Source organism: Heterodontus francisci, chromosome 7 (assembly GCF_036365525.1).
Source record: "Heterodontus francisci isolate sHetFra1 chromosome 7, sHetFra1.hap1, whole genome shotgun sequence".
Taxonomy (NCBI): domain Eukaryota; kingdom Metazoa; phylum Chordata; class Chondrichthyes; order Heterodontiformes; family Heterodontidae; genus Heterodontus; species Heterodontus francisci.
In genome coordinates, this window is record NC_090377.1 from 32,837,830 (window position 1) to 32,909,918 (window position 72,089).

Here is a 72,089-nt window from a genome sequence, read left to right on the forward strand (position 1 = left end):
TTTAATACTGGGATAAAGAGTAGAGTATATGATTGACTGAATTGGTAACTGGGTAAACATTTTTAAAATATATGTTGTGAGCTGCAGAGAAGTGGGACTAGAAAAGACAGTGCACTCCTCCCACCTCGGTCGTAACAATGTGCATTTTAAAGTCAGACAATGACTGTGTATTGCTAACAATAAATGTAACCAATCTTTATAAACCAAATTTCAGAGCCCCCCTCTACCCAGGCAAAATGCCAAAAGGGAGTGGGCAGCATAACTGAAGTCTATGATTCTGCTTCGAACTCTACAGTTACTGTACAGGCCCCTCACTGATCTGTTAATGTCAATCTCTTAGGAGACAAATTCAAGGATAAGCAGTGAGGGATTTGTGTCAAGCATAACCTTCGAGTGACCTGAGCTGCAAACCTCTGAGTGATAAAGATAGAAATGGCTTATCACATTGCGGTACAAATGAGATAAATGTCATATCTCACAATTTACACGTTTATTATTTGTTTATATCACATGTGACATTGGAACAGCACCAGCAAATTAAAAAATGATACTTGTTCAGCCACTTGGTGCAAGATTTTTTATTCACTTGGATGGTCAAAAGTTATAACAATTCCCAGGTAACACAATTTAACTTAGTGTTTAAATGGTTTTAAAAAGTGTAATCCAGCTGGAATTGTGTATGTGATGCTCACTTCAAAACAGAAGTCAGGATCACTCAATTAATACAACAGAGTTTATTTAATACTACAAAATGCATTGTAATACAGCAACGCAGGATGTAAGTTTAGGCCATCCGTAAACTCGCATACATAGTGCACTTTACTCTTTAAATCAAATTTAAGTTTCACATCATGAAATATCAAAGAATATGAAAGTGGAAGTGATAAAGAGTTATAATAATTGACTGAGGTTTTTATTTTATTCCTACCTGGTTTCCTTATTAAGCTAATCTACTTAAAAATGCAGGCTAAGCAGAAAGTTTAGTTAAATTATAGGCCAACGGTCCACAACTTAGTCTGGTGTTTATCCTACTCTTGACCTAGGGTGAATAAAAGTTCATGTAATTTTGCAAATTTAACACTGCTCCTGGTGACTCCTGCATCATTGTCATAGTCACAGGCTCGTAAATCGACCAATTTATTAGCACAATAGAGAACTCATTGGGTCCAATGTCTGAATCAAACTATTGTGAAAATGCAAATAACTATTAAATACAGTTGGATCAATCCACAAAGTCTTGGTAGCAATTCTGTGGAAGTTCTATGAACACTTCAGTGATTCATTATTCCTATTGCACCATATTATGGAATATTATATCAGACACTTAAAAAATGACCTGAGTTTCATCTGAATGCCTGCATGATGTCTAATGAAAACCTTTAACTCCCTTCAGTTTGAAAGCTTTTTTTTTCTCAGCTACACCTTCAGGCAATTCCAGTTTGAAAAATATTTTAAAACATAATATTTTTGCACACTTGCAGGAATTTTTAATATAAATTGAACACATTAAAAATTAATTTTGCATGACCATTTTGCATCGCTGTGCCAAGGCCCTGTTTAAGATAAGGCCAAGCCTTGATGTTGAGCAACTGAAAGCTCATTTCTGTTATCTGCGCATAATTACTTTGGCTTTTTAATCAAAAATTTGCTATGCCACCCCTCTCCTTGCAGCCCCAGTCGTGAATGACTGAAGCCCCACTTAAGTCCCCGAGGAAAAGAAAGATGTATAAACTTTGGAGAAGCTCATTAAATGAAGGTGTGATCTGAGTGTCGGCTTAGGTGATGCCAGAGGCTTCAGCAGCTTGCAAGCTATTCACAGCAAATTTCATTCATTGTTAAAAAAAGGATCGAATACACTCTGAATTCATCAGAGCCTGCTATCAGTCTCATTTCTTTCCCCTACAGATTCTTCCACCAATTTGATTTGTCAGGTCTGCACAATTCTGTTTCTTGAGGTCAGCCATCCTGCACGTTCTTGGATACACAATGTGTATTAGAATTTTTCTTTTGGTAAGAGCTCAGTGAGATTTGTGCACCCTGCCACCCACCCCTTGCTTTTGTCAATTTTTTTTTTGATTAGACTTGTTGGCCAGAATTTTACGCTGAGGAATTCCCAGGGCAGGCATTGCACAGCAATGAGACATTGACAAATGTCTTGTACACCAGAGAGCTAGTCTTGTACAATCTGACATGCTGTAGTTCTGTAGAGCTGACACGAGCAGCCTGCTGGCAGTCTGGTGTGCCAGTTGGGAGCTCCCTGCGATTCACTGCGGTGATCTGCCTGTTACACCTCTTGTGTTCTTTTGTGGGGGAGGGTGAGAGTGAGATCAAAAGCTAGAGCAACAGACGTGTGCACCTGGTAAGGTAGCGAATTAATGAAGAGTTATCATTTTAAAGTAAGCCAACTTAGCTAACATTTTTATGTGTTAACAACAGGGTTGTAGCCCTGGATAACTGTAACAAGGATAGATGTCTCCCAAGTTTGATGACACTGGTTGCTGGGAACGCACAAAGACTTGGGAGACAATGCACTGGGGATCAGTGTTGCTATGACGTGATATAATCACTCAGAACTAGATCTTGAACTTGAATATAGTCTGTGTCCCACTTCTGAAGATTCTGCTTGTTGCTGATCTGATTCACTATCATAAAGTTTAAACTCTATTTAAAGGAAAAGACATTTTAGTTCTGTAGTTTTTGTTTGCAAAAAGTGGTTATAATAATTTACTACCACATCAGTGAATGGATTTAGGGTTCCAATAGTAGTAATAAAGCAGGACACATGGTGTGTGTTTTAGCACTGAGTTTCACCTTGTGGGTAGGTATTTTCCTTAAAGGTGCGGAGCTCCGTGGACTCGGCCTCATTTCCCGGCGGAGCAGCAGGAGAAGGTAGCGACTCTTCGGTGGGGAGTGAAGGCATCAGGAGCTGTGTTTTAAAAGTAAGTACTTACTGTTTTACTTACTGTTTTCCTTGTCTTTGAGTTTCTTTTGGCGCCGGAGGAACCGGAAGCTGGTCGGCAGCGAGGACTCCTGGGTAGGTATTTTCCTTAAAGGTGCGGAGCTGAGTAAACCCGAGCCACTACACATGTAGTGTCTCCCACCCATCCTCCTCCTCTAACCTAATAATAAGACCCTTTTTACCCTCCTCCTCTAACCAAAAAGGACTGAGCAGGTAAGCTATTTACTGTTTTTGTTAATATCTATAGTTGTACTTAACTAAGGGGTAATTGAATAAAAGAAATGGCAGCCAGTGTAGTGTATTGCTCCTCCTGCAGAATGTTCGAGGTGAGGGAAACCTCCGGTGACCCTGCCGACTTCACCTGCTGGAAGTGCATCCGTCTCCAGCTCCTATCAGACCGTGTTAGGGAATTGGAGCTGGAGCTGGATGAACTGAGGATCATTCGGGAAGCTGAGGGGTTGATAGATAGAAGCTACACGGAGGTCGTTACTCCACAAATCAAAGGCAGCTGGGTAACAGTTAGAGGTGGGAAGAGGTCAGTGCAGGGATCTCCTGTGGTCGTTCCCCTCAACAACAAGTATACAGTTTTAGATACTGTTGGGGGGGACGGCCTATCGGGGGCAGGCTGCAGTGACCGGGCCTCTGGCACGGGGTCCTGCACTGTGGCTCAGAAGGGAAGGAGGGAGAATGGGAGAGCACTAGTCATCGGGGACTCGATGGTGAGGAGTACGGACAGGCGGTTCTGTGGGCGCAGGCGAGACGCACGGATGGTTTGTTGCCTCCCTGGTGCCAGGGTCCGTGATGTTTGTGATCGCGTCTTCAGGATCCTTAAAGGGGAGGGGGAGCAGCCAGAGGTCGTGGTGCACATTGGCACCAACGACGTAGGAAGGAAGGGTGGCACAGATGTTAGAAGTGAGTTTAGGGAGTTAGGCTGGAAGCTGAAAGCTCGGACGGACAGAGTTGTTATCTCTGGTTTGTTGCCGGCGCCACGTGATAGTGAGGCTAGGAATAGGGAGAGAGCACAGCTGAACACGTGGCTGCAGGAATGGTGTAGGAGGGAGGGCTTCCAGTTCTTGGATAATTGGACTGCATTCTGGGGAAGATGGGACCTGTTCAAACAGGACGGGCTGCATCTGAACCAGAGGGGCACCAATATCCTGGGAGGGAGGTTTGCTAGTACTGTTCGGGAGGGTTTAAACTAGTTTGGGAGGGGGATGGGAACCGGACTTGTAATCCAGGGACCAGTGGGTCCACTCAGAAAGACAAAGAGTGTAGTGAGGTATTGGGGAAGGTAGCACTGTCACAGAGGACAGATGGGCACGGAGAAGGGTTAAAGTGCGTATACTTCAACGCAAGAAGCATCAGGAATAAGGTGAGTGAATTGAAGGCGTGGATGGGCACTTGGGACTACGATGTTGTGGCCATCACTGAAACGTGGATAGGTGAGGGGGAGGAATGGTTTTTGGAGGTACCTGGTTATAGATGTTTTCATAAGATTAGGAATGGTGGTAAAAGAGGTGGGGGGGTGGCATTGTTAGTTAGAAATAGTGTAACAACTGCTGAAAGAATTTTCGAGGAGGATCTGCCGACTGAGGCACTGTGGGTTGAGGTCAGGAACAGGAAAGGAGCAGTCACCTTGATGGGAGTTTTCTATAGGCCCCCCAATAGCAGCAGGGAGGTGGAAGAGCAGATTGGGAAACAGATTTTGGAAAGGAGCAGAAGTCACAGGGTAGTAATTATGGGGGATTTCAACTTCCCAAATATTGATTGGCAACTCTTTAGATCGAATAGTTTGGATGGGGTAGTGTTTGTGCAGTGTGTCCAGGAAGCTTTTCTGACTCAGTATGTAGACTGCCCGACCAGAGGGGAGGCAATATTGGATTTGGTACGAGGTAATGAACCAGGGCAAGTGATAGAGCTGTTGGTGGGCGAGCACTTTGGAGATAGTGATCACAATTCTGTAGCATTCACTGTGGTAATGGAGAGGGATAGGTATGTGCAACAGGGCAAGGTTTACAATTGGGGGAAGGGTAGATATGATGCTGTCAGGCAGGAACTGAGGAGCATAAGTTGGGAGCATATGCTGGCAGGGAAGGGCACGGTCGAAATGTGGAACTTTTTCAAGGAGCAGATAGTAGGGGCCATTGATAAGCATGTCCCTGTCAGACAGGGAAGGGATGGTCATGTGAGGGAACCGTGGTTGACAAGAGAGGTTGAGAGTCTTGTTAGGAAGAAGAAGGATGCGTATATAAAGTTGAGGAAAAAGGGCACAGGCATAGCTCTGGAGGGATACAAGATGGCCAGGAAGGATCTGAAGAAAGGGATTAGGAGAGCTAAGAGAGGGCATGAAAAATGCTTGGCGGGTAGGATAAAAGAAAACCCCAAGGCCTTTTACGCGTATGTCAGAAATATGAGGATGACTAGGGGGACCATAGGTCCGGTCAAGGACAATAGCGGGAGACTGTGTGTTGAGCCGGAAGAGATAAGTGAGGTTTTGAATGAGTACTTCTCTTCGGTATTTACGAATGAGAAGGGGTGTATTACTGAAGAGGACGGTGTGAAACAGACTGGTAAGCTCGAGGAAGTGCTCGTTAGGAGGGAAGATGTGTTGGGGTTTTTGAATAACTTGAAGATAGACAAGTCTCCCGGGCCTGACGGGGTATATCCAAGGATGTTATGGGAAGCAAGGGATGAAATTGCAGAGCCGCTGGCAATGATCTTTTCATCTTCTCTGCTGACGGGGGTGGTACCAGGTGATTGGAGGGTGGCAAATGTTGTGCCCCTGTTCAAGAAAGGGAATAGGAACAACCCTGGGAATTACAGGCCAGTTAGTCTTACTTCGGTGGTAGGCAAGTTGATGGAAAAGGTGCTGAGGGATAGGATTTCTGAGCATCTGGAAAGACACTGCTTGATTCGGGACAGTCAGCACGGTTTTGTGAGGGGCAGGTCTTGCCTCACAAGCCTGATTGAATTCTTTGAGCAGGTGACCAAGCAAGTGGATGAGGGTAAACCAGTGGATGTGGTGTACATGGATTTTAGTAAGGCATTTGATAAGGTCCCCCATGGTAGACTTATGGAGAAAGTCAGGAGGCATGGGATAGTGGGGAATGTGGCCAGTTGGATTAAGAATTGGCTAACTGATAGAAGGCAGAGAGTGGTCTTAGATGGTAAATACTCAGCCTGGAGCCCAGTTACCAGTGGCGTGCCGCAGGGATCAGTTCTGGGTCCTCTCCTGTTTGTGATTTTTATTAACGACTTGGATGAGGAAGTCGAAGGGTGGGTCAGTAAATTTGCAGATGATACAAAGGTTGGTGGAGTTGTGGATACCGAGGAGGGCTATTGTCGTCTGCAAAGGGACTTGGATAGGTTGCAGTGCTGGGCTGAAAAGTGGCAGATGGAGTTTAACCCTGAAAAGTGTGAGGTCGTCCATTTTGGAAGGACAAACATGAATGCAAAATACTGGGTTAACGGTAGGGTTCTTGGGTATGTGGAGGAGCAGAGAGACCTTGGGGTCTATGTGCATAGATCATTGAAAGTTGCAACTCAAGTGGATAGGGCTGTGAAGAAGGCATATGGGGTGTTAGCGTTCATTAGCAGAGGGATTGAATTTAAGAGCCGTGAGGTGATGATGCAGCTGTACAGGACCTTGGTAAGGCCTCATTTGGAGTACTGTGTGCAGTTCTGGTCGCCTCATTTTAGGAAGGATGTGGAAGCCTTGGAGAGGGTGCAGAGGAGATTTACCAGGATGTTGCCTGGAATGGAGAATAAGTCTTACGAGGAAAGGCTGAACATTCTAGGCCTCTTCTCATTAGAAAGGAGAAGGATGAGGGGTGACATGATAGAGGTTTATAAGATGATCAGGGGAATAGATAGGGTAGACAGTCAGAAACTTTTTCCCCGGGTGGAGCAAAGCGTTACAAGGGGTCATAAATTTAAGGTGAAGGGTGGGAGATATAAGGGGGATGTCAGGGGAAGGTTCTTTACCCAGAGAGTGGTCGAGGCATGGAATGCCTTGCCCGGGGAAGTTGTTGAGTCAGAAACTTTAGGGACTTTCAAAAGGCTTTTGGATAGGTATATGGATAAAGGAGAATGATGGGGTATAGATTAAATTGTCCTTGACAGAGGACAAAGGATCGGCACAACATTGTGGGCCGAAGGGCCTGTTCTGTGCTGTATGTTCTATGTTCTATGTTCTATGTTCTATAGCGGAGAGGATAAACCTCTGATGTAAGTAACTCTTCTCATCCAGTATCTTGCTTTCACCAGATAATGAAACCTATACGTTTGTGAATACTCTGATGAGTGTCATTCTAATAATGATATTTGAAGGCATTTAACCTGGTTCATTGTAGTCTAGATTTTAAAACATCTTAGAATATTCAACTTTTTTTTTAGTGGTATGAGCTATTTTCCTAAAGACTCCTAAGTAGCTCACTGGACTTCGCCTTTCTGATAATCATGCTGCAACAGACTAGCCATTGCATTATATAAGACTTCTAGTGCTGGCCTTTTAATTATTTTGTGCCTGGTTGACAGGGCTCTCAACCGTAACCATCCCATTACCCGAATTTCTGCTCTCACTCCTTCCTCTCCCTTCCAGACCATAATAGGATTCCCCTTGTGCTCACCTTCCATTCCACCAGCCTACGTATTCAACAGATCATCCTCCACCACTTCCTCCATCTCCAGTGTGATACTACTACCAAACACATCTTCCCTTCCCCCTTCAGCATTCCAAAGGGACCATTCCCTCCATGACACCCTGGCCACCCCTCAATCACCCCCAAAACTTCCTCCCCTACCCACGGCATCTTTCCATGCAAGTGCAGGAAATGTAACACCTGCCCTTTTACCTCTTCTCTCCTCACCATCCAAGATCCCAAATACTCCTTCCAGGTGAAACAGCGATTTATGTGTACTTCTTTCAACTTGATATACTGTACTTGCTGCTCACAATGCAGTCTCCTCTACATTGAGGAGACCAATTGCACATTGGGTGACCACTTTGTGGAACACCTCTATTCAGTCCGCAAGTGTGACTCCGAGCTTCCAGTCACCTATCATTTTATTTCTCCACCTTGCTCTCACGCTGACCTCTCTATCCTCATCCTCCTGCATCTAATGAAGCTCAATGTAAGCTTTTTCAATTAGGAATTTTACAACCTTCCGGACTCAAAACTGAGTTCAACAATTTCAGACCGTAACCTCTGCCCCCATTTTGTTTCCATTTTCTTTGCAGGTTTTGGTTTTATTTTCATTTTTCTCTTGTCTTTGCTTTTGGACAGCAGCTGTTCAACATTCTGCCATTCATACGTCCTCTAGACACATCCTTTGTTTCATTATTTGTCCCATTACCACTCCCTTTGGCCTTGCACCATGAACCTTTTTGTCATTTAATCTCTCCTGCCCTCCACCCCATCACAGACCTTCCCTTTTGTTCTTTTACACACCCCCTCCTTTCACTTACTTAAAACCTATTCCATCTCTAACTTTTCTCAGTTCTGATTAAAGGTCATTGACCTGAAATGTTAACTGTGCTTCTCCCTCCACTGATGCTGCCTAACCTGCTGAGGATTTCCAGCATTTTCAGATTTCATTATTATTAATTATTTTGCTAACTGGTTAATGAATGAGTAACATCAGCTTTCTGTTTGGATAGTTATGAGCTAATAAGCTAGGACTCTTCAGATTTGAAAAGTAATGTCTTAGAGAGGATCTTATGGAGGTGCATGAGGCATTTACAAGGAAAGAAAAATAATCTTTTAGATGCACTGAATAGCATGACTCTGGACCAGGGTTGTGCTGGTGAAGTTTAGGACAGACACAAGTATTTCTATATACAGAGAGTGATCATGGGCTAGAACATGTTATCAGGAATGGTGGTTGAGGCCAGGATATTTGACTCATTTAATAAAAAGAACGAGATTCTGTAATGAGAATATATTAAGGTTGATGTAAAGATCAAAGAGCCTTCTTCTTCTAAGCCTATCTTGTGAGGAGCTGAAAGTCTATAAAAGAATGAACTGATCATCAAGTGCTTTAATTGGATTGAGGTTGTGTTTCCAAATTAGGAGTCTTCAGATTTCTAAGCTCTGACCTCTGGCAGATAGTTGGATACATGGGACTAAAAGATGTTTAAAACCCATCCACCACACATCAGGTATCACACATACAAATTTCTTTGTCACACTTCTAAAACAAAAAAAGGGAAATCCAATCATTTCTAATGAATAGAGAAAAAATCACGAACAGAAAGTGCCTTCTAATTGACTTCAGGAGTCACAAGTTTTAAAAGAAAGTACATTAAAAGCAAAGCTCAGCTGACCTCTCATTGACCTGAGGATTGGCTGAGAGTAATCAGCTTCTAATTGACTCACAAAAGCATAAAAATTATACCTTGTTATGTTAAAGCAACTAAGTTCCACACAGCAGCAATATGGGATTAAAACTGGGCCTGGGTTGGAAATTGGCTGCCATGTTTGCCGACAAAATGGTAATGACTCCACATCAATAGTAACCTGTAGGTTGTAAAACATTTTGGGATGTCCCAGGGATGTGGACATAAATACAAATTATTGCCTTTTTTCTGGAGTTGGTTTTTAAAATCAGGAATTGTTACTTAGAAGAAGTCAGTGGGAGTAATTTTCAGTTTTCGTCGCTCATTAAATAAACAGGCCCATTCTCCTTTCTATTGACTCAGATGGAAAGAGAAATTGGGTGGAGTGTATAATCAATCCTCTCTCACCAACATAAAAACAACAACTTGTATTTATGTAGCAACTTTAACATAATAAAACATCCCAAGTTGCTTCACAAGAGCATTAAAAAGTAAAATTTGACACTGAGCCAGGCAACGACTATTGACTAGAAGCTAAACTGGAACAACCATATAAATACCATGGTTACAGGAGGAGGTGAGAGGCTAGGAATCCTGCTACGAGTAACTCACCTCCTGACTCGCTTAAACCTGTCCACTATCTACAAGGCACAAGTCAGGAGTGTGATTGAATACGCTCGACTTGCCTGGATGGGTGCAGCTGCAACAACACTCAAGAAGCTCAACAACATCCAGGACAAAGTAGCCCGCTTGATTGGCATCCCATCTACCACCTTAAACATTCACTTCCTCCACCACCAGCACACCAGGGCAGCAGTGTGTACCATCGACAAGATGCACTGTCACAACTCGCTAAGGATCCTTTGACAACACCATCCAAACCCACGACCAGTACCATCTAGAAAAACAATGGCAGCAAGCATATGGGAATACCTGCAAGTTCCCCTCCAAGCCACACACAATCCTGACTTGGAATTATATTGTCGCTCCTTCACTGTTGCTGTGTCAAAAATCTGGAATTTTCTCCCTAACAGCACTGTGGGTATACCTACACCACATGGACTGCAGCAGTTCAAGAAGGCAGTTCACCACCACCTTCTCAAGGGTAATTAGGGATGGGCAATAAATGCTGGCCTTGCCAGTGATGCCCACATCCCATGAACAAATTTTAAAAAAATAAGAAGTTATAAGCCAGATGACCAACAGGTCGATCAAAGAGGTAGGTTTTAAGGAGCAGCTTAAAGCAGCAAAGCGAGACTAAAAGCTAAGTCAAAGAGGTAATTTTAAGGAATGTCTTAAACAGCTTGCGTACACTATGGGATTGCAGGAACATACCGAAGGACTGGGACTAGCAAGGACAAATGGTGTGGGAAGCAACAACTAACTTAAAAATGGGTATAATGATTGTTTCAATTAACGTGCGTAGCATTAAATCCACTACGCAATGTGTTTCAACCTTGGACTACCTTGCCAAGGTCAAAGCTGGCCTACTGTTTCTGCAGGAGTGTGGAATACCACACCTCAGCACCTCCAGGCAATGGTTGCGATGGTGGTCATACGGGCCATCGATCTGGTCAGGGGGTAATGATTCCCGTTCCTCCGGCCTGGGTATTCTGCTGCGGGGAGGTAACTTCACCATCTCCGAAGTTAAGGAGGTGGTGGGTGGTCGCCTCCTTGTAGCAGATGTAATGTACAACAATGCTCCGCTCCGGCTGATCAACGAGTACGCCCCGGTTCAATGCAGTGAGCGGCTGACCGTATTCCAGCGGCTCCCACTGATGCTGGCGATGTCCAGGCCGGTCATTCTAGGTGGTGACTTCAACTGCATCATCGATGCAGCTGGACGATCCGACAGTGATGACAGCAAACTGGATGCTACGTCCAGATTCCTAATGGAACCAGTAAAAGATGCCAAGCTGCACGACGTCTTCAGCCCACGGACAGCACAGCTTCCCAGTCCTTGGTGTCATCTATCATGGCGGTCTTAGATGACAGCATGAGGGAGAGACTGGAAAAACTGATAACTCTGGATGAGCTGACAAACGCCGTCAGGTCCTTTGAGATGAGCAGAACTCCCGGAAGCGACGGCTTACCGGTTGAGTTATATTCAGCTCTGTGAGACTGGGTCAGCCCAGACCTGCAAGAAGTATCCATGAGGAAAGGCATCATTACCCTCATCTACAAGCGGAAGCAGGAGAGGGCGGAAACCAGAAATTGGCGGCCCATCTCACTGCTTAATGTTGACTACAAGATTCTGTCCAAAGTCATTGCCAGTTGTGTCAAGTCTACTCTGGAGTTGGTGATTCACCCTGACCAGATCTGCACTGTACCTGGCAGGAAGATCTCTGACAGTCTCGCGCTACTCAGGGATACGATCGGCTATGTACGGGACAGGAGGGTGGACACCTGCGCTGTGGTGGTCACCCGAGTCATTTTCCGCTTTATCTGGAGATCTAAAATGGACCAGGTGTGGAGGGACACGATGTTCAAACCTCTGGATAAGGGCGGGAAAAATGTACCCAATGTCGCCCTCATCCTGATGACCACTTTCGTGTGCGGCTGCATCAAGCTGTGCATAGAGCCCCAGTATGCAGACACCAAGTGTCACTACAGGTTGAGGTTTTATCTGTCCCCGGTGTTACGAAGGATAGGTCTGGTCACATTGCCGCGGAACGCTCCATCCAGTTGGACTGTGCTGTGCCACTAATCCTTCGTGGGAAAGGTTCTGTGGGAAAACACCTTTGACCACCAATCCAGCAGGCAGTGGTCTGCACGAAATGTCCTCAAGGCCCTACGGGAAAAGGAGAAGGTGGATCCGGTCGGATGGTTCCCGAGCAGACTGCAAAAGTCATTTGGAAGAATACCTCATCACCAGAACTTTCAAACAAGCACCAAGACGTAGCTTGGCTGGTTGTGAGAGGACCCTCCCTGTCAGATCCTTCCTGCATGCCCGGAGTCTCGCCCCCTCCACACGCTGCCCTCGAGGTGGCTGCGGTGGGGAAGAGACAGCTGCCCACCTCATTCTGGAATGTGTCTTTGCAAAGCAGGTGTGGAAAGAGATGCAGTGGTTTTGTCGAGGTTCATCCCAAGCAGCTGTGTAACACAGGACTAAAGGCTGTCCCAGGGATGCACACCGAGATAAACATCAACTGCTGCTGGAGGACCATAAATTCGGTGAAAGATGCTCTTTGGTCTGCCCGAAACTTGCTGGTCTTTCAGCAAAAAGAGTTGTCCACAACCGAGTGTTGCCAACTGGCACATTCCAAGGTGCAGGACTATGTGCTGAGGGATGCAGTAAAGCTTGGGCCAGCCACTGCAAAGGCTCAATGGGGAAAGACCACAGTGTAAGGTCCCCCCACCAAAGTGAACTGAGGGGCTGAACCCATGGAAAACCCCTCGGGCTGTACACACCAAATATGGGTTTGCTGTAAAATGGACATGGCAGGTAAAATGGAATGGAAAGATTGTGAGGCAACTCACTCCTGTATCAAAGAAAACTGATTTCCTTTGCACCTTTTGGAATGTCAAGTGGTGCTGTTTTGAACCATTTTGGAATGCATTTTTTACAGAATTTTATGAATAAAGCATATTTTTGGAAAAAAAAACTCTTAAAGGAGGAAAGAGAGGAAGAGAGGCAGAAAGGTTTATGGAGAGAATTCCATCTTAGGACCGAGGTAGCTGAAGGCACAATTGCCAATAGTGGAGAGATTAAATTTAGTTATGCTCAGGAAACCAGAATTAGATGAGTGCAGACATCTTGGAGGGTTCTGGGGCTGGAGGACATTACAGAGATAGGGAGGGATGAGGTCATGGAGGGATTTGATACACTCAAGAAGCTCAACCCCATCCAGGACAAAGCAGCCCACTTGATCGGCACCCCATCCACTGCTTAAATATTCACTCCCTCCACCACCGGCGCACAGTGGCAGCAGTGTGTACCATCTACAAGATGCACTGCAACAACTCACCAAGGCTCCTTCGACAGCAACGTCCAAACCTACGACCTCTACCACCTAGAAGGAAAAGGGCAGCAAATGCATGGAAGCACCATCACCTGCAAGTTCCCCTCCAAGTCACACACCATCCTCATTTGAAGCTATATTGCCATTCCTTCAGTCACTGGGTCAAAATCCTGGAACTCCCTCCCTAACAGCAGTGTGCGTGTACCGACACCCCATGGACTGGAGCAGTTTGAGAAGGCGGTTCACCACCACCTTCTGAAGGGCAATTAGGCATGGGTAATAAATGCTGATGCCCACATCTCAGAAACAAATTAAAAAAATTGAAATCGAGGATGCAAATTTTAAGCTCGAGGCATTGCTTACTTAGGAGCCAGTGTAGGCCAGCAAGCACAGCATAGATGGCTGAATGGGATTTGCTGCGAGCTAGGACATGGGCAGTAGAGTTTTGGATGACCTCAAGTCCACAGAGTGTAGAATGTAGGAGGCTGGCCATGAGTGCACCAGAATAGTCAAGCCTAGAGGTCACAAAAGCATGGATGACGGTCCCAGCCGTAGATGAGCTGAGGCAGGGGAAGGAACCAGGTGATGTTACTGAGTTGGAAATAGGTGGTCTTTGTGATGGTGAGGACATGTGGGCAGAAGCTCATCTCAAGGTCAAATATGACACCAAGGTTGCTAGCAGTCTGATTTAGCCGCAGACAGTTGCCAGAGAAGAGGATGGTGTTGGTGGCTAGGGAACGGAATTTGTAGCTGGGACCAAAGACACTGAAAACCACCAGTTTTCCATTAATACCAAAAATGAACATGATCCCAACTGTATCCAAGTCACTGTTGCTCCACTGTGTTGCTAATAGAATTTTATAATTTATTTTTTGAGGTCAGCAAGATACAAATTCCACAACTTATTTTCACTTGCTTTTGGATTTGTTGTTGGTGATGTATTCATTGTGCTCCCATGGCCTTCATGTTGTTAACAGTAATTGTATATTAGATCGCTATAGATCTGCTGTTGGTCAAAAGTCATTATGAAACTGTCGATAATAATAGATATGTGAAGAAGTCTAACTTTACAATGCAACCAAGGCAGATTTAACTTTCCGTGTTTTCAATTATTCCCTCTTCCTGGTTTCCTCATACAACACACAATATCCAGGTTGAGAAGGCAGTGCACATCACTTGTCTCCAGCTTGACAGCAGCATTCTAAGTGCTGCAAGGTAAGTGACATTCCACAGAGATGCCTTGTGATGATTTCTCCTCCTCTTCATTCTCACAGCCCTTCAGCTTCTCTCTGACTCAGATTGCAGAACTCAGCACCCAGCATGGACTAAACTGGATAGTTTTACTGAAAAAAAAATTAAAAGTGGTCCTTAAACAATGGGGCTCAGTCTATCATTTGATAAAAAGTGCCAGCAGCTTATGTGGGAGGAATTCATCCTCATTTATCTGCTTCTTACATGAAAAGGTAGGGTTGGAAGGATCGATTTTGGATTGCAATCTCTTGCGTATGAACTCCTCTGCAAGTATGCCAGCTGCCAAATCGGAAGCAAGCAACTTCTAAGTGTCCAAGAGGTTCACTTGGAACAGCTGTTACGCTACTTGAACATGCAAATGAGGATTCTAATATCGGTTTTAGGACCCTAACACAAAATTGGTGAGCAAATGGGCGGTGCGTTCTCCTGGCTTCAAAAAAAATGTGAGCTGCTGTTAGTACGGACTTGCCTCCCTCTGGTTTCCCTTCTCTCCTCACCCAGGACTAACCTGTGGTCTCGCTCAGCATTGAAGTTGGCCAAAATTCCTAAGTTCTTATGCTGTGAAATTCACTTCCAGCAACTATGTCAACATTCAAGATTAGATTGGACAGGTAGATGAAAGAAAAAGTGTTGAAAATATATGGGAACAGCATGGGTAATTCTGATTAGAATTATTTGCTTGCATGGAGAGTAACAGTAACATGGACTGATTGCACTGAAAAACTTGTTTCCATGTTATAACTTCTATATACGTTGATGCATTTCTAATCATCAACAACAATTTGCTTTTATATAGCACCTTTAATATAGTAAAATGTACCAAGATGCTTCACATGTCAGACAGAAGTTGACATTGAGCCAAAGAAGGAGACATGAGGACAGCTTACCAAAAGCTTGGTCAAAAAGGTAGGTTTTAAACAACTCCTTAAAGGAGGAAAGCGAGGTGGAGAGGCAGAGAGATGTAGGGAGGGTATTCCAGAACTTGGGGCCCAGGCAACTGAAGGCCCCAAGTTCTGGAATACCCAATGGTGGAGTGATTAAAATCAGGAATGCACAAGGAGTGCAGATATCTCGGAGGCTTGTGGGACTGGACGTGATTACAGAGATAGGGAGGGGCAAGGCAATGGAGGGGTTTGAAAACAAGGATGAGAATTTTAAAGTAAAGACTTTTCTTGACTGGGAGCCAATGTAGGTCAGTGGGCACAGGGTTGATAGGGGAATGGGACTTGGTGTAAATCAAGACACAGGCAGCAGAGTTTTGGATGACCTCAAGTTCATGGAGAGTAGAATGTGGGAAACCAGCCAGAAAAGCATTGGAATAGTCAAATCTAGAGGTAATGAAGGCATGAATGAGGGTTTCAACAACAGATGAGCTGAGATGGGGCAAAGTCAGCAATGTTACAAAAGTAGAAATAGACAGTGTTAGTGATGGTACGAATAGGAGGTTGGAAGCTCAGCTCGGGGTCAGATGTGACATCAAGGTTTTTTTTATTTGTTCGGGGAATGTGGGTGTCACTGGCTAGGCCAGCATTTATGTCCCATCCCTAATTGACCTTGAGAAGGTGGTGATAAGCTGCCTTCTTGAACCACTGCAGTCCTTGGGGTGTAGGTACACCAACAGTGCTGTTACGAAGGGACAGACTGGCTTAATCTCAGAATGTTGCCAGGAGGAAGAATGGAGTTGGTAGCTAGGGAACGGAATAAGATAAACATTCAGAGCAACAGCTATGATCACATTCATGCAGGTAAAAGTGTTAAACTAATCGTTGCATAATGATGTGAAAATAATAAGAATATTATACTATCTCACTTCAGTAGGCCATCTTATTTAATTTAAACAGAAGAGCTCCTCTGCATTTTGTTCTGCAGCCCAAAACAGAACCTCATTTCCTTTCAGACTATTGTCTTTTTATCCATCTCACAGTGCTTCGCTGACTAATTCTACATGTTTGTTTGTGCTTATCACTTTCCTGCCCCATAGGTAATTGAGGCTTGATTCCTAATCCTTCCATCTGGAAAGGAGTTAGCCAGTGGAGCAATTAATCAATCCTGCTACTGTGACCTCTCCAATTCAAACTAGCTTAATGGAAATTTCAATAGGAAGGGATATTCCATCCCTCATGGTGTAAATATTTGTTGGGAGTTCCTGGGATAGATAACACTGTCAATATCTGACTTTGATACATATTTGGAAACAACTGTGGCCTCCATTATTTAACTTGTGCAAATACACTTCACTTTCAAAAGCAAACATTTAGAAGTTTCATAAAATTTCTGTTGGAAAAATATTCAAAAGGAATCCTAAAATGTGACAATTCTATAGATGTCATTTGTTGAAGAGAAGAAAATAATGCTTATTGGCTCTGTTTAATATTAGGAGTCTTAAAGAGTCGAATATTGCATAATAGATAAATAATTTTAACTTTCTGATATGGAATGTATTGTCTATTTTATATTTTGAACACCAAGACAACAAAATACTGCATAAAAGTGGAGATCAGCAAACAGCTTGTAACGCGATGATACCAGAAACGATGGTAATGTTTTCCATGTGAGGATATGAGCTAACAAGTTTACAATGGGATCAGAAAGAGGCAGCTTTTCATCTCAACAACTTCAATTATTGGCAGAATACTGAACTATGACAATAGATTTTGCTCTGGAGCAACCAGGCTAGACTTTGGGTTTTGCTAGAATTTGTTCAAAATAATGCCAATAATTGCTCAACAGGATTCAACTATTTTTGGTACATTTTTGCGGAAAATATAATCTGCAAAATCACTGCTACACACTGATACTGATTGAAGCTGAACTTCTTTGGGATCACACCATAGAATTTGGAAACTTGATATGACATTACAGAAGCAGACAAATTGGCCCATCAACATTTCCACCACACAAGCTACCTAGTCTATCCTGCTCCTGCTCACACCATACTTTTTTAATCTACCTTCTTTTCAGCAACTATAGAATTCACTCTTAGAAAGGATATGATCTTGCCTTAATGTTGATACGTAGCAGAAAATTCCATATTTAACCATCCTGTGTGATAAGGGTATTTTATCTAACTTCCCCTTTAATTCTTTTCATGATTATTTTAAATTTGTTCCCTCTTGTTACTTTTTCACTAACCAGAGGAAACAATCCATCACTGTTTACCTTTTCATAACCCTTCATAATCGTAAAAATCTCTATCAGGTCTCTCCTTAGGCGTCTCAGCTCCAGTGAAAAAACATCTCATCCATAGTAACATTCTAGTGAATCTATAGTGTATCGTTCCATATTCTTCCAAAATAGGAATCCCTACATTACAATGTTATAATTCTATTACAATAATATAATCAATGTTACAGCTATGACCTAACAAAGGTCTTCTACAAGTTCAATACTATCTCTTGACTTTTATATTCTGTGCCTCTACAAACAAATCCAAGGGGCCAATTTTAACTCAGGGTGGGAATCAGATGTACCAGGATCAAAGCAAGCAGTGAACTGTCTGGATCCCCAGAGTTTGATGTCCAGATGATTATAATGCCTGGAACTCATTTCCATGGGTGGTCTCTGACTCCCACCTACAACTAGGGATAATGGTGTTACTGTCAGCAGCCACATTTGGTGGAGCATCAGGCCTCTGTTGGAATCCCAAGGAAATATTTCCAAGCTTGTTAAGTACAAATTGAAGCATGAGTTGGCAAGACTGCCATTGGCAGAGGGTGGTAGCCCAGGTTAGAGAAAGCTCAAGGAATCCTTGTGGAGCCAGGAGGAGCACTCTTGCTGCTCTTGACCCACAACAAATCTTTAAAAACTGTAAAAGAAAAGCTACCTGGGCCTGGATCCTTGCTGCCATCAACTTTTGCTGGCAGGCTGAAGACTGCAGGCTGTAGTCAAGTCCACGATTAAATGACATGTGCTGCCATTTAAATTAAATTAAATTAGGCCCCCACTTCTTAGTGACCTTAGCTTACATGAGTTCATACATGGTAAAAACGATGGGGCAGGAACAGGAAGATATCTTTCCTGTTATCTTGCCCATCTGCCTGCACTGCTCTTGCTGGGCAGGGAGAGATGGGGTGAGGTGAGAGGTTGAAAGTTGGCCCTCAAAGATTCCATCTGCCTTTTTTATGTGCTCACCTACTCGTGATGTCACTTTTCATTGCTACATATCAATGTCTTTCTGCTCCATTTAAAATGTTACTATTCAAGGTGTATAATATTTTAGACATTGAACTACATCAGCCACCTATCAGCCCATCCTCTTACCTATGTATATCCTCCTTCAGATTACTGAACATAATTTGCCATACCCCAAGTTTGGTATCATCAGTAAACTTTAGTATTAGATCCTTTCTTGCAAGGCCGAGATCACTAATAATAAGAGATCACGGGCTGATTTTTATGAGGCCTCCAGCATCGGGGGTCGTGGCAGGGGGGCCCAGAAAATTCTTCCGGGAGAAGCCTGCCATGACCCCCAACACCAAGAAGACCCTGTTGAATATTACCAGCGGTGGCGAAGCAGGTGAGGAAAGTTATAACCTGTGACATTTTTAATATTTGTCAGTTCCGAAGAAGGGTCATTGACCCGAAACGTTAACTCTGCTTCTTTTTCCACAGATGCTGCCAGACCTGCTGAGTGGTTCCAGCATTTCTTGTTTTTATTTCAGATTTCCAGCATCCGCAGTATTTTGCTTTTACTTGCTAAAATCCATGTGGACTATATCAAATGTGCTACTTTCATCGACCCTCCTTGGGCTGGATTTTGTTCCCAGCCCAATGTTAGGTTTCATAGTGGGGTGAGGGGCTGGAGAATTGGAGCAGCAGCGGCCCACCACAGAACTCAACGACTGGATTGCCGGGCCCATTCTGCCTGACGACGGGGAAGCTCTGTGACGGCCACTCCGCCGCTCTGCGACGGGACCATTGTTTAAATATTTAAATTACATGTTTGCATTAATTAGATCTAATCCACAGCGATCTTGCCTTCAGTTCCCTATTTTCAGCATGACATGCAGCGCTCGCACGCCTTCACTTCCCCATCGAGGGAAAGCTGGCGAGGTGGGGAAGGGGTGAACTCTGCAATTTGTGTACAGGGAATTGGGGGAAGGGGTCAACTCTGCACTTTGTGTATAGGGAAGTGGGGGAAGGGGTCAACTCTGCACTTGTGTACAGGGAAGGGGGTGAAGGGAGCAACTCTGCACTTTGTGTATAGGGAAGTGGGGGAAGGGGTCAACTCTGCACTTTGTATACAGGAAAGGGGGGAAGGGGTCAACTCTGAACTTTGTGCATAGGGAAGTGGGGGAAGGGGTCAGCTCTGCACTTTGTGTATAGGGAAGGGGGTGAAGGGAGCAACTCTGCACTTTGTGTATAGGGAAGTGGGGGAAGGGAGAAACTCTGCACTTTGTGTATAGAGAAGGGGGGAAGGGGGAAACTCTGCACTTTGTTGAACTGGCTGCAGGGCTGGCAGCCTTTTAAAATTGGCATCGCCGGTGCCACATCATTGGGGGGAGGTCAGCCATCGTGAATATGTAAAGTGACCGCCTGCCACAGAATCGCAGCCGTGCGACAGTGCGAGTCCCATGGGGGACGGCCTCTATTTACTGTGCCCGCCGCTGCTCCTGGCAATGGGACTACAAAATTCAGCCCTTTGGTACCTTCTCAAAAAATTCAATCAAGTTAGTCAGACACAACCATCCCTTGTCAAATCCACGCTGACTGTCTTTGATTAATCCGTGCCTTTCTAAATGATGATTTATACCGTATTTCAGAATTTCTTCCAATAATTAATCCACCATGGAGTTTAGGCTGGCTGGTCTATAATTACTTGGTCTATCCCTTCCTCCATTTTTCAAGAATGATCCAATGTTAGTCCTCCAGTCCTCCAGCACCACGTCTGTAGCCAGTGAGGATTGAAAAATGATGTTCAGAGCCTCCGATACGTCTTCCTTTGCTTCTCCTAACATCCTGGGATATATTTCATCTGGGTCTGGTGATTTATCTACTTTCAAAGCTGCTAAGCACCTTAATATTTTCTTCCCCACTATGTCTATCCCGTCCAATATTTTGCGCTCCTCTTCCTTAACTACTACATCTTCTTCGCCCCCTCTTCTATGAAAATAGATGCAAAGTATTCATGAAGAACCATGCCCACATCTTGTGCCTACACACACAAGTTACCTTTTTGGTTTCTAATCGTCTCTTTATGTATCTATAAAACATTTTTGGGTTTTCCTTGATTTTACTTGTCAATATTTTTTCATGCCCTCTCTTTGTTTTCCTATGCTTTCAGCCTCTACAGAAATGGCAGAGAAAAATTGTTTGTGAAATAATTGGTACTAATTCCAAGATGTATTTTTGGCTTTTAAAATTGAACAATAAAAATGACAACTGTCATTCTGAACTCAGAAGTGTGTGATATTTTATACGTGCATGAGCAAAGGTTTCTGATGTCATTTCCTTTTCTCACAGATGATATCTGAAAGAAGATTCATGCAATGAGTCCAGTAAATGGCACAGTAATCCCATTGGATTAGCTAGGACTTTGAGCCAACAAGTTAATTTTACATGATGAATGACAGAACGGTTGTGTGAAAGTGTCAGATTATTCTGACTGCTGGATTAATAATGTTATGGAGCTTGATTCCACTTGGTGCTCAGCTGTTTTCAATTGGCATGCCATTTGGTTTCAATGGGACGCTCCAATTTAAAACAGCTGAGCACCGATAAGAATTCTGTCCAGTAAGAAGCTGCTGCTTTTTTGTTGATCAATTATTTTAATATTAGAATATAAAAGTATCAGCTATTTCAACCAAGACAATAATTTTATGATTTCTGTACGCAGCTCAGGAACATCTTTGTTACTCACCCATCATCTTTCTGATATGTTACTCCGATATACTTTTTTCACATCACAGTCTCTGCTGAAAGAGGAGTGGGTGGTGGAATGGGTTAATGCATTTTTTTCATTTTACCTCTGCGAACTTGATTTCAATGCAACCCAGATGGATGGGCTGAATGTATCTTCTCTGTATTAGCTGGAAGGGCCCCAATGTGTAGCTGGCTTGAACAGTCTCAACCCTGTTTCCAGTAAACATAAGACCACAACATAAAACAGTGCAAAAGTTGGCAGCAATTGACACGAAAGAGGTGACCTCACTGAGAAAGACCATTTGGGCAACTAATGTGGGAAATGAAAAACTCACAGCAGTACAGTGGGAAGGGATTCCTCAGAGGTGAAGACAGAGTGTGGAGACAAAGTATAGGCAGCTTTAACATACATTTGGCCTTTGCTGTACTTAGTCATAGAGTCAAAAAGTCATAGAGTTATACAACAGAGAAACAGGCCCTTCAGCCCATTGTGTCTGTGTCGGTCATCAAGCACCTAACTATTCTAATCCCTGGGAGTGACTAATAATGTGCCAAAAGTGGAAACTATTTTATCGGATTTTTTCTGGGTGGGAAATGAGCTAATGGTAGTTAAATGAGGCCAGTGGTTAAAATTGCCATGGTTTCCTACTGCCTCTAGGGGGCAGGATATTAACCCACTGGAGTGGTTTCCTACCTGGCATTTTGACAATGGAGTGGAATTTTTTTTGCCCTTAGTAATAAAGACTTGCATTTATATAATGGCTTTTATAACCTCAGGATGTCCCAAAGCACCTTACAGACAATTAAGTATTGTTTGAAGTGTGGTCATTGTTGTAATTGTCATACTCATGCAAGGATCAATTATGAACTATAAAAATGAGATGAGCTGATGGATTAACCTCTCAAAATGGACACACCTTTGCTACAAGACAAAATAGAGTAAGAGTCACTTCTCCTGGACTGCTGGAGATTGAACCCATCATGATGACTGGACCAGCCTTGAAGAAAGCATTAGAAATGCTAATGTCCCATTCAATGTTAATGGCGACCTTTTTCAACCAGTTGGACTAACAATTACCTTTGCAGACATAGAGGCCGGCATTTTATTTGGGCAACGGGGTCTAGGCCACCTGCAAAAATGGCGGCGAGAGCCCTGCATCACCTCCTCTGGGGATGGCCTGGCGCATTACATGTCAATTAAGCACTTAAGTGAACAGTGGCGGGCAGCCACTGGGATTAAGCACCCTGGCGATGGAAGTCCCACCTGTTGATAGCTACCGGCCAATCAGAGGCCAGCAGCTCTTGAAATGAGCAGCGCCACTGCAGAGATGGTGGCTGCTACCGGTACTAGAATCACCAGAGGCGCTGAACTCAGGCCACAGATGAATCAGGGTAGGAGGGTTTTTGCAGGGTCAGAGTTGTAGGTAGGGGATTGTAGGGGTGTCGGCAGTAAGGGCAGGTTGGGTGGCTCTTTCCTATTCCAGGCCCCTTGATCAGGCACTAACTGGCTTTTAACGAGGGACCCCATCCCCGGAGCTGGCAAACAACCTTCACGGGTTTGCTTGGAGTGCTCCCCATGAGGGGACAGGCCAGCCTGCCACTGGGCTAATACTGGGGAGGTGGGATGAGGCCTTTAATTGGGCATTAATTGCCCTAGTAAGGGCCTCAAGTGGTGGTGGGACGGGAAGGCCGTCGATAGGCCTTCCCGCCCCAAACTTAATTTTGGTGGAGGCGGGAAGGTGGCAGGGTCCCACCCCGCCACCATCCCGCATGATTATATGCTCTTCCCGCCTTCAAAGTTGCTGCAGGGGAAAGCATAAAATTCCCCCAGAGACTCCAGACTCAAACTCAGGATAATAGCTGTGACCAAACACCAATTTATCAACATGAGCAACATTCAAACGCATTGTCAAACAATGGCCACACATTCATAGATATTGTATGAAAACACCAGAGGAGAACGACTTTGGTTACCTGACAGCAACCAAGCCTGATAAGGTTATTTTTTAAAAAGAGACTTTCTCTGTGCAGAAGACAGAAAGCCAGCAGCCAGACGGCTGAGAGAGATCTATTCCAGCCAAGAAGATGACCCTGCCACGTACCATCTTTAAGAAACTATCTAGAGGCAGAGACAAAAATGTGACCTTTGAAAACTCCCCATCTGAGAGAGTGAAACAGGTTCTTCAACATCGGACTGCAACGGAGATTTAACCAAAGAAGTCTGCAGCAAAACATCTGTCCACCTGAACCTCTCCAAAGGTTGACTCCAGGGAACCAGGAGAAAAGGAAGAACAGGGCTGCATCGTTTAAATTTTCTGCCCGGGAAACAAACAAGGTTTCAGAGCAAACTGTTTTTCAAAACACCAGTCCTTAAATGCATGCTATCTTTTAATCTCTATCTTCTCTTGTGTATGGGTGAAGTTGCGAATTTTTTTGGTTTTGTTTAATAAACATTCAACTTTCCTTAAACCTACAAGAAAACCTGTCATTTGTCTGTTTATTGACCATTAAGACGCTCAAGAGTTAAAACACAATTATAATTTTTTTTAAAACATTGTCTGCGGTCAGTTGAGAGGTGAAAAGGGAAACCACCCCTATCATCTCTACCTGTTTGTAACATAATGTAGAAACACAGCAGCTAATTTGTGCACTGCAAGATCCCACAAACAGAAATGTGATAATGACTAGCTAATCTCTTTTGGTGTTGTTGGTTGAGATATAATGTTGGCTAGGATATGTGGAATAACTCACTTGCTCTTCTTGGAAATAGTGCTGTGGAATGTTTACGTCCACCTCAGAGGGCAGACAATGACTTGGTTTAATGTTTCATCTAAAAGATGGTACCTCCAACAGTGTAGCACTCCCTCAGTACTGCACTGGAATGTCTGTCTAGACTATGTGCTCATATTACTGGAGTTGAGGGATGTGAACCCACAGCTTTCTGACTCAGAGAAGAGAGTGTCAGTGACTGAGCAGCTGCTAACAGCTGCTGCTGAAGATTCTCAAGCAGAGCAGGCCCGAGCTCCTGCTTCTGTTCTAAAATGTCCAATTTGATAGAAGCAGCCTAAAACAGATGTTAGGCCCCAGTTTACATACTTAGGACCATAATGACCACATAAAGCAGCACGTGGAACACCTGAAAAGTGGCCTGACCTAGTATAGGTTCAGACATCTTTCTAGATTCCTTGGGCTACGGGACACTGGCTCCTGAAATAAGCCCTCTTTGTGCCCGCTTTACACCTTTAAAACAGGAACATTGAGGTCTAATTCCTACCCCCATATCTTTCTGTGCTCCAAAAACTACCACAATAGCAATAGTGACACACTTCTCCACTCCCTGTTGTTGTTACTTCCTCCAATACAGTCAACTATATAGCAAAGAAAATGTTAGCATTGAGAAAGACAAAGCTGAATAACAAAATGAAAGACAGTTTAGTGGCTATTTTGATGAATGGGTGAAAGCAGGTGCTAAATGTGCTAATCAGATATGCCTGTTTGAAGTTCTGGTGTCATGTTCACGCAAGGATCAGTTGTAGACTATAAAGTGAACTGGAGCAATTATTAACTATAAAAATGAATTGATGAACTAAACTCCAAAAAAGGACACATTTTGCTGCAAGATGGAGTAAAAGGTCAGGTGACCCATTCTGTACTGCAGATATACATCATGACTATTGGAGACTAAACTCATCATTAAATCTGGAGTAGTCCTGGGAAAGGCACATTAAAATGTTAAACAGGCCATTCAATGCTAAATGATTCCTATCTTCAGGAATTGGGATGACAAAAACCTTTGCAGACAGAGTGACTCCAGATGCAAAGCCAAGATAATGGGTGGGAAATAACACTACTTTATCAAGATAAGTCACATTCAAACCCCATTGTGTAACATTGGGCACACGTTCAAAGACATTGTATGAACACACCTGAGCCTGAGGAGATCATCCATGGTCATCTGATCAAAACCCCAACCTGATAAGGGCTTTTCTTAAGGAAGAGATTTCTCTGAAAGACAGTCAGAGAGTCAGAAAGAGAGAGAGTCAGGAGCTGAGAGATCCATTCCAGCCAAGAAGAGGACCCTGTCTTTAAACCACTGAGGCAAAGAATGCAGAGCTAACCTTGAAAACTCCCCATCTAAGAAATTGTAACAGGACTGTCCACCGACTTTGACTGAGTCTTAATCAAAGGAGTCTGCAATACTTCAGTAAATCAAGAAATGGAACATAAGACCTGCAAAGCTATTAAAAAATCCCTTCTGGAGCACCAAGAAGGATTCAAAATGAACTCTTTTTACAACAATCGGACTTAAATATATGCTCTAATCTTTATCTTTTCTTGTGTGTGTATGCGTGTGCATGAGTGAGTGGGGGTAGTTGCACATATTTTCAGGTATTTTTAAAGCAATAGTTCATTTTTTTAAGCTACGAGAAAACCTGTCGTTTATCTGTTTATTTGACCATTAAAACACTCAGGGACTAAAACAATATTTTTAAAAACACTGTCTACAGTCAGTTGAGAGGTGAAATGTGCACGTCATCTACACTATCTCTCATCTGTCTGTGACATTGATTTTAGCATGCAATTTCAGGCCCAATTGCTGATTACTATAATTTGAACTTGGCTGGAAACGCTAAAACAGAGACCTGCAGGTTTAGTAGTGAAATGCTGACTAGATGCAATTTTCACGGAGCAGCATAAATGGGCTCCTTGCAATCACTTCCTCTGAAGGTGTGGAATGGGCCAGCTGGCACACAGCAGCACATTGCAAGATGGCTCAGGGACCAAAGGGACAAGACACACAGGTTCTTGGATGTGGCACTGGAGGTCCTGGTGCAGGAGATCCAAAGAGGGAGGGAGGGATGTCCTGTACCCACAGAGGGAAGGAATGCACTTTGCATTCCTGTCCCGCCTCTCCCTCTCTTCTGCAGCAGCTGGTGCTCCTCTCTCTGTCTTCCTGTCCTCCTCCCATTCCTACTGCAGACCAAGGGGGTCTCACAGTATCACAGAATAATACAGTGCAGAAGAGGCCCTTCGGCCCATCGCGTCTGCACCGATGCATTAAATGTCTCCTAGCAAGATGCCAATGACCAAGCACTCCCTTTCTTTTGATGACTCCAATAAGGTGTCCAACAAGCTGACGTAACACAGCATCCACTCTTTTTAGGTGAAGCCCTCAGAGAAGTTCCAGAATAAATGTTGATAAAATGTTGGCAAAGTTTTGACAGTGTCCTAGAAAATCCCCTGATGCATTACAAAAGCCCACTTCAAACCTCTAGTAGCAAGTACTTTTAAGCAGCATTAGAAATTTATGTAACAAGTAGTTTACTATAATCAGCTGGTAACTGTTGAGAAGTTATCGGGTCAAGCACTGTCAATCAAAATGCCGTGCAGCCTCGTTAATGAGTGATAGCAGGCAATTTAAGTGACAATCAGTTCCTTAGCGAACCTCTGGGCAGCCATTCTTCGCACAAGTTTCAACTCCTTTACCAAGATGGCGTCTTGCACTAAATGTGGGCTAATCAACATTTCCACTTAAGATGTGAAAACACAAAATACTGGAAACACTCAGCAGGTTTGGCAGCACCTTTGGAGAGAGAAACATTTCAAGTCAATGAGCTTTCATCAGAACTGGGAGAAGTTCAAAATGTAATAGGTTTTAAGTAAGTGCAAGGGGAGAGGGTGGGAAAAAGAACAAAAGGGAAGGTCTGTGATAGGGTAGAAGGCAGGAGAGATTATATGACAAAAGAGTTTGTGGTGCAGGGCCAAAGGGAGTGGTAATGGGACAAGTAAAGAAACAAATTGTCCAGAGAAGGTTTGAATGACAATGATGAACAGTTGCCATCCTTAAGCAAAAAAAGAGAAAAACAAGACAATAAAACCAAAACCAACAAAGAAAAATGAAACAAAATGGGGGGAAGAGGTTATGGTTGGAAATTGTTGAACTCAACGTTAAGTTCAGAAGGCTGTAAAAGGACTAATCGAAAGATGAGGCGCTGTTCCTTGAGCTTATATTGAGCTTTATTAGAACACTGCAGTAGGCCAAGGACAGAGAGTTCAGAGTGGAAGCAAAGTGGAGAATTAAAATCACAGGTGACTGGAATCTCAGAGCCATGCTTGTGGACTGAATGGAGATGTTCCACAAAGTAGTCACTCAAGCTGCCTTTGGTCTCCCCACTCTAGAGAAGACTGCATTGTGAGCAGTGAATACAGCATTTTAAATTGAAAGAAGTGCACACAAATCGTTGTTTCACCTGGGCTAGGAAGTGGAAACTAGCCCAGGATTATCACTCCTGGGAAAGAATTTACATCGACCTGATCTGCAGGGGTGCATCAGAAAGTCGGGGGGACTTCACAATACAGGACTCCTGCCCACTTTCCGCACTTTGGTCTTCGCTTTGAGACGGGCAAGATTGAACAACCTGCCACCTGGTCTTGTGTGGAGGAAAATTCCTTCTTCTGAGGACTTGAATGCATGTGAGAGCAGCAGGGAGAAGAAGATCCCAAACAGTGTAGGTGCGAGAACACAGCACTGTTTTACGCCACTCAGGATTGGAAAGGGGTCTGATGAGGCACCGCTATGCTGAATTGTGCCTTTAATATTGTCATGGAATGAGATGATGATACTTAGTAGCTTTGGTGGGCATCCGATCTTTTCTAGCAGTCTGAAGAGACCATTTCTGCTGACGAGGTCAAAGGCTTTGGTGAGATCAATGAAAGCAACATAGAGGGGCATCTGTAGTTCACGGCATTTCTCCTGTAGCTGGCGAAGGGAGAATAGCATGTCAATGGTGGATCTCTCTGCTCGAAAGCCACACTGTGCCTCAGGGTAGACACGCTCAGCCAGCTTCTGGAGCCTGTTTAAAGCGACACGAGCGAAGACTTTCCCCACTACGCTGAACAGGGAGATTCCACGGTAGTTGTTGCAGTCACCGCGGTCACCCTTGTTCTTATAGAGGGTGATGATATTGGCATCGCGCATGTCCTGAGGTACTGCTCCCTCATCCCAGCACAGGCAAAGCAGTTCGTGCAGAGCTGAAAGTATAGCAGGCTTGGCACTCTTGATGATTTCAGGGGTAATGCAGTCCTTCCCAGGGGCTTTTCCGCTGGCTAGAGAATCAATGGCATCACTGAGTTCCGATTTTGTTGGCTGTACGTCCAGCTCATCCATGACTGGCAGAGACAGGGTTGCATTGAGGGCGGTCTCAGTGACAACATTTTCCCTGGAGTACAGTTCTATGTAGTGTTCCACCCAGCGGTCCATTTGCTTGCGTTGGTCAGTGATTGTGTCCCCTGATTTATATTTGAGGGGGTCAATCTTCTTGACGGTTGGCCCAAAAGCTCTCTTAATGCCATCATACATCTCTCTGATATTTCCTGTGTCAGAGGCCAGCTGAATATGACTGCATAGGTGTTGCCAGTAGTCATTTGCACAGCGCCTGGCTGTTCTTTGTACAGCGCTTCTGGCAGCTTTAAGTGCTACGGATGTTAACTTGCTGGGGGCTTTCTTGTAGTACAGCAATGCGCTTAGTGGCTATGACAGGTTCCAGCTCTTCAATGTGAAATTGAAACCTTCCAATATTCAGTGGCAAGCAGAAATAGATTAACATTTTTAAAAATTCATCTTTAAAATTACACACTGGAACATTTGAACAGTTCCTTCCACATCACACAACTTGTTCTTTAAAAAGAATTTCATTTGACACCTAGACCAATAAAATTATTGCATCGATATCTTCTTCTTAGGCAGTCCCTCAGGAACGAGGATGAGTGCTTCCACTCCAGTTCGATGGGTTCTGAGATGGCTGATAAGTCCAACGTGTGATCTCAGACTCATGCAGGGCAGCTGGTGCTTGAAGGTTCAGATAGATGAATAGTTTGGAGGTTTGTGAGCTCCCTCCGATGCCTCGACTTCACCTCCGCATGTTCCCATAGAAGTCTCTCCAGGTGTACAATGCCTTCCCGAAGGGGCTTTCACCACCTAGGATGGTCACGGACCAGGGACTCCCATGTTTCGATGGGAATGGTTGATTTCTTCAAAGATGCTGTGACGGCATCTCTAAAACATTTCCGCTGTCCTCCTGGTAGTCTCCTTCCATGACCAAGTGCATCAATATAGGTATAAATTTGTGTCCATAGTTAAGTACAGAAGATTACCTGGCTGTCTCCTCTGATATGGAAGTGTTTGCATTTTTGAGAGCAGCAGCAGTTGAAATGGCTGATTAGTAAACAGCATTTTCAGCTCGGTTGTTACGCCAGTGGAAATGCTGAGACGTGGGAATTCCATCTGCCAAAACTCTTGGCACTTGTTGTGATTAGGGTCATTTGGATAATTTTGACAATTTCCCAAGCCTCTGTTGGTGAGTTTGACTGGAGAAAATGTGAAGAAAGGATAGCAGGCTGCAGAAGCAGCCTAGTGTGCCCGGGAGTTTCTGTGCTGCCTGTAAAAGTTTTCTTAAAAATTTGAAATTTGCCTTGCAATTGATTATATTATGTCAACTTTTTGGCCCCATAACATTTTAATATTCCATTCATAATGATGTTGGATGCATAATGAAACTAGATCAATGACACACAGAGTCATCCATTGTGCCTCGTGCCCTGTGCTGCTATTGCATGAATGACAAAAAAAAATTAATCATTCTATTTCCATATTTACATGTGATTGTAGTATGCTCACCTGTATCTGGGTGGATATCCTGCATGTAACCTATCACTTCAGTAGGCAAACTCCACGATTGAAAAGAAAAGATGGGTGATCATCAGAAAAGGTCTCCAACCTATTTGCCTCCCTTAGTCAGGGCAGACATGCCCATTTTGTAGTGCAAATAAAGCGGAACATTTGGGCTTACTTCTTATCAAGTTCTGAAGTTTTTTTTTCTCATTTGTTACCAACAGAATATAATGTTACATGCCACGCTCAAGTCAGTATTTAACGAGAACATTCTATAACACAAGTATAACACAAGGCTGAAAAGAGTTTTTTAAGAGGACCGTTCATTCTTTCAAACTTTACCCTTCTATAAACCTTGTATAACTTATCCTACCATCTATCTTTCTCAGGAAAGAAACCATGGTTGCACAGGAAGAAAGGAACAGTGTGTTTTATTTTCTTTAGCTATGCTACTTACGTAATCCTAATTCACAGCCTTTTCTACATATCCCTTATTTTCATTATTCTCAAGTAAATATCTAGATCCCAGTTAAACACCTCAATTGACTTTACATCTGTGAAACCTCATTCTCACAATCTTTGTGTGACAAAATGTATTTTTTTCTGCAATCACTTTTAACTGTCTAAACTCTGGAGAGAAGAATCATTTACAATCTTGCCTGTCAATTTTCTTTTATTATTTTGAACTTTAATCTTGTTATCTTCAAAAAAATATAACCCAAGTTTCCTTGGTATCAAAAGCAACAGCTTGTATTTATAAAGCACCTTTAATGTAATAAACATTCCGTTATGAAGCAAAATTAGACACCAAGCTACATAAAGCGATATTAGGGAAGATGGCCAAAAGCATGGTCAAAGAGAATCATCACTAGACTTCCTCCAAGACCAGTCTCTCCTTCTTAAGGTGGGAAGTCAAAAACTAAACATAATTTGCCAAATGAGGTTGAACCAATATGCTGCATAACTGCAGTAATTCGTTCCTTTAAAAAAAAATGTAAACCCTTTGTGACAATGTTCAGCACTTCTAATGTAAGCTTTTGATCAATTCTGCACCTGGGCATCTAAACTACCCATGACCCAACTCCCACCACCCTGCACCACCCGCCACCCCCCCCCCCACCCAACTGTCATTCCAATTTAGATTATACTTTCATTGACAATTCTAATTTATAAAATATATCTGACATTTGTTGTATTAAATGGCAGCTGCTGTTGTTATGCCAACTTCAGTTTCGATGCCCCTTTGTAATTTTTTCCAATCTTCTTCACATTTCACTGTACCCATTTTTTTTAGTATCATCTGTAACTTTTTGAAATACCTTCCCTCTTTCCATACACTCTTCATTCTTAAGATCAAGTCATATAGATATATTTGATGAAATGCTAAGGCTCCAATACCAATCCCTGGGGACATCATTTATCACTGCTGATCAATGTGAGAATGTCTATTTTAACTCAACTTTCTGTCTCCTCGGAAGATAATGCACTTTTAAAATTCTGTCAGGTAATTAATCAATTAATCCAACCTCATTGACATGCTGTTCTCCCTTCGTCAGCTACAGGAGAAATGCCGCGAACAGCAGATGCCCCTCTACGTTGCTTTCATTGATCTCACCAAAGCCTTTGACCTCGTCAGCAGACGTGGTCTCTTCAGACTACTAGAAAAGATCGGATGTCCACCAAAGCTACGAAGTATCATCACCTCATTCCATGACAATATGAAAGGCACAATTCAGCATAGCGGTGCCTCATCAGACCCCTTTCCTATCCTGAGTGGCATGAAACAGGGCTGTGTCCTCGCACCTACACTGTTTGGGATTTTCATCTCCCTGCTGCTCTCACACGAGTTCAAGTCTTCAGAAGAAGGAATTTTCCTCCACGCAAGATCAGGTGGCAGATTGTTCAACCTTGCCCATCTAAGAGTGGAGACCAAAGTACGGAAAGTCCTCATCAGGGAACTTCTCTTTGCTGACGATGCTGCATTAAAATCTCACACTGAAGAGTGTCTGCAGAATTTGTCTGCAACAAATTTGGCCTAACCATCAGCCTCAAGAAAACGAACATCGTGGGACAGGACGTCAGAAATGCTCCATCCATCAATATCGGCGACCACGCTCTGGAAGTGGTTCAAGAGTTCACCTACCTAGGCTCAACTATCACCAGTAACCTGTCTCTCGATGCAGAAATCAACAAGCGCATGGGAAAGGCTTCCACTGCTATGTCCAGACTGGCCAAGAGAGTGTGGGAAAATGGCGCACTGACATGGAACACAAAAGTCCGCGTGTATCAAGCCTGTGTCCTCAGTACCTTGCTCTACGCCAGCGAGGCCTGGACAACGTATGTCAGCCAAGAGCGACGTCTCAATTCATTCCATCTTCGCTGCCTCCGGAGAATCCTTGGCATCAGGTGGCAGGACCGTATCTCCAACATGGAAGTCCTCGAGGCGGCCAACATCCCCAGCTTAAGGTTGTTCTTTCTTCTTCTTTGGCCTCCTTGTCTCGGGAGACAATGGGTAAGCACCTGGAGGTGGTCAGTGGTTTGTGGAGCAGCGCCTGGAGTGGCTATAAAGGCCAATACCAGAGTGACAGACTCTTCCACAGGTGCTGCAGAAAAAATTGGTTGTCGGGGCTATTACACAGTTGGCTCTCCCCTTGCGCTTCTGTCTTTTTTCCTGCCAACTACTAAGTCTCTTCGACTCTCCACACTTTAGCCCCGCCTTTATGGCTGCCCACCAGCTCTGGCGATCGCTGGCAACTGACTCCCACGACTTGTGATCAATGTCACAGGATTTCATGTCGCGTTTGCAGACGTCTTTAAAGCGGAGACATGGACGGCCGGTGGGTCTGATACTAGTGGCGAGCTCGCTGTACAATGTGTCCTTGGGGATCCTGCCATCTTCCATGCAGCTCACATGGCCAAGCCATCTCAAGCGCCGCTGACTCAGTAGTATGTATAGGCTGGGGATGTTGGCCACCTCGAGGACTTCTGTGTTGGAGATGCGGTCCTGCCACCTGATGCCAAGGATTCTCCGGAGGCAGTGAAGATGGAATGAATTGAGATGTCGCTCGTGGCTGACATACGTTTTCCAGGCCTCGCTGCCGTAGAGCAAGGTACTGAGGACACAGGCTTGATACACGCGGACTTTTGTGTTCCGTGTCAGTGCGCCATTTTCCCACACTCTCTTGGCCAGTCTGGACATAGCAGTGGAAGCCTTTCCCATGCGCTTGTTGAATTCTGCATCGAGAGACAGGTTATTGGAGATAGTTGAGCCGAGGTAGGTGAACTCTTGAACCACTTCCAGAGCGTGGTCGCCGATATTGATGGATGGAGCATTCCTGACGTCCTGTCCCATGATGTTCGTTTTCTTGAGGCTGATGGTTAGGCCAAATTCGTTGCAGGCAGCCGCAAATCTGTCGATGAGATTCTGCAGACGCTCTTCAGTGTGAGATGTTAATGCAGCATCGTCAGCAAAGAGGAGTTCCCTGATGAGGACGTTCCGTACTTTGGTCAAGGAGGCCAAAGAAGAAGAAAGAACAACCTATACTCTTCTATTCAGAGAAACTGCATTCTGCAGTGGTCCTAATAGCACAGTAACTATTGTGCTCTGGAGAGTACTTCAACATCCATGTTTATACTTATCCTCATTCCTTTAAATTCCATTCTCAATCAGTTCATTTCCAAAGGATTTAACTCAATAGCATTAATTGCTTTTGCTCGGAATGCATTGTCTAATTCCAGACACATCAGATAGCAAGCAGGTTAAGTATGGCATTAATGATACAATTAACGTCACGGCTATATGTGTGAATGGCAAGGGGCTATATCCATTCACACTCTGAACAAACTGTCCAAGTGTTCCATGTGGCAACCCTTAGAGTTCAACTACAAATTCTAATATTTTTAAAGAGATATATCTTAAAGAGATTCAAGCTGCTTAGTTCTGTGCTAGAAATGGTTGGCCCTATGCACAAATTTCAAGCAACCAGAGGCAACTCTCATGTAGCCAGATTCACTAAAGCTGATGGCTACGGAGCCTGGCCTTAGTGAATCTGTCTAATTTACTTTGATGTTGTCCCCACCTGCACCAGTCATGGGCATCTGTCATCAGGAATGATGGATGGACAATAAAGGAATGGACAGGTGATTGATGAAATTCAATGTACAGAAATGCAAAGTGCTCCACATGTGGACAAAAAAATGGACTATTACTTAAATGGAAAGAAAATAATGTGTATGGAAAACCAAAAAGATTTGGGGGTCCTAATTAATAAAATGGAGCTATTGTGGTAATGGTGGGTGGCAGTGAATAAAGCAAATCAGTCATTGGTGTGTATCAAAAGGTCAATATTGGGCTGAAATAGGCCATGATATAAATCATTGGTGTGACTGCACTTAGAATATTCTGTACAGTTCTTGTCAATGTCTTACCAAAAGGATATTGCAACATTTGAAAGGATACAAAAGAGGGCAACAAGAATAATTTGGCGGATAGAGGGATTGGATTATGACAAGTAATTGCAAAAATTGGCCATGTTCTCACTGGAAAAGAGAAGGTTTCAAGGTGATATGATTGCTGTTTTTAGGATTCCAAAGGGACAGGATAATGTAGACCATGACAATCTGTTTCACCTTATCTAGAACAGCAGAACCAGACATGCCCTGCACTTGAATAGGAGTACTTCTTCTTTGGCCTCATTGTCTCGAGAGACAATGGGTAAACGCTTGGAGGTGGTCAGTGGTTTGTGAAGCGGCGCCTAGAGTGGCTATAAAGGCCAATTCTAGAGTGACGGACTCTTCCACAGGTGCTGCAGATAAAATTGGTTGTCGGGGCTATTACACAGTTGGCTCTCCCCTTGCGCTTCTGTCTTTTTTCCTGCCAATTGCTAAGTCTCTTCGACTCGCCACACTTTAGCCCCGCCTTTGTGGCTGTTCGCCAGCTCTGGCGATCACTGGCAACTGACTCCCACGACTTGTGATCAATGTCATAAGACTTCATGTCGCATTTGCAGACGTCTTTAAAGCGGAGACATGGACGGCCGATGGGTCTGATACCAGTGACAAGCTCACGGTACAATGCGTCCTTGGGGATCCTGCCATCTCCATGCGGCTCACATGGCCAAGCCATCTCAAGCGCCTCTGGCTCAGTAGGGTGTATAAGCTGGGGATGTTGGCCGCCTCGAGGACTTCTGTATTGGAGATATGGTCCTGCCACCTGATGCCAAGGATTCTCTGGAGGCAGCGAAGATGGAATGTATTGAGACGTTGCTCTTGGATGACATACATTGTCCAGGCCTCGCTGCCGTAGAGCAAGCTACTGAGGACACAGGCTTGATACACTCGGACGTTTGTGTTCCGTGTCAGTGCGCCATCTACCTACACTCTCTTGGCCAGTCTGGACATAGCAGTGCAAGCCTTTCCCATGCGCTTGTTGATTTCTGAATAGGAGTAAATTCAAAACAAATCTGCGTAAACTTTATTTCAGTGAGTATATCTATGGAACAGGCTCCCTACGGAGCTAGTGGACACAGATAATGTTGATTCATTCAAATTTAAATTAGATGGATTCCTTTCAGAAAGTAATATTTTGGGGTACAGTATATGAGTAACTTGGAACATGGTATATAGTAGCATGCTTAGGAGGAACAGGTGACTTTGGACCTATAGTTCCAAAGCTCTCCACCACTGGTGTTTGACTCACATCATGTCTGTTGTCGACTAATTGATTGAGGTCAATTGCCATGATTAGTCACCAACTCCATTTTTATTGTATCATGGAACTACTTGGATGGTCGAAGGCGAACTGGATGGACTTTTTTTTTCGTCTGCTAAAATATTTGAAAAGCAATTATACTGAGGACTTTTCAGCAGGTCTATTTCTTGGATAACCAGCACCAGGTTGCTCAAAAACTCAATTCAAATTCATTCCAATGCCTGCCATATTGGCAGTTGCAGTATTGACTTTTGCAATGTATTTTTTCTACTTTTGATTTTAGTTTTTAATGAAACAGATTTCAATTTTTATTTGCAGATGTGATGTGAAATGCTAAAATCAATAAATTTACCATTCTATTTGCTTTCTTTATTAGCCTCATGAAGTAGGTCACAAGGTCCTTTATGAGTTGGCAATGATTTTTCACCTCTCAGATATCTGAATTCTTCTTTTGGGCCTCCTTATCTCGAGAGACAATGGATACACGCCTGGAGGTGGTCAGTGGTTTGTGAAGCAGCGCCTGGAGTGGCTATAAAGGCCAATTCTAGAGTGACAGGCTCTTCCACAGGTGCTGCAGAGAAATTTGTTTGTCGGGGCTGTTGCACAGTTGGCTCTCCCCTTGCGCCTCTGTCTTTTTTCCTGCCAACTACTAAGTCTCTTCGACTCGCCACATTTTAGCCCTGTCTTTATGGCTGCCCGCCAGCTCTGGCGAACGCTGGCAACTGACTCCCACGACTTGTGATCAATGTCACAGGATTTCATGTCGCGTTTGCAGACGTCTTTAAAGCGGAGACGTGGACGGCCGGTGGGTCTGATACCAGTGGCGAGCTCGCTGTACAATGTGTCTTTGGGGATCCTGCCATCTTCCATGCGGGTCACATGGCCAAGCCATCTCAAGCGCCGCTGACTCAGTAGTGTGTACAAGCTGGGGATGTTGGCCGCCTCGAGGACTTCTGTGTTGGAGATACGGTCCTGCCACCTGATGCCAAGGATTCTCCGAAGGCAGCGAAGATGGAATGAATTGAGACGTCGCTCTTGGCTGGCATACGTTGTCCACGCCTCGCTGCCGTAGAGCAAGGTACTGAGGACACAGGCCTGATACACTCGGACTTTTGTGTTCCGTGTCAGTGCGCCATTTTCCCACACTCTCTTGGCCAGTCTGGACATAGCAGTGGAAACCTTACCCATGCGCTTGTTGATTTCTGCATCTAGAGACAGGATACTGGTGATAGTTGAGCATAGGTAGGTGAACTCTTGAACCACTTCCAGAGCGTGGTCGCCAATATTGATGGATGGAGCATTTCTGACGTCCTGCCAAATGATGTTCGTTTTCTTGAGGCTGATGGTTAGGCCAAATTCATTGCAGGCAGCTGCAAACCTGTCGATGAGACTCTGCAGGCACTCTTCAGTGTGAGATGTTAAAGCAGCATCGTCAGCAAAGAGGAGTTCCCAGATGAGGACTTTCCGTACTTTGGACTTCGCTCTTAGACGGGCAAGGTTGAACAACCTGCCACCTGATCTTGTGTGGAGGAAAATTCCTTCTTCAGAGGACTTGAACGCATGTGAGAGCAGCAGGGAGAAGAAAATCCCAAAAAGTGTGGGTGCGAGAACACAGCACTGTTTCACGCCACTCAGGTTAGGAAAGGGCTCTGATGAGGAGCCACCATGTTGAATTGTGCCTTTCATATTGTCATGGAATGAGGTGATGATACTTAGTAGTCTGAAGAGACCACGTCTGCTGACGAGGTCAAAGGCTTTGGTGAGATCAATGAAAGCAATGTAGAGGGGCATCTGTTGTTCACGGCATTTCTCCTGTATCTGACGAAGGGAGAACAGCATGTCAACGGTCGATCTCTCTGCACGAAAGCCACACTGTGCCTCAGGGTTGGCGCGCTCGGCCAGCTTCTGGAGACTGTTCAGCGCGACTCGAGCAAAGACTTTCCCCACTACGCTGAGCAGGGAGATTCCACGGTAGTTGTTGCAGTCACCGCGGTCACCTTTGTTTTTATAGAGGGTGATGATATTGGCATCGCGCATGTCCTGTGGTACTGCTCCCCCGTCCCAGCACAGGCAAAGCAGTTCATGTAGTGCTGAGAGTATAGCAGGCTTGGCACTCTTGATTATTTCAGAGGTAATGCTATCCTTCCCAGGGGCTTTTCCGCTGGCTAGAGAATCAATGGCATCACTGAGTTCCGATTTGGTTAGCTTTATGTCCAGCTCATCCATGACTGGTAGAGGCTGGGCTGCATTAAGGGCAGTCTCAGTGACAGCATTCTCCCTGGAGTACAGTTCTAGGTAGTGCTCAACCCAGCGGTCCATTTGTTTGCGTTGGTCAGTGATTATGTCCCCTGATTTAGATTTGAGGGGGGTGATCTTCTTGATGGTTGGCCCAAGAGCTCTCTTCATGCCATCATACATTCCTCTGATGTTTCCAGTGTCTGAGGCCAGCTGAATATAACTGCATAGGTGTTGCCAGTAGTCGTTTGCGCAGCGCCTGGCTGTTCTTTGTGCAGTGCTTCTGGCCGCTTTAAGTGCTGCGGATGTTAAATCGCTGGGGGCTTTCTTGTAGTTCAACAGTGCAATGCGCTTAGCGGCTATGACAGGTTCCAGCTCTTCATTATGAGATTGAAACCTTGATGTGCTAATAGATACAAAAAATCCACTGTGAATAGAGCACAGTAACAAAATAGCAACTAAATAGCAACTTTTAAACAATATATTTGCGAGTTAATGGAATAGATCAGCAAGTTAAAGCAGGAAGCAATAACTGACCAGAATAATCTATTGCACGCAATCAAAATGGTATATCGCTAAAGAAAGGCTTACATTTTATATAGTGCATTTCGCAACCTCAGGACATCCCAAAGTGCTTTATACCAATTTTTAATTGTTTTTTTTATTTTCTCATGGGACGTGAGCGTCGCTGGTAAGGCCAGCATTTGTTGCCCATCCCTGACTGCCATTGAGAAGGTGGTGGTGAGCTGCCTTCTTGAACCACTGCAGTTTACCTGGTGTAGGCACACCCACAGTGCTTTTAGGAAGGGAGTTCCAAGTTTTTGAACTAGCGACAGTGAAGCAACAGCGATACAGAAGTACTTTTTGAAGTTTAGTCATTTGTAATTTATGAAACATGGCAACCAATTAGCGAACAGCAAGCTCCCACAAATAACAATGAGATAATAACCAGGTAATCCATTTTAGTGATGTTGATTGAGGGATAAATGTTGGCCAGGACACTGAGAACTCTCCTGCTCTTCATCGAAATGTGCCACATGACCTTTTACATCCACCGGAGAGGACAGACAGTGCCTTGGTTTAATGTCTATCTGAACAATGGGGCTCTGACAGTGCACAATTCTCTCAATACTGCACTAAAATCTCAGCCTAGATTCTGCAGTAGACTTGAATCCACAACCTTCTGATTCAGAGAGAAAGGGGCTACTGCTGAGCCGAGGATGACGCAATGTGTTTCAGTATAAACTGTTAACAGACTACCGAAATAGTAATCTGGCATAGAAGTCAGATCGCACCTGAAGGATGCTGCTCACTTATTGTGGAGGTGGAGTGAATTTGGCTGGCTTGGATACCAGCTGAGCTCCTTAGCAAAGTGCAGGGAGTGGGGAGGAAGATTATTGGGAGGGGAGCTGGGAGAGGCCATCAGCAGTCTGTAGATTTATTATGGAGCCGGGAGCACGATCCTGCTCCTCCTGGATCTACAGTACGGTATGCAAGAGGATTGAAATTTACCTTCAGGTGTCAGACTCCAGCTGTCCCTTTAAGGACCACAGCTTTGGCTGCTAAGTACCTGAGGAAACTGATCCTGTCCTTGCCTGACATCCACATGTCACTATCTGTAAGGTCACTAGACAGTGTCGAGGAGCATGAAACCCTGTCAATTTCTCCATTCGCTAATCCAAAAGGTACTCCGATCCATTTGCGTTTGAGCAGCTCAACACAAGGCAGGGATTAAACTTGGGTCTCCCGAGTTCATGTGGCTCAGTCATTACCAAAACATGGCAGTACATCTACCCACTGGGCTATCAGGTGGATCCAGCCGTTTTGAAAAGATTGCAATGGAAATATGGAGACTAAGCTACGAAAGCGTAAAATAAAAAGCTGTTAACTTTGAGAGTGTGGTCTAAGTTTATCTTTATGCTATTTTACTTTTGTGCTAGTCTGCCACGTATTATAGGATTGGGGTGATTCTGTGATCCACCAGTTCCAGCAGGGAGAAATGTTCACAGGGAGTCTATCTTGAGAAATCACTGGTGCACAGCGCATGATCTTTCATCCAATAATTTCAATTTTAGTGAACAGAAATCTGCGATGTCTCCAAGTATACTCCCTGCAAGTACCTGGTACTTCCCACGGGAATCATAAGGGGCGGGATTTTCCCTGCGGGCTTCAGAACCCTGCCATCATTGGCAAATGGGGGTCAAAAGCCCACACTGTCTGGGGAACAGTCACCCGGCAGTGATTTTTCACAAATTGGCCATTTAGTGGCCAGAGGACAGGCTGCCCGTCCAATTAAGGACAGCAGGTGGGCAGTGTCTTGAAGTTGGAGGGCCAATAAGAGGCCCTCCAGAACTGAGGAAGCAGCAAGTTGCCTTTTCCAGTAAGATGGAGGCACCCACTCTTCAACTTTTTTAACTTTAAATAAAAAATTACCTCAGCAGCTGGGCCACCATCATGGAGGGGGAGTCCCTCCAGTTGGCCGTCTGCGGCTGCACCTGAAGCCAGGCAGGCAGGGACGGCATCTAAGCCTGCCTGGAGCACTGCCCACCGCCCTAGTCTGCTGCCAGTAGGTCACCTCCAGGCAGCCACAATGTTCCCCGCACCTCTGGGCACCTGGAGGACGATGAAAAATTCCAGTCCACCTCTGACAATAGGTCTTAATAGGCCATTAAAGAACTGAATTGGCTACCTGCCACTTGCACGTGGGTGGCCCTGCTGCACCACCTGCTCCTCCCACCCATTCCACCTCCAGCAAATTGGCCTGGATGCAGGATGGAGCCGAAGAACTGGCATGGCAGCTGGTGGCGCAAAATTTCACGCCAGCCTGCCGACATGTCCACCTCCATTGAGATCTAAAAATTCAGTCCCAGATCGCAAAGCATCCATATTTAAATGCTCCCCTTGTTCTGGGAAGTGCTTTACAAAAAGTCATACTGAACCTTCCTTTCAGCTACAGCTTGACAGTTCATTTACTGACTAAAGCTGAAAGTTGACAAGTTTCTCGTTCAAACATGATGGGCAGATTGAAGTGTTAGAAACCCTCCAATCACCTGTTTAGTGAACGAGCACTCCATGCCCATTCTATTAATATTTTCTTCTTCTGAATGCAATCCTTTAATCTAGTGCTTGTCCACTATTCAATTCATTCTGTGCAGTATTTATTTCCCCCTGTTGACTTGTACTTCACTATAAATGAATAAATATCATCTGTGCTCCTGGACTGCTCTTATACTGACATGCTGTTAATCCTTTGCACAAATGTCTGTTGAATGTAATGTGGAGCCTACTGAATATTTGTTTGTGTTCTTGTTATGCTATTGGTGTCAGATCATGCTCGCAGAACTACTTGTCATGACGTAGATAGTTTCAGATTGTCTTTTCAACTGTGTCCAGCAGTTTCCTTTCTTTCTTCGTCCTTCCTGTGAACCTGGCCATTCTATTGCAGGTGCTTCCTCCATATTATTGCTCCCTGTACTCTTCATCAGGTAGAATTTGAAACTGCAAGCTATTGCTTAGAATGGTATCACAAACAACGTGAATCACCAAGTAATGTTAAAGAATCCTTTAGTTTGTCAATAACTAAGTTCAAGATCTTTGCTGAAATAGGCAATGGATGCTGTATTATCATGTTAAGCTAATATTCCCGTGTAATTTCAAAGCCAAAGTTAGCAACAGAAATCCAGTTGAAAAGTTGGATTAGCATCCTTGTAGCTCAAGTATTTGAGTTGCTTATTAGAAAATCATAAGCTCATCAGTCCCAGGCATGTGTGTCACTGAAAACAGGCTACAAGATGAGATGCTATGTGGAAATGAAGAGTTCTATATTTGAGGGGGAGGAGTGGGTGTTAAATGCTTTAGAAGAAAGGGAGTGGGGGATGCTGGAAATAACGAAGAGGTCACAGAGATAAGTACACAGCAATAATACTGCAACTCTGACCCAGAGGTTTATACTTCACGGTATTATCCATTTTTCAAGTAGCCTTTGATGTTTCACTGCTGGGTATGTAAATGAGAAAGTAAATACCTATTACAATCTGAACAGGAATGTGCATGGATACAGGTTAGAAAATTCAAGGTGAGCCAATCAGAGTTGGGTCCATCAGAACAAACCAGAAAAGCTTGTTTTCTGGTCTTTTAAGAATTGAAGAGATTAGGTTGCAATATTATTCTGTTGTAATCAAAATGAATAGTGCCCACAGAGAGAGCAGTGAGATTTGTCACCCACTACCAAGGAACCTATGGGGAAAGGAACTGTTCAGGAAAGTCACTGATATAAATATTGTTCTGGAAATGCTTCACTGGGAAGTCCTTTTGAGGGAATACCTAGAAACCTGTAATAGGACAGAAATAAATTTCTTTAAGGAACGTATAAGTTCTGGTGTTCTGGTTAGGGAAATTATATTTAGGGAGGCTCTTCTGGAAGATCTGTTGGTAATTCCCAGGATCAGTCATGGTTGGATTGTCCATGGGTAATGTTTTCATTTAGAATAAGTCATTGGGGACATACTTAGTTGAGGAAGAAGCGAGAAGGAAGAATATTAAAAGAAGCAATTGGAGGATAAAGTCAGGTTTATGAGATCACGTCAGGGAAGCCATTGGTACATCTGAAAAAAATCACCATCCATGACTATCAGTGCTACAGTGGACTGCAGCTAGGAATTACTTGCATGAGAGTTAGAATTCAAAAATGGGAAGGGTAACATCAGCAATGGGGAATGCAAATTCTAGTTCTGGTTTATGCTTTGATAAGCTTCTGTTTGGAGCAAAACTCAGCCACTGAACCCAATGATCTTGCTGTTCTTTCTCAAAACTAGGAATGAAATGTCACATATACTGGAGCTAGTTCAGAATATCATTCTAATTTGAAGGACATCTTATTTTTTTTCCTAAGGAGAGTGACTGTACGATTAGCCTGAAAGATGTATTTGTGGGCAGCTTTCAGTGTATTGTTGTCTCACACTATATTGGGCTCTTTTTTTGTTTCCAAATATATCAAAAGGAATGCTTTAGATATCATGCTGTTAAGGTCATATTATGGGGCTGTTTAGTTTGTTAAGTGACGAAAAAGAGCCTGCCAACAACATAAACATTTCTCTATACTTAGCTTTAAATACATTTTAAGTGCAAGGAAATGGGGCAACATTCCCAAGTGGGAACATAACTTCACAAGGCAAGATCAAGTATTCCAATGATTTACACAGACATAAAGAAAAGTGAATTATGTTGTAAATGTTTGTCTCCTAGGTCAGGGTAGAAGACTCTTAGTTGAAAAATACAGAAAGATTTGAATTCCCAACAGTATAAGTCAACAGGAAAATATGATGTTGTTTCGTTGAGAGGGAAAGTAACTTTTATGTTTGGCTTTCCCATGGGAAATGTTAAAATTTCAAAGGAATTTTAAACTCCAGTATGCATACATAAGAAGCAATTTATTCAGTATCGCCACAATCTGTAAAACAGAATGTGGTTGTGAGGCCACAGGGTTATTCTGTGCAGGAAAATGAACGTGCAGCCAAGGAACTGTGAGGGGATTTTAAAGGCTGTGTGGTGTCTTGTGGTAAAGGTGGGAGGAAACACCTTAGAACAACCTATGCTGGTTACAACAAAAACTTGTATTTACATTGTGCCTTTAACGTAATAAAACATCCCAAGGTGTTTCACAGGAGTGTTATAAAGCGACCTTAGACTGCTAGCCACATGAGATGATATTAGGTAAGGTATCCAACAACTTAGTCAAAGTAGTATGTTTTAGGGAGTGTCTTAAAGCAAGAAAGAGAGGTAGAGATGCAGAGAGGTTTAGGGAGGCAATTCCAGAGCTTAGGGCCTAGGCAGCTGAAGGCATGACATCCAATAGTGCAGCAATTAAAACCAAGGATGCTCAAGAGGCAAGAATTAGATGAATGCAGATATCTTGGAGAATTGTGCGGCTGGAGGAGGTTACAGAGCTGGGGGGGTGGGGGCAGGCTATGTAGGAATTTGAAAACAAGGATGAAAATTTTAAAATTGCCTGACAAGGAACCAATGTAGGTTAACGACCACAGAGGTGATGGGTACGAGTAAGGACATGGAGAGCAGAGCTTTGGGCAACCTCAAGTTTACAGACGATAGAATGAAGAAGGGAAGGTCAGCCAGGACTGCACTGGAATAGCCAAGTTTAGAGGTAACAAAGGCATGAATGAGAGTTTCAGCAGCAGATGAGCAGAGGCAGGGGGCGGCACAGTGGCGCAGTGGTTAGCACTGCAGCCTCACAGCTCCAGGGACCCGGGTTTGATTCCGGGTACTGCCTGTGTGGAGTTTGCAAGTTCTCCCTGTGTCTGCGTGGGTTTTCTCCGGGTGCTCCGGTTTCCTCCCACAAGCCAAAAGACTTGCAGGTTGATAGGTAAATTGGCCATTATAAATTGTCACTAGTATAGGTAGGTGGTAGGGAAATATAGGGACAGGTGGGGATGTTTGGTAGGAATATGGGATTAGTGTAGGATTAGTATAAATGGGTGGTTGATGTTCGGCACAGACTCGGTGGGCCGAAGGGCCTGTTTCAGTGCTGTATCTCTAATCTAATCTAATACCATTACAAAGTTTATAAATGAGTGATAGTTCCAGTACTGATCATTACAATAAGGATACTTCGGACAGTTTAAAAGTAGATTGTTGTCCTCTATCACAGTAGTGTCTGAATTTCACTTTAAATGCAGTGGGCAAAAGGACAGTTTCAGTGTCAGATATCAATGAAGACCAGAGCTGAATATAACTTAAATGTGTAGATTGCAATGTTCAGCAGCAAAATGATAAAAAGGATGCATTCATAGGATATAGAAAATTTAGGATGATTATGCTGTGTAATGTATGCATTTGTCCCTAATTTATCATTTCTGCTCCCAAAAGGTGACACTTGCTGATTGCAATTTGAAAAATTATATATAATTTACTCTTCATAAAAATCTGCAAAGGTTATGGATTCCCCCCCACTCCCCAGCACTGTAGCTTTTTTGAATAAAGTTTTGTTCTTCTAATTAAGATCATTGGCTCATATCCATACTTTGTGATACAGATCACATCAAACACTCAATACTATTATTGTGAATGGCTTAATATATTATGTCCTTCAGGCCTCCCACATCACAGTGCGTGTGTTGTCCTGATGACTTCACTTATACATTGCCATAAATATATACGTCCTCCTGTCCGTGCTCATCCAGTTATTATACTGTAGCAATCAGACTTCTATGTTATTGCTCACAATGGGTCAGAGGTTACCCTATTACAAGCAAGATAAAATTATAAGATGGTAAGAAATCGCCCCCAAGGACACAAAAATAAGTGTTTTTGATTGGTTCCTGACAGCATATATAACAAGAATTTTCCTCATCCACTGCAGATAGATAAATAAATACATTTGTTCCCTCACATACCACACTTGCATAAAAAAATAAATCTCTGCATGTAATATGGGAAAGTTGGTCTTTAATTTGATTGCCCATCTGTTTCTACAGCCCCTCTCTGTCTCTGTAACCTGCTTCAGCCCTACAACCCATGAGATATCTGTGCCCCTCCAATTCTGGCCTCTTGCACATCACCAATTTTCTTTGCTCCACCATTGGTGGCAATGCCTTTCAGCTGCCTAAACCCTGTCTGATAGGTTTCAGCTGTCTGAAACACCCTCCCTAAACCTCTCTGCCTCTCTACCTCTCCCCATTTAAAATACTCTCTAAAACCTATCTCCTTGGTGAAGTTTTTGATTGCCCATCCTAATATCTCTTGTCAAATTTTATTTGATAATCGCTCCTGTAAAGTGCCTACATAAATGTAAGTAAGGATGTTATTAAGGATGTGGGTTTTTATAATGAATGCCAAGATGTATGGGAAAGAAAAATTAAGCTATCTCTTTCCTCCTTTACCAAATATTTCTGAAAGTGTACTTAATGTAATCAAAAATAAATAAAATAGGCCATACAACAAATCGAATTAGGAGTAGGAGTAGGCCATTCAGCCCCTTGAGCCTGCTCCGCCACTCAATAAATCATGGCTGATCCATTTCTGTCTCGAATTCCACACTCCCATCTATCCCCAATAATCTTTGATTCCCTTGCCTAACAAGAATCTATCTACCTCCACCTTAAAAATATTCAATGGCCTCGCCTCCACCACCTTCTGAGGTAGAGAATTCCAAAGTCGCACAACCCTCTGAGAGAAAAAAATTCTCCTTATCGCTGTCCTAAAAGGGCGACCCCTAATTTTAAAACAGTGCCCCCTAGTTCTGGACTCACCCACAAGAGGAAACATCCTTTCCACATCCACCTTGTCAGGACCGTTCAGGATCGACTTCAATCAAGTCTTCCTTCACTTTTCTGAACGGCAGTGAAAATAAGCCCAGTCAACCTTTCCTCATAAGACAACACGCTCATTCCAGGTATCAATCTAGTAAACCTCCTCTGAACCACTTCCAATGCATTTACATCCTGCCTTAAATAAGGAGACCATACTTGCACACAGTAAAGCCTGGCTACCCGACCCGAACCTGATCAAACCCGACTACATGTGTTGGGCTCAGGCTGTGTTGGGCTGGACCGTACTGTTTTGTTTTGTATTATTTTCGTTTTAATCTACAATTTTTTCCTGTTTCAATAAAATGTTTGTTATTTTCAGGTCGGGTCAGGCATTTAAAAAAATTAAAAATTAAAAATTAAAGGATTTGGGCCTGGGTTCGGGTTGGCTGCTGTTGGGTCGGGCTCGGGTAGGGTTTTAATTTTATACCCGAGGCAGGCTTTAGCACACAGTATTCGAGATGTGATCTCACCAATGCCCTGTATAACTTTGCTCTATATAATATCCTTACTTTTATTTTCAATTCCTCTTGTAATAAAGGATAGTATTCCATCAGCCTTCTTTATGACTTGCTGTACCTGCATGCTAACTTTTTGTGACTCATGCACGAGAACACCTAGATCCCTCTGCACCTCGGAATTCTTCAGTCGTTCTCCGTTTAAGTAATACTCTGCTTTTTTATTCTTCCTGCCAAAGTGAACAACTTCACATTTTCCCACATTGTACTCAATCTACCAGATTATTTCCCACTCACTCAACCTATCTATATTAGTCTGAAACCTCCTTATGTCCTCTTCACAACATACTTTTCTACCTACCTTTGTGTCATCTGCAAATTTAGCTACCATTGCCATTGCTCCCCTCATCTAAGTCATTGATATAAATTGTAAAAAGTTGAAGTCCCAGCACAGACCCCTGCGGGATTCTACTCGTCACATCCTGCCAATCAGAAAAGGACCCATTTATGCATACTGTCTGTTTTCTGCCAGCCGTCCAATCTTCTATCCATGCTAATATGTTACCCCTTATACCATGAGCTTCTACTTTGCGCAATAACCTTTTATGTGGCACCTTGTCAAATGCCTTCTGGAAATCCAAGTACAGTACGTCAACGGACTCCCCTTTATCGACAGTGTATGTTACTCCTTCAAAGAACTCCAATAAATTGGTTAGACATGACTTCCCTTTCACAAAACCATGCTGACTATTCCCTTGAGTATTTCTAAATGCCCAGCTAGAGCCTCCTTAATGATCAATTCTAACACCTTCCCCATGACAGACATCAAGCTGACTGACCTATAGTTACCTGTTTTCTGCCTCCCACTCTTCTTGAATAGAGGGGTTATATTTGCTACTTTCCAGTCTGATGGAACCTTTCCAGAATCTAGCGAATTTTGAAAAATTAACACCAACGCATCTATTACCTCATTCGCCTCCTCTTTTAAGACCCTATTTAAACTCAGGGCTTTTATTTAGAACTTTCCTCCAAATTTAAATAATGATACAGTCTTTTCTGGAAATGTACTACTGTTTATGTGGACAATAGTTGTTTTTGAGTTCTGAATATAAAAATAAGTAAATGAAATTCAACTGGTGTTCCATTCTAGGACTTGATCACAAAAATTAAGGCTGACACACCAGTGTTGCGGGTACTGTCTTTTGAATGTGACATTAAACCAAGGCCCCATCTGCATGTTCAGATGGATGTAAAAGATCCCATGGCACTATTTTCAGGAAGAACAGGGGAGATATCCCCGGTGTCCTCGCCAATATTTATTCTTCAATCTACTTCAAAAAACAGATCATCTGGTCATTATCACATTGCTGTTTGTGGGAGTTTGCAATGTGCAAATTAGTTGCTGCATTTCCTACATTATAACAGTGACCTCACTTCATTGGCTGTAACACTCTTTGAGACATCTGGTGGTCATGAAAAGTGCTATATAAATGCAAGTCTTTTTTCTTTCAAATACCTCCTGTCCATTGATTTCTACATTGCCAATGGGTTCTTGTCTAAAAGTATTTAAGGGTAAACTTTATGTTCTGTACTATCAATGCACCCTGGGGGAAATTGTCCCCACAAAGTCCATGATTCTCATCCTGAAATTTCTCAATATGTACCCTTGTTGTTCAACAGGAGCACAGAAGTGAAAAATGTACTCCTTCAGTTTGCTATGTGGGCCTTTGCCAACTCATACACGCTTTAATAAACATAAAATTCCATAAACAAACAAAAATTACCTCATAAAGTGCCTAAACTCTCATTCTTTACACTGTTACCAAGTTTTTTTTTATAAAGGTGTTTCAAAAGAAAACTTTTTAACTGAATTTTCTACAGAAATAAAGAAGTAATTGACTAAAGAGAAAACCATTTTAACAAATGATCCTTTTTTTCTATAACCATTAAAGCAATTCCTCCCTTGGCTGTTCCTATTGGTACAGCCCTTATCTCTGTTTTCTTAAGTCCACCACGTAAAGCACTGTTGAGTCCTGCTCTCATCTGCCAAAACTGCTCACTGTTCCAGGATCATCCTGGAATGCCGAGATAACCACCACTTCTTTTCTGTACTGCAAACTGTCTTCTTAAATCCCTCTCCCATGTCTCCTCCCCCCTTACCTCCAAAAACAGGTGTGAGGAGCTCATGGACTTCTTTGTCAATAAGATTGAGACCATATGATCAGTTGCCTCTGCTATTTCTCTCCATTTCCCTCACCCACCAGGCCAAACTTCCTCCAAGGCTCCCCCAGTCCTAGCCCTGAACTCACATATTTCACTAATTTCACTCCTATCTCTCCTCATGCCCACTCCAAGCTCATCTTGTCTATGAGGCACACCTTCTGCTCCCTCAACCCTATTCCCACTAAATGGCTGATCATCCAAATTCCCTTCCTGGCTCCCATATTAGTTGATATTGTTAACGGTTCTCTCTCCTCAGGTATTGTTCCCCTTTCCTTCAAATCTGCCATCATCATCACTCCTCTCCTCAAAAAAACCCTTGATCCCATTGCAAACTACTGCACCATCTTTAACCTCCCCAAAGTTCTTGAATATGCTGTCACTTCTTAAATCCTTGCCCACGTTTCCTGGAACTCCATGTTTTCCTCACCATCATTGTCTAGCTGGGTAGGACTGCATTTGCCTGGTTCCATTCTTATCTATCTAATCATAGTCACTGTTACCTTTGGTGGCCCCCAAGATTTATCCTTGGCTCCCTCCTATTTCTCACCTATGCACTGCCCCTTGGTGATATCATCTGCAAACACAACACCATCTTCACATATTTTCTACATGTATGTTGACAGCACACAGTTTATTACCACCTCTGTCGATCCCTTGACTGCCTCTAAATTTTCAGACTGTTTTTCCAACATCCAGTACTGGATGAGCAGAAATTTTTGCCAACTAATTATTGGGAAGACTGAAGTTATTGGCTTTGGTCCCCATCAAAAGCTCCATTCTTTAGCCACTGACTCCACCCCTCTCCTAGGCAACTGTCTGAGGCTGAACCAGACTGTTTGCAACCTTGGTGTCATATTTGACGCTAAGATGAGCTTCCAACACAGAGCTGTGACATTACTAAGACTGCCTATTTCCACCTCTGTAATGTGATCCGACTCTGCTCCTGCCTCTGCTCATCTGTTGCTGAAACTCTCATTCAAGCCTTTGTTAACTTGCTTATTTCAATACATTCTTGGCCAGCCCCCCATGTCCTACCTTTTGTAGACTTGACGTCATCCAAAACTCTGTTGCCTATGTCCCAACTTGTACAAAGTCCCATTCACCCATCATTGACCTATATTGGCTCCTGATTAAGCAATACCTCAATTTTAAAGTTCTCATCCATGCTTTCAAATTCCTCCATGACCTTGCTCCTCCCTATTTTGGTTATCTACTCCAGCCCTACAAGTCTCACAGGTATCTGTGTTCCTCCAATTCTGTGCTCTTGATCTTCCTTGATTTTAATTGTTCCACCATTGGCGGCCTCGCCTTCAGCTGCTTAGGCCCTAAGCTTTGGAATTCCCTTCCTAATCCTCTTTACCTCTCTTTCTTCCTTTAAAACGTTCCTTAAAACCTATCTCTTTGACCAATCTTTTGGTCATCTGCTCTAATATCTCCTTTGTCTCGAATTTTGTTTTAGAAAGCTCCTGTGAAGCGCCTTGAGACATTTTACTCTGTTAAAGGTGCTACATTAAAACAAGTTGTTGTTGTTAACCATAAACAAGGAAGTCACAATCACAAGTGCTTCTGATCACAGATGCTGCTACTCACAAGTGTGTTTGAGTATTCCATAACTGAAGATAAAATATTATAGATGAATGTCCTCATTTGTCTGAAATAAAAGCTTTGAGAATTCAACGTCCAATTTGTTTGAATGTATTTTGAAAACTAGTAAAGAAACTCTCCAATCTTGATAGAATGAGGGAATCCAACTTATGTTGATACACATTATATGTTGGATAATTCTGCCAACTTTACGGGCTAGAAATTTGATCGGCCTGTTTTTTGGGCACGGGGGGGATGGGGGGCAGGGGTCATGACTCATGATCTGCTCATGCCCTTTCAAATCGAGGTCGTCAACACGCATAGTTCATATACCCACCTCATCAGCATGACTGTGGCAATAACCAATATGCCTCTAGCGTTGCTGTCTGCTCCTGAAAGTTCCACACACAGCAGGAGGCCTCAACAGTTTTCTTTGCAGATGACATGGTACAGACATTTTTCCTCTAAAGGAATTCTTGCAAAGTGAAAGCCTAGGCAGACAGTGGGCTCCATAGTGACGATTGTGGTGCTGGAGATATTAGTGGTGGAGGTGGGCAGAAAGAGAGTTGGCTTGGTCCCACAGGGGGCCAGGATACCCTGAAAGATCACCCTCAGAAAGGAGCAGGAGCAGGTGGCCATGAAGGCCAACTCCCAGAGTCAGGACCAAGGACCTGCAGGAGTGCCACAAGAGTTCTAACGAGCTCATGCTCGGATCCGCTGTACGTTCGCAGACTGATGAGCATCTGCAACCAGTTCGAACTGGCCTCGGGAGCCAAAGTTAACCAATGCAAGAGTGAGGCCATGTTCTTTGGGAACTGGGCGGACCGATCCTTTGTTCCCTTCACCGTCAGGTCAGACTACCTGAAGGTGCTGGGAATATGGTTCGGAAGGGCCGGGGTGTGCGCCAAAACCTGGATGAAGCGAGTAGCCAGGTTACACCATAAACTGAGCATGTGGGAGCAGAGATCTCTCTCCATAGTGGATAAAAACCTGGTCATCAGGTGTGAGGCACTCATGTTGTTGCTGTATGTGGTGCAGGTCTGGTCCACACCCCACTCCTGCGCCGTGGTGGTCACCCGAGTCATTTTATCTGGAGATCCAAAATGGACGGTGCGGAGGGGCACGATGTTCAAACCTCTGGATAAGGGTGGGAAAAATGTACCCAACGTCGCCCTCATCCTGATGACCACCTTCGTGTGCAGCTGCAGCAAGCTGCACGTAGAGCCCCAGTACACAAACACCAAGTGTCACTACGTGCTGAGGTTCTATCTGTTCCTGATGTGGCAAAGGATGGGTCTGGTCACATTGCCGTGGAATGCTCCATCCAGTTGGACTGTGCCGTACCACCTATCCTTCATGGAACTGTTTATGCGAAAAAAACACCTTTGACCACCAATCCATCAGGCAGTGGTCTACATGGAATATCCTCAAGGCCCTACGGGAAAAGGAGATGGTGGATCCTGTTGGATGGTTCCCCGAGCAGACTCCCAAAGCCATTTGGCAGAATGCCTCATCACCAGAACTTTCAACAATCACCAAGACGTAGCTTGGCTGGTGGTGAGAAAGGCCCTCCCCATCAGATCTTTCCTGCACGCCCGGAGTCTCATCCCCTCTGCACGCTGCCCTTGAGGTGGCTGTGGTGGGGAGAGACAGTTGCCCACCTCCTTCTGGAATGTGTCTTTGCAAAGCAAGTGTGGAAAGAGATGCAGTGGTTTTTGTCGAGGTTCATCCCAAGCAGCTCTGTAACACATGAGTCTGTGCTCTACGGGCTGTTCCCAGGGACGCACACCGAGATAAATATCAACTGCTGCTGGAGGACCATCAATTCGGTGAAAGATACTCTTTGGTCTGCCCGAAACTTGCTGATCTTCCAGCGAAAAGAGTTGTCCACTACCGAGTGTTGCAGACTGGCTATTCCAAGATCCAGGACCATGTGCTGAGGGCAGCCGCTGCAAAGGCTCAATGGGGAAAGACCACTGTGTATGGTCCTCCCTCCATAGTGAACTGAAGGGCTGGACCCATGGGAAACCCCTCGGGCTGTATACACCAAATGTGGGTTTACTGTAAAATGTACATGGCATGTAAAATAGAATGGAAGGGTTGTACTCACTCCTGTATTGAAGAAAACTGATTTCCTTCGCATTTTTTGGAATGTCAACTTGGTGCTGTTTTGAACTGTATTGTAACATACTTTCTACATATTTTTATGAATAAAGTATATTTTTGGGAAAAAAAAGTCTAATGAGCTCATGCAGGTGGTCAATTTCAGTGAATGCACCTTCACATGACATCCCAACCCAGCACACCTCCAACCTCTTACACTGCTCAATGCGCCACACCCCCATCACTCATTCAGTAGCACTCCTTGACACCCAGGACTCACACCAAACATCCAGATTCTCCACTCCACCCTCACACACCTAGCAATGCTACCAGCCTCACACCAACCTTTGACTGGCTACAAGCACAAATAGCCATGTGGGAATAATAAGTAGTGGCAACAACAGAAACGAGGCTTAAAACTGGTGAGGACTGGGAACTTAATATTTAAGGATACAAAGTGTTCAGAAAAGGAAGGAAGATAGGGAGGTGGGTTGGCAGTGCTGATTAGTGAAGACATTATAGTGTTGGAAAGGGAGGATGTCCTTGAGGGGCGCAAGGACAGAATCCATTTGGTTAGAGTTGAGAAGCAAAAAAGGTCTGATCACGCCGCTGTGGGTATTCTACAGATCTTCAAATAGCGAGGGAAAGGTAGAGGATCAAATATGCAAGGAAATGACAGAGCTGTGCAAAAACCATAGAGTGGTGATATTGGGGGAAATTAATTACCAAAATATCAACTGGATAATGTTGGAATCAAGGCAAGGGAGTTGGAGAATATTTTGAATTGTGTCAAGAGAACTTCATTGACCCATATGTTCTCAGTCCAACTAGGAAGGAGGCATTTCTGAATCCGGTGCTGGGGGACAAAGTGGACCAATTATCTGTGGGGAAACTCTTGGGTAAGAGTGATTATTGTATCATAAGGTTTAGATTAGCAACGGAGAAGAGCAAGGAACAATCTAAAGCAGAACTTCTAAATTGGAAGAGGACTAACTTCAACAGGATGAGAAGGCATCTAAGCCAGGGTAAAACAGTATCAAAGATTGACAGGAAAAACTATAATGGAACAATGGGTGATCTTTTAGGAGATGTTTCAGGTAAAGGCTAGGTACATTCCAACAAGTGTGAAAGGCAGGGGAACCAAAGCCAGGGCACCTTGGATGATGAGGGAGATAGAGAATATGATGAAACAAAAAAAGAGGGTGTATAATGCATGTCAGGTGAATTTTTCAAGTGAGAACCAGGCCAAATACAGTGGCCGGGATTTTACAAAGCTCCCGACGTCGGTCTCTGAAGCAGGTGGGGACCAGAAGATCGTCCCAGCAGCGGCCTGTCACGGAGCCTGACACGGGGAGGGCCGGGCCCGATCTGCCTGGTGGCGGCAAGGCTCCGTGGTGCCCTCCCCCACCACCCCCCACCGCTGGGCGATGGGACCTGATTTAAAATATTCAAATTAGCAGAATGCATGCATTTAAATAAAATTGACTCCAATCTTACCATCAGGACGTGATCTTCTGAGTGGCGGCTGACACTTGTGCCTTCACCTTCCCATCTTGGAAAAGCAGGTGCCGGAGCAGTGGGGAAGGGGGAAACTGAAGATTTTTAGTGCAGGGGGGAACAGGGTCAAATTTACAACATTAGTGTAGGGGATGGATGGGAAGGGGTGACCTGTGCACTTTGTTCCGCTTTAGTGGGGGAAGGTCAAGTGTGGAAGGTAAGTGCTTTGTGGCGGGGGTGAGGGGTGGGGGAAGGGCTAATAATGAATTTTATTGTTATTGGTGTAGGAAAGGGGCGGCAGATTTTTAATCAGTACAGTGGGGAGGTATCACTTTAAAAATTTAAATTAGCTGGCAGGGCTTTAAAAATGGTGCCAGCACCTGCGCACAGGCAGCTGACACCATTGCCGATGTCGGAGAGCCAGCCCTCCCTCCACATGATTAGGGTGGGGGGGCAGGGACAGCCAGACTGGCATATTATTGTGGGCCACTGCGGGGAGGATCGCGGCAGCACATGGCGATGCGCGGCTGCATGTGCGGGCCATCATTTTTGTCACCTGCCACCGCTCCTGGTGGCGGGTGCATAAAATCCAGCCCAATAACTTGAGGGGGGAAGTGAAGAAGAAAATAAGACTGAGAGGAAATTTGAGAATAGAATGGCAGTTAATGAAAAGGGGGACCCAAAAATGTTCTAAAGGCATGTAAATAGTAAGCGGAAATAGTAAAAGGGTCACTCAGCTCCTGACCTCATTACAGCCTTGGCTCAAACATGGACAAAAGATCTGAACTCAAAAGGTGAGGTGAGACTGACTGCCCTTGACATCAAGGCAGCATTTGACCGGTATCAAGGAGCCCCAGCAAAACTGGAGTCAATGGGAATCAGGGGGAAAACACTCCGCTGGTTGGAGTTATACCTAGCGCACAGAAAGATGATTGTGGTTGTTGGAGGTCAATCATCTCAGCTCCAGGACATCACTGCAGGAGTTGCTCAGGGTAGTGTCCTAGGCCCAACCATCTTCAACTGCTTCATCAATGACCTTCCTTCAATCATAAAGTCAGAAGTGGAGATGTTAGCTGATGATTGCACAATGTTCAGCACCATTCATGACTCCTCAGATTTTGAAACAGTCCATGTAGAAATGCAACAAGTCCTGGCCAACATCCAGGCTTGGGTTGATAAGTGGCAAGTAACATTCGTACCAGGCAATGACCATCTCCAACAAGAGAGAATCCAACCATCTCCCCTTGACATTCAGTGGGATTAAAATCGCTGAATCCCCCACGATCAACATCCTGAGGGTTACTATTGACCAGAAACTGAACTGGAGTAGCCATTTCAATACCTTGGCTACAAGAGCAAGTTAGAGGCTAGGAATCCTGCGGCGAGTAACTCACCTCCTGACTCCCCAAAGACAAAATCTAAAAGGCACAAGTCAGGAGTGTGATGGAATACTCTCCAGTTACCTAGATGGGTGCAGCTCCAACACACTCAAGAAGCTCGACATCATCCAGGAAAAAGCAACCCACTTGATTGGCACCCCATCCACACACATTCACTCCCTTCACCACCGCACACTGTGGCAGCAGTGTGTACCATCTACAAGATGCACTGCAGCAACGCACCAAGAATCCTGCAACAGCACCTTCCAAACCTGCGAGCTCTACTACCTAGAAAGACAAGGGCAGCAAATGCTTGGGAACACCACCACCTGCAAGTTCCCCTCCAAGCCACACACATTCAGTCAGAGAGTCATAGAGTTATACAGCACAGCAACAGGCCCTTCGACCCATCGTGTCTGTGCCGGCCATCAAGCACCTATCTATTCTAATCCCATTTTCCAGGACTTGGCCTGTAGCCTTGTATGCCATGGCGTTTCAAGTGCTCATCTAAATGCTTCTTAAATGTTCTGAGGGTTCCTGCCTCTACCACCTCTTCAGGCAGTGTGTTCCAGATTCCAACCACCCTCTGAGTGAAAAAACATTTCCTCAAATCCCCTCTAAACCTCGTGCCCCTTACCTTAAATCTATTCCCCCTGGTTATTGACACCTCCGCTAAGGGAAAAAATTTCTTCCTATCTAACCTATCGATGCCCCTCATAATTTTGTATACCTCAATCATGTCCCCCCTCAGCCTTCTCTGCGCTAAGGAAGCAACCCTAGCCTTTTCAGTGCTCCAGCCCAGGCAACATCCTGGTGAATATCCTCTGCACTCTCTCCAGGGCAATCACATCCTTCCTATAGTGTGGTGCCCAGAACTGTACACAGTACTGCAGCTGTGGCCTAACTAGCATTTTATACAGCTCCATCATAACCTCCCTGCTCTCATATTCTATGCCTCGGCTAATAAAGGCAAGTATCCCATAGGCCTTCCTAACCACCTTATTTTACCTGTGCTGCTGCCTTCAGTGATCCATGGACAAGTACACCAAGGTCTCTCTGACTCTCTGTATTTCCGAGGGTCCTACCATCCATTGTTTATTCCCTTGCCTTGTTAGTCCTCCCAAAATGCATCACCTCACACTTCTCAGGATTAAATTCCATTTGCCACTGCTCTGCCCATCTTACCAGCCCATCTATATCATCCTGTAATCTAAGGCTTTCCTCCTCACTATTTACGACACCACCAATTTTTGTGTCATCTGTGAACTTATTGATCATACCTCCTATATTCACTAAATCATGAATGTACACTACAAACAGCAAGGGTCCCAGCACCGATCCCTGTGGTACACTACTGGTCACAGGCTTCCACTCGCAAAAACAACTCTCGACCATAACCCTCTGCCACCTGCCACTAAGCCAATTTTGGATCCAATTTGCCAAATTGCCCTGGATCCCATGGGCTCTTACCTTCTTAACCAATCTCCCATGCAGAACCTTACAAAAAGCCTTACTGAAGTCCATGTAGACTACATCAACTGCTTTACCCTCATCTACACATCTAGTCACAGCCTTGAAAATTCAATCATGTTAGTTAGACGTGATCTCCCCCTGACAAAGCCATACTGCCTATTCCTGATTAATCCCTGCCTCTTCAAGTCCCTCAGAATCTTTTCCAATAGTTTCCCTACCACTGATGTTAGACTCACTGGCCCTGAATTACCTGGTTTATCCCTGCTAACCTTCTTGAATAATGGTACCACATTCGCTGACCTCCAATCCTCTGGTACCTGTCCTGTGGCCAGAGAGGATTTGAAAATTTGAAAATATATCGCCCTTCCTTCACTGTCGCTGGGTCAAAATCCTGGAACTCCCTTCCCAACAACACTCTGCGTGTACCTATCCCACATGGACTGCAGCAGTTCAAGAAGGCAGCTCACCACTTAGGGCACTTAGGGATGAGCAATAAATGCTGGCATAGCCAGTGACGCCCACATCCCATGAACGAATAAAAAAAAGGTGAGGTGGGGCCTATCAGGGGCAAAGAGGGTGATATATGCTTAGAGGTGCAGGGTAAGGTTAGAATATTAATGATTACTTTATATTGGTGTTTACTAAGGAAGAGAATGCTGACAAAATATCATTAGAAACAGAGATGGTAGAGATAATAGATGGGGTGTAAATTCATCGCAAGGATGTACTGGAGAGGTTAGCACTGCTTAGGGTGGATAAATTGCCTGGTCTGGATGGCTTGCATCCCCGGTTGCTAAAGGAAGTGGGAGTGAAGATAGCGGAAGGGCTTTCCATAATCTTCCAATCTTCGCTAGATATGGGGGAGGTGCCAGAGGATTGGAGAGTGGCAAATGTGACACCCTTATTCAAGAAAGGGTGTAAAGACATTCTGAATAACTACAGGCCAATTAGTTTAACATCAGTGTTGGGTAAGGTTTTAGAAATCATAATCTGGTAAAAACTCTATAAGCATATGGAAGGTATGAATTAATTCAGGAGAGCCTGCACGGATTTGTAAAAGGCTGATTATACCTGACTAATTTAACTGTTTTAATGAAGTAACAGAGAAGGTTGATGAGGGGCTCTGCAACAGTCTACATTGGGTGCATCAGGGGTGGCAATAGAGGGTACCATAACTGCTGTGTGACTGTGTGTGGTGGCTCCCACTGCAAGCAAAAATGGTAGCCCAACAGTAACCTTTAGTCTTGAGGCATATCAGGCATTTCGCCAAGCAAATATTGATAAGCATAGTTGCCAAGGTAGGCTCGTCTCTGCATCAGAAGTAATCCGAAGGCCCCAGGACACCTGGCATTGGTCTCAAATGCCTTGTGTTTTTGGATCCCTGACCCTGAAACTCCACGACAGGAGCAGCAGCAGATGACCAGGCCAAGAAGGATCCCCATATGCCAGAGAGTATACTGGGTTTGCATTAGTTACCTCCAAGTGTCCAAGCAACACTGTCAGTGAAGACTACGGTTCTCCAGGGAGGCCGCCACCAACTTATGCGGCCTTCTACAGGACAATTTGCGACCTCTGGGATTTGGAGGTCAACCTATGCCAGTGGCCCTAAAGATTACTGTGGCACTAAACTTCTATACATCTGGATCTTTCCAAGGATCCACTGGGGGCATGTGTGGGGTCTCCCAGGCTGCATCAAGGAGGTGACCAATGCCCTTTCAGGAGTGCCGGCGATTACGTGTGCTATCAGACCGACCCTGACAGTCAGGCTGAGAGAGCCATTGGCTTCGGTGCCATTGCTGGATTCCCTCAGGTGCAAGGTGTGATAGATTGCACGCATGTGGCCATCAAGGCTCCAACGGACCAGACAGCAGCCTTCATCATTAGGAAGGGCTTCCATTCAATAAGCATTCAACTGGTTTGTGACCACCGAAAGCATTTCTTGCAGGTCATAGAGTCATATCGTCGTACAGCATAGAAACAGGCCCTTCGGCCCACCGCGTCCATGCCGACCATAATGCCTATCTATACTAATCCCATCTGCCTGCATTAATTCCATATCCCTCTATGCCTTGCTCATTCAAGTACCTGTCCAGATGCCTCTTAAATGTCGCTACTGTTCCTGCCTCCACCACCTCCTCAGGCAGCTCATTCCAGATACCAACAATTCTTTGTGTGAAAAATTTACCCCTTTGATCCCCTTTAAATCTCCTCCCTCTCACCTTTAATCTATGCCCTCTAGTAAACAGACTCTGGCTATCTACCCTATCTATGCCTCTCATAATTTTATATACCTCTATCATGTCCCCTCTCAGCCTCCTTCGCTCCAGGGAAAATAGACCCAGCCTATCCAATCTCTTTTTATAACTCAAGCCCTCCAAATCAGGCAACATCCTTGTGAATCTTTTCTGCACCCTTTCTAGCTTAATCACATCTTTCCTGTAGTGCGGTGACCAGAACTGCACACGGTACTCCAAATGCGGCCTAACCAACGTCATGTACAACTGTAACATGACGTCCCAACTCTTGTATTCAATGCCTCGGCCAATGAAGGCAAGCATGCCATACGCCTTCTTCACCACCCTGTCTACCCGTGTTGCCACTTTCAGGAAACTATGTACTTGCACCCCAAGGTCTCTCTGCTCAACAACACTCCCCAGGGCCCTGCCATTCACTGTATATGCCCTGCCCTGGTTTAACTTCCCAAAATGCATCACTTCACAGTTGTCTGCGTTAAATTCCTGTTGCCATTCCCTTGCCCACTTTCCCAGTTGATCTATATCCTGTTGTAACCTTAGATTACAAACATCTGCAAACTTACTAATCATGCCCTTTACATTCACATCCAAGTCATTAATATATATGACAAACAACAGAGGGCCCAGCAATTATCCCTGCGGCACACCACTGGTCACGGCCTCCAATCTGAAAAACAACCCTCCACTACCACCCTCTGCCTCCTATCACCAAGCCAATTTTGTATCCAATTTGCTAGCTCACCCTGGATCCCATGTGTTCGAACCTTCTGAGTGGTGTAATGGCATCTGATTAATGATGGGCACGCCCCAGAAATGAGAAATGTCACGCTGGTGCCACTTTCTGGGATGGATATGATGCACAGTGACGGAGAGGGATTTGCACTGCCTCGATCTCCGTGCTATACCCCGGCACCAAATCCATCCATTTTTATTTTTGGATAATGGTTCTGATGGTGAGTTCCTCCCTCCACCCTCCCCTTTCCCCCCCTTTTAACAAGCTGGTGCTGGGTTACCATGCGGGACCTTGTCAAAGGCCTTGCTAAAGTCCATGTAGACAACGTCCATCGCCCTGCCCACGTCAATCCTCTTGGTCACCTCCTTGAAAAACTCAATCAAATTCGTGAGACATGATTTCCCACGCACAAAGCCATGCTGACTATCCCTAATCAGACCATGCCTTTTCAGATGCATATAAATCCTGTCTTTCAGAATCCCTTCCAATAACTTTCCCACCACTGATGTAAGGCTCACTGGCCTGTAGTTCCCTGGCTTATCCCTGCTGCCCTTCTTAAATAAAGGCACAACATTAGCTATCCTCCAGTCTTCCTGTACCTCACCTGTGGCTAACAATGATATAAAAATCTCTGCCAGGGCCCCAGCAATCTCCTCCCTTACTTCCCATAGCATCCTAGGATACACCTGGTCAGGCCCTGGGGATTTATCCACCTTAATGCGCTTCAAAACCTCCAACACCTCCTCCTTTGTAATGTTGATATGCTCCAGGATATCGCTGTTCCCTACCTTGAACTCACTAGTTTCCATGACATTCTCCATGGTAAATACGGACGAGAAATATTCATTTAAGACCTCGCCCATTTCCTGTGGCTCCACACATAGATTGCCACACTGATCCTTAAGGGGACCTACTCTCTCCCTAGCTACCCTTTTACTCTTAATATACTTATAGAATCTTTTAGGATTCTCCTTTATCTTATCTGCCAGGGAAATCTCATGGTCCCTTTTTGCCCTCCTAATTTCCCGTGTGCCTGCTTCCCAGGAAGCAGCCATGACGTCTACATAAAAGCAAAATACAGCAGATGCTGGAAATCTGAAATAAAAGCAGTAAATGCTGGAAATACCCAGCAGGTCTGGTAGCATCTGTCGACAGAGAAGCAGAGTTAACATTTCAGGTCTGTGACATTTTGATGTAAGGTTACAGACCTGAAACGTTAACTCTGCTTCTTTCTCCACAGAAGCTGCTAGACCTGCTGAGTATTTCCAGCATTTTCTGTTTTATTTCATGACGCCTACATATTTTGACAGTTCAGTATGCCTTAGCTTTTCAATCTCCCCGCTCGCCTTCAGGGGTGGATTCTAGGGGACAGGGGCTATCCATTGAAGACATGGCTTTTGACGCCTGTAAGGAACCCTCACAATGCAAAGGAGGAGAGGTAGAACACTTGCCATGGCTCCAACTTATGACCATCAAGCAGGCCATTGGACTGCTGAAGATAAGATGGCCACTGGCTCGATAGATCTGGTGGAGCCCTGCAGTATGCCCTGTCAAAGGTCTCGCATATCATGGTGGTCTGCTGTGCTCTGCACAGTCAAGCACTGCAGTGGCGGGGAGGCCTTACAGGAAGAAGATATGTCTGAGCGACAATCATCCTCCAGCAAGGAGGATGCAGAGGAGAGACAGGTGCAGTCAGCACTGGATGATGATAACATGGCGATGGAGGCCAGACGTGTTGAGCGATGTGTAAAGGAGGCAACATAAAGGAGGCAATCATAATGATCTGCTTTCAGCTATCCTGATGTCCACTCACTGAGAATCAAATAAAGACTCACCTTCCTGCATGCAGTCTTCCACCTCCTTTCCATCTGTGTTCCCTGAATGCCGAGCAGCTGCAATGTGTGCTAGTACCCATGGGAGAACGTATGTTAATTAGAATTGCAGTCACATTGCCATGATAATGAGGGGCATGGTTACATTGACACTGCACTAGGGTAGGGTGGAAGTCAGAAGTTCACAATTAAGGCATGTTGGAACATGGTTTTCACACAATGATAGCTAATGATTGGCAATTGGGGAGGTGGTAGTGTAATGGTAATGTCGCTGAGCTAGTAATCCAGAGGCCCAGGCTAATGCCCTGGTTACAGGGGTTCAAATCCCATCACGGCAGCTAGTGGAATTTAAATTTAATTAATTAATACATTCAATTAATTACCAAAAAAAAGTCTAGAAGTGAAAGTTAGTCTCAGTAATGGTGCCATGTAACTATCATTGTCGATTGTTGTAAAAACCCATTGGTTCACTAACGCCCTTTAGGGAAGGAAATCTGCCATCTTTACCTGGTCTGGCCGACATGTGACTCCAGACACAGCAATGTGGTTGACTCTTAACTGCCCTCTGAAAAAGCCGCTGAGTTATCAAGGGTAATTAGGGATGGGCAACAAATGCTCCTTGCCAGCGATGCCCACATTCCATGAAAGAATAGAAAAAGTGTGTTTAATTAAATTCCAAATAACATATTTGTATTAAGGATGAATACCCATGTGTGGCTAGGTGCCTTTCATAATATGCTTGCGGGTGCTCCTACGTGGTTTAACCCCTACGCTAGCAGCTGTGCTGGGGCCAAGCTGCTGATCAGGATACCCCTTGGCCTGAGATGACTCATGCAGCCGTCCTCTGAGTGCCTGAGGCCTGGAGGGCACTGGTTGCCTAAGGATTTCCTGCACTGATGCAGGACTCTGGGCTGAGGAATCTGTTCCACACTTGGGGAGCCCACAGATGTGGAATGTAGCCTCTCCTCTTCCCTTTCAAGGCTCACTGGAACCTTTCCGCTCATCAAAGAAGGACGAGGAGCAGGAAAAGTCTCCAGGTTCCTGGACCTTCTCTCGTCAAGTTGAGCTCATGGTCAAGGCATTCATGTACAGCTCTGTGCGCATCTGTGGAATCTGGCGCTCCATGATGGTCACCAACTTCTCAATGAAGGAAGTCATGTGTCCGTATGCCTGAGACATGGCAGCAGTCATGGAATGGATGGACTCCACCATAGTCTGCTCATGGCTCCGCATGGCCTCTGGCATCTCTGCCAGCTGTTGCCTTACCTGTCTCTGAAACTCTTGCATGCCCTATGCTGTCGACACCAGAGGTTCATCATTAGCCTGGGACTCAGCATGGGCCAGGCCACCCAGAGTCCTCTGACTGTCGGAGGCCTCGACTGGCTTAGCCTCAGCCAGCTGCTCGTGTACGTGTACATTGCTCTTACCAGCTAGTGAACCTGATTTTCGTGCCGAGCGGAAACCCACCGAGGTGAAAGTATCTGTGCTTGTGGAAGGTGCAGGAGCATCATGTGTTACGAGATTGCTTCTATTACTTTTGTAAAAAATGTTAAGGACTTCCTTTTGAATTATGGACACTGATTCATCTGGAATTTTAAAGAGATTGCTGAACTTTGTTTTTTTTTAAAGAAGTTACCAGAAAGTTCCTGGATGTAGCTACTAAACAAATCTTAATGGAAGGCACCTGGTCTGTGGAGAATCATCCAGCAGGGGGTTTTTGACTTGAGAAAATGTTTATGAAGAAGTGACAAGCTAAGATTTATGGTTGTCAAGAGGCTTGCTTTCTGAAAAGTTTTAGATTCAGTTTGAACTGTTACAACAGGCAGTTGAGTTTTGCCTGCCAGAAGAAGAACAGCTCAGTTCTCGCTCTCTTGAAAACAAACCTTGCATACAGTGTGGCAGTTTCCTATTTCCTCCTGTATTTGAAGAAACCCTGTATGCTTTGAAGGAACCTTGCAAAATGTATGGGAACTGAAACTGTGTTGCTGCATATCCTTCTGTAAGACCTATTTGTAGCCTCTGTAGCTGCATCTCTTGGAAAGCCTACCCAAACTGATCGTCAGCATCACCTGGAAAGAACTGTTCTAGGGAGATCCTAACGAAAGCTGCCTATACACATTTGGGACGCCTAACCAAAGCAAAGGACATCTTTCCATGCCTTCTTTTCAGCCAAAGTGGTTTTTTTCCTTCAGTTTTCTTTGTAACAGCTGTAAACAAAAATCCCTTTTATTTTCCCGGTTAACCGATGTGCATGTATGTGTGTGTGAGGGGGGTGGGGGCCTAGGATAAATAGGGGGTCTTTAATATTACAATTTGTGTGTATGTTTTACTTCATTATTTGTTAAGACGGTTTATAATACACTGATAATTTTGTTGTTTATAAAAGAAACCTGGTTGGTGTGTTTTATTCTGGGAAAAATAGAGTACATGACTGACTGTATCGGTAAGTGGGAAAATTTAAATATATGTTTTGACCTTGATCGAGTTTTTTGAGGAAGTGACGAAGATGATTGATGAAGGAAGGGCAGTGGATGCTATCTATATGGACTTCAGTAAAGCCTTTGACAAGGGCCCTCATGGCAGACTGGTACAAAAGGTGAAGTCACATGGGATCAGAGGTGAGCTGGCAAGATGGATACAGAACTGGCTTGTTCATAGAAGACAGAGGGTAGCAGTGGAAGGGTGCTTTTCTGAATGGAGGGATGTGACTAGTGGTGTTCCGCAGGGATCAGTGCTGGGACCTTTGCTGTTTGTATTATATATAAATGATTTGGAGGAAAATGTAGCTGGTTTGATTAGTAAGTTTGCGGACGACACAAAGGTTGGTGGAGTTGCAGATAGTGATGAAGATTGTCAGAGGATACAGCAGGATATAGATCGGTTGGAGACTTGGGCGGAGAAAAGGCAGATAGAGTTTAATCCAGACAAATGTGAGGTAATGCATTTTGGAAGATCTGATACAGGTGGGAAATATACAGTAAATGGCAGAACCTTAGGAGTATTGACAGGCAGAGAGATCTGGGCGTACAGGTCCACAGGTCACTGAAAGTGGCAACGCAGGTGGATAAGGTAGTCAAGAGGTCATACGGCATGCTTGCCTTCATCGGTCAGGGCATAGAGTATAAAAATTGGTCAGTCATGCTGCAGCTGTACAGAACCTTAGTTAGGCCACACTTAGAATATTGCGTGCAATTCTGGTCGCCACGCTACCAGAAGGATGTGGAGGCTTTGGAGAGGGTACAGAAGAGGTTTACCAGGATGTTGCCTGGTCTGGAAGGCATGAGCTATGAGGAGAGGTTGGATAAACTCGGACTGTTTTCACTGGAATGACGGAGGTGGAGGGGTGACATGATAGAGGTTTACAAAGTTATGAGCGGCATGGATAGAGTGGATAGTCAGAAGCTTTTTCCCAGGGTGGAAGAGTCAGTTACTAGGGGACATAGGTTTAAGATGCGAGGGGCAAAGTTTAGAGGGGATGTGTGAGGCAAGTTCTTAACACAGAGGGTGGTGAGTGCCTGGAACTTGCTGCCGAGGGAGGTGGTGGAAGCAGGTACGATAGCGACGTTTAGAGGCATCTTGACAAATACATGAATAGGATGGGAATAGAGGGATACGGTCCCCGGAAGTGCAGAAGGTTTTAGTTTAGGCAGGCATCAAGATCGGCGCAGGCTTGGAGGGCCGAATGGCCTGTTCCTGTGCTGTACTGTTCTTTGTTCTTTGTTCTTTGACCTATGGAGAAATGGGACTGGAATAAACAGTGCATTCCTCCCGCCTCGGTCGTAACACATAGGATGGTGCATCCTCTGAATGGTCCTCCTCAGAGTTTGACGGGTATCCCTCTGGGCCTGTCGTCACCTGCGAACGCTGACCTGCATGAGAGAACAAAACCATGTGTGGGTTAAGCTGTACATATCTCATTATGGCAAACATGCCTGAGGTGGCTCTCCATCATTCATGAATTTTTCAATGACCAGCAACAATCACTCTCCTGCACAGGGACTCCAGTCTCCCTGTCAGATATAGTGCCTCCGCCCTGGCTCCCCACCAGTTCTAAGGCCTCTTCCTTGACCTGGCTGAGAGGACATATGTCAGTGACCCCTCCACCAGTCCTGGCTGCCTTCCTCCTGTTATGGGATCTCTTCTTCTGCAAAAAGGAGGATGGAGAAATTATAAATTGGCATAAGTTTAATCATGACAGATGTTCTACCACGTCCCGAACTGGGGGATCTGATATATCTCATGATGGCACATGCTGTCATGGGATTTACTGGGGATGAGCTGTGAACAAGGTGACATGTGGCCCAGATGCAGCCTAGCCCTGCATCTGCCATAATGAGTTTATGACCTCTCTGCCATCACACTGGTAGTGGAACACTCACCATGTTACACACCCTGTTGTGATATCTAAACCCCAGAAAAAAGCATTGGAACATAGCACTCATCTCGACTGAAAAAAGAAGGTTATTGACCCTTTTCCTGCACTGGACCCAGTTGCGTCAGGTGACACCGTGGCTGCTGACCTCCTCTGCAATCTCCACCTTGCCTTGCTTGGTCAGGTGGGAGGACTTCTTCTTACCATTGCTGGGGAAGCGAACCTCTCGCCTGTTTTGTGATTGCCTTTAAGAGTGATGCCCCTTTAAGATCTTAGTATGCTAATGAGCTGCGTGCCAGGATTCAGTCATGTGACTACATGCCACTCTCACTCTGTAACAACCTAGAGGCAGGTCATGTAAATAGATAGCTCTGCACTATATCTCCTTGTTAGCTGTTGAAAAACTTGTTTGAGATCTTCAATCAACTGAACTCCACACATTTCATTTATGTTGCATCAGACAACATTAAAAGCTTCTCATTACATGATGGCAACAGTGGGCAGAAGACAGAATCCAAAATTGAAGACCACAGGGAAACAGCTTGAAAAACTACCAACAGCTAAAAGAAAGAAAGTTAAAAGAAATACTGGCCCAAACAGTGCAAAGAAAAAAAAAACTCACCCCCAGCTGTCGAGGACAGAGCTCTGAACACCAAGCTGTAAATCAATCACTGTAATTGGGCGAGTCAGTCTGCAGTTGGTAAAGGAACATCAGTTAAAAAAAAACAAGCCTTGAAGTCCTTAAAAGATTGATTTTCTTTGTCTCTCCAAGGCTCCCTGGGAGAGTAAAAAATTCAGGGAAGACCCAATTCCTCCCCCAGGCTGATCAGGTCCAGGCCATTACAGGAGGTGTCCAACAGCAAAAAATGTGGGGCTTCTCAATTCACACAGCCCATGTAAAAAGAAACCCATTAAAACTCCAACATGAAGAGCTTTTACTCATTCAGCCAGAGTTTTAAAAAACCCATAAAACCACTCAAGCATGAAGAATTGCCTCTTGAACTGCTGTATAAACAAACTCTAGTTTAAAAAAAAGCACTTGAACTTCCTGCTCAACAGCTGTATAAACAGACAGAGGCTGGAAGCTAGGTAAACAGATGTGAAACACCTATTTTTTTATTCATTCATGGGATGTTGCCATCGTTGGCTAGGCCAGCATTTATTGCCCATCCCTAATTGCCCTTGAGTAGGTGGTGGTGAGCTGCCTTCTTGAACTGCTACAGTCCATGATGGGTAGGTACACCTACAGTGCTGTTAGGAAGGGAGTTCCCGGATTTTGGCCCAGCTACAGTGAAGGAATGGTGATATTGTTCCAAGTCAGGATGGTGTGTGTCTCGAAGGGGATCTTGCAGGTGGTGGTGTTCCCATGCATCTGATGCCCTTGTCCTTCTAGTTGGTAGAGGTTGTGGGTTTGGAAGGTGCTGTCTAAGGAGCCTTGGTGCATTGCTGCAATGTATATGGTACACACAGCTGTCACTGCGCGTCGGTGGTGGAGGGAGTGAATGTTTGTGGATCAGGTGCCAATCAAGCAGGTTGCTTTGTCCTGGATGGTGTCCAGCTTCTTGAGTTTTGTTGGAGCTGCACTCATCCAGGCAAGTGGATAGTATTCCATCACATTCCTGGCTTGTGCCTCATAGATGGTGGATTGGCTTTTTTTGAATCAGGAGGTGAGTTACTCACCTAGCCTCTGACCTGCTCTTGTAGCCATAGTATTTATATGGCTACTCCAGTTCAGTTTCTGTTCAATGGTAACCCATTGCTTCTGTCAATCAAAGCAGCCAGTCTACAGAGGAGATAATTTTTTAAGGGGAAGACAGAACAGAGTCACAGAACAAGGTCTTAAAGCAAGCTTAAAGCAAAAGAACAGCAGAAAGATGGTTACCTAATTTCCCAGAATTAACTGGAAAGCCTTGGATATCCTATCCGAGTTCAAACTGTTGCAACAGAGAATGCAATTATGCTTTACAGATCAAGTAATTGCACAACCAGAAAAACAGGCTGTAAAAATAATGATAGCAATTGGAAGTGAGGGATTACACAGAATCAATACCTCAGGCATATCTGAAGAGGAGCAGAAAGATCCTGCAAAGATATGGAAAGTGCTGGATGATAAACTCATATTAAGAGTGAATTTTAGAATTCACCACCTAGAATTGATGTCCTACAGGTAACAGCCACAGAAATCAATAGACCAGTTTGTCAGCAGATGCCATAGTAAGGGCAATGAATGCAATTTCTCAGAATCTGAGCTGTCAGACCAAATAATGGAGTTAGTGATTGTATCGGCACCTATTGAAGCATTTCTGAAAGACCTCTCGGGAAAAAAAGAAAGGTCACAGCATTAATGCACTGCTGGAAGGTGGTACGAAGCCATTGTAGCCGCACAACAGCACCTGTAAGTACTGAGTGCAACTAACAGTATCAGCGCCATAACCAGGTCGAAAAGAGCAAGCAAGCAAGCTGTGTGGTAAAACGGCAAAATTGCCCTGCATTTCGAGACCTGTGTGGGCCCACCTATGCAGGAAATGTGGCTCCAAAAACACAGCCAGAAGCCACGGTAGGACACGAACCAACTGAAGACAGGTGCGGCAACAGGGCAACAGCAGCAACGAAAGCGGCAGAGACCTGTGTAAACGTAAGCTGATACACGAAGCTAGTGATTGTATCGGCACCTATTGAAGCATTTCTGAAAGACCTCTCAGGGAAAAAAGAAAGATCACAGCATTAATGCACTGCTAGAAGGTGGTAGAAAATATGAAGCCATTGTAGCTGGACAACAGCACCTGTAAGTACTGAGCACCATAACCAGGTCGAAACAGACCTGAAACAAGACTCAGGTAGGAGTAAGTAGCAGGCATTCCACATTGTGAAATTGACACACCATGTCGATGAAGTCAAGCAACTGGAAGCTTTCACTACTATTAGCATCACGTACCCAAAGAAAGCTGGCAAACATACACTCAGGGTCTAGATTGACACCGACACTAGTGCAAATATCCTACCAGTCTGAATCCTCAAAGATATGTACCGGAGTCGCTGGAAATCCATGATACAATCGACAATTGCCAAGTTACCTACATACAATGGGTCACCAATCTCTTGCAATGGCATATTAATAATGCAATGCAGCTATGGCTAGTTGGCATGGAAATCACAAACATTCTACCTAGTAGACATGAGCGGACCAGCAGTGGCAGGACTATCAGTGTGTAAGGACCAAAACAACACAACCATCCATGAGAGCATTGCCAAGGGGATATCTCCAAGGACCAGAACCAGCTCACAGTCTCTGACCAGCATCAAACGGTGTAGTCTCGAAACCCAGCAACAGCAGAAATATGTCGCACCTTCACTTCTACTCTCTAGAGAACTGCCAGCACCACAACGAGCCAGAATAGACAGGTATCTCCATGAGACCAAGTACTCTGCCCACACCAAGTCCTCAACTATGACCCCCAAGACTTCAGACATGGAGGAGGAGGAGAGAAGAGGGACACACAATGTCCTGAAGAGGTGGAGGAGGAATGAGTTGAAGCATTGTCTGTTGGCTCTTCGATATGAGGTGCCGGAACTTTCCAAGAATGACAAGGCCCCAAAAGTGGTCATCTTGAGAAAAGCAACAGAGTATATTAGCAAGCTGAAGGCAGCGCAACAGAAACTGAATGCAGAGATGGAGAAACTTCAGAAAGAACAGCAATAGATGAGACACAAACTCTTCAAGAAAGAGTTGTCAAACCACCGAGACAACATATGGACTTTTGAGCCGCTATGTTAGTAAAATTCGTAAACTCTATTGTGTAAATAATTTTGATGTTATCTCATTTTATATGTTTTTACTCTTAGCATATGAGACTTATCTTTGGAAAGAAGGGGGATGTTGTGTGATTGCCTTTAAGAGTGATGTCCCTTTAAGATCTTAGTACGCTGATGAGCTACGCATCAAGATTCAGTCATGTGACTACAAACCACTCTCACTCTAACTGTAACACCTCAGAGGCAAGTTATATAAATAGATAACTCTGCACTGCATATACATGTTATCTGTTAATAAACCTGTTTGAGATCTTCAATTAACTGAACTCCACACATCTCATTTATGTTGCAACAGACACATAAAAAGCTTCTCATTACACTGCCTTTCTCTTGCAGCCTGGAGCAGAATCTGCAGGAAGGTATCACTGAACCTTGGGGCACCTTTGTCTACCCTCTGCTATCCACTCCACTCTTCCAAGGGGGAGTGTTGAGTGTTGAAGGAAACAGTGCTGTGACTTCTTATGCCTCACAGTAATCTGACCTTCTATAGACTCCAAGGCAGGAGTGATTACAGGGCTAGCAGGCTTTTTTAAAGATGGTGCTAGCACCTGATCCGCTGTCAGCTGATGCCGTAATCGGTGTCTCGCCTCCTGCTTCCCGCCCCCACCACATGATGTGGGGTGACCAGTGTTTCCATTATGTTAAATGGCTGCACACCACGTAATCGCAGTGGCGCGACCACACACGAGGCGCTCGGGAACGTTGCCTTTTTCTGGGCCCACCGCTAGTTCTGCGCTGGCATCATTAAATTCAGAAGAAGGGTCACTGACCCGAAACGTTAACTCTGCTTCTCTCTCCACAGATGCTGCCAGACCTGTTGAGTATTTCCAGCATTTCTTGTTTTTATTTCAGATTTCCAGCATCCGCAGTATTTTGCTTTTATTAAATTCAGCCTGTTGTGCGCACAAAACACCTACACTTCTGCCATCCCTGTGAGGATGCACCAACACCCTGTGTAAAGTAAAGGAACTCGACACATCTCTTCAAAAGAATTCCATAGTACGTTCGATCACTTTGCAACAGAAGAATTTCAGAAAACATACCTTATCTGCTGCCGGGGTGCCTGGCCCATTTAATAACATAACTTCAGGGCTCATCTTGCAGCTTCACACTTCTTTTTCATCACTAAACAACCCATGAGCTGCCTGCTCATTCATTGCCCAAATTTGGATCAGCTGATTGGGCTATGTGACATCACATAGGGGATATGAATGTGTGTAGCTCGTATCCTTGCAGAACGCCACTGGGCCATCCAGGAAGCTGCAGGCAGTGCATTACTGAATGTTGTGCCCTATATGCTCAGATGGAACAGATGTGATTGGAAATTTCCTCCTGCTATTCTAAGAAAAAAATGTCTAAAGCCAAAGCTTTGAAGGCACGTTGAGGCCTTGAAGAAAGGAATGAAAATATAATTTAATTCATAAATTTATTCATTTTGTTGCGAAAAGTGTAATGTTTTACATTTTCAAAATTTTATTTGAAACCTGAATTTGGACCTGGGAAATTTCTATTTTTGGAAAAACAAAAACAAAAACATTCGAAAAATTTTGAGGGTTGTGATTAGTTCATCAATAACTGTTTGCAGAAGGAAATGCCATGATAAAAAATAAATAAAGCTTCACGTTAAATGTTGACATAAAGGTGCTACAAGAAATTGTAACAAGAAGTAAGGATTCAGACAGGAAAAAGATGCACATGCCAGATTTATAATATTTGATATTCCAATACATTTTCTTTCACTGGAAGTAAGGACCAGTGGACTTACTGCAAACTGGAATTTAAAACAAAATTGATAAGCAATTCGACAATATTCTCCTCCCAGAGGTCACCATTTGTCAGAAGTTTATCTTAGGAAACCATCGTCTACCATTTTCTGTCAGTTACTATAATAGGTTTCAAGTCTGAACTTTGCCAAGGTGCTCCCTCTACAAATCCTGCGAGTGCCATATCATACAATCACGCCAATACATGACAGCTCAGCTGAAACTTAATATAGTGTTGCATTGCTGTTCTGATCATGATAATATAGTAGCTGATATGTTGGTGTATCCACACGAAAT